This window comes from Carya illinoinensis, chromosome 10, assembly GCF_018687715.1.
Source record: "Carya illinoinensis cultivar Pawnee chromosome 10, C.illinoinensisPawnee_v1, whole genome shotgun sequence".
Lineage (NCBI taxonomy): Eukaryota > Viridiplantae > Streptophyta > Magnoliopsida > Fagales > Juglandaceae > Carya > Carya illinoinensis.
The window spans coordinates 39,398,169-39,468,737 of NC_056761.1; the positions used below are offsets into that span (position 1 = coordinate 39,398,169).

Here is a 70,569-nt window from a genome sequence, read left to right on the forward strand (position 1 = left end):
TGATCATGATATAATAAGTATATATATTAATTAATAACGTGTTTAGTGAGTTAATAGGCAAGCAAGCAGATTAATACAATTAACGCAAAAATAAAAATTCCTAGCTAATTTGTTGATGACCTAGTCTATGATCTCCACCTCTATGATCTCCATTTAGTTGATTAGATCATGACAAACACTAACCAAAATAGGTCTGCACGCATGCATGATGCAGTTGACATGGCGTTGTATAAGGTAATAATGATCAATTATCAACAAGACTAGTACTGTCTGTTGGAATTGATTTGTTGCGAAGGTTCACACATCGTATTATACATATATTATAGATATATATATATATACATATATTAATGGATATATGGCGCCATTATTACGTATATACTCTTGAGACAAGATCAGATCTCTTCAGGTCAGTAGTACTACGTACTATCGGCACCACTTCGTGTTAATGAGACGTGGCCTCTGACTCCATTCCCACTTTTGGACCTCTACGTAACATTAACCCACCCCCGGCCTTGCGCGCGCGGACCTTGCATTGCATGCGCATGCTGTCCACTATCCGCCATTTTAATTTTTACGCACTTGAGTTGCTCTCTGACGCAACTTCCACCAAAACATTTTACTTCTTAATTAAATTACTCGATCGACACAGATCCTATATGGCCGCAATCTCCTTAGATCCCCACACACACGCACACACACAAATATAATATAGATAATTTCAAAGTTATATTTCGCTATATATATATGCACTAGCTAGCTAGCTAGATAGGTAGTTTGCTTCCTGAGTACGGGATGCCTAAGATCATTTACTTCATCAGATCCTGTTAATACTAATTACTTTCATGATCGACGGATCAGCAAATTTGGTTCAGTACGTACTTGGGAGTAATTGTGCAAAACAATCGTCCATAGATGGATCATCATGCATGTTTCATTAATCTAGCTATCTTGTCACTTCTACTAATAGGTAACGTCTTCTCATCGTCTATATTATATCTCCATCTTTCTAATTAGATCGATTTATTTTATTATATATATATATATATATTTATAGCGTGTTGTTCTCTGCATGCATTCGATCCGAACGTGTTATATACACTACGGCTCCACCTTTTAATTATTTTTGGGTAGGTGATCATTTACGTACGTACCAGCTTACCACTCATTCTTTTCTTCTTAGATAGATCTTCTTCTTCTTCTTCTTATATATATATATATATTGCTTTATAGTATCTCATAAATGAGCTACTTTTTCAACTTATAATTGTATGATCATGTATCACTGTACGTATGACACTGCATGGTCGGCGACATTAACGTCCAATTAATTTAAGTGACTGAAAATATATACCATACAACTATATATATAGAAAAGTTATGAATTATATATAATTCTAAAATAGCATTTCATCTCTACCATTTAATAGATTATGGGGTACCTGTTTGCAAGAATATTCGTCCAATTAACGATCGTACTCTTAGTCTAATCTGGACTGGACTATTAATTTGTTGGTAGACGCACGCAAACCCCGGCCCGTACGTGCATGGAAAAATGGCTTATCCATTCGACCTTCTTTTTAATTTCTTCCCGACCTTAAATATTTTACGTCAATGAGTTTAATTAATTCTGTATTCATTGAAAAAATATATATATATATATATATATATATATATAACTTAATTCCTTTCAACTTGCATGATAACATTAATCTTTGAGTTTTGCTATATATAAGCATGGTCGCGTACTAATTTGTATACCAATACTGATTCATTCATATTTAAAATTTAAATTAACACTGTTTTCAATAAAATCTACTTTTTGACCAATCACATCACATTAGTACACAGATTAATGTACAATTATATTTACAACTATATTTTTCCTTAATTTTTAAATTCCAATATCTTAATTTGTTTCAAAACAAGCACCATAGATATCCAAATTAAGTCTTCTTGATAGATCTATATGCAGCTGATCAATAGATTTCTATCTTATTTATTATCTTCTCTAATATATATTCTTAATTCAGAGAAAATAGGCCGTAGCTAGCCGCTAGCTAGGTTTTTCTTTATTCTTCTTAATTTATTTATTTTGTTTAAGTTAATTTGCATTGTTTCCTAATCAAAGAATAGCTTTTCTTGAAGATGTAAGCTACGTGCGTATTTCCAGGGCCGACTTCGGCATCTATCCTTTTCTTCAATTCTTGAAAGAAGTTGATCACATGATGATCTATTGTCAATTGAGGAAACTGTGGATGCATGCGTTGTTTAAAATATCATTATCCTGTGGAAAGGATGTGGAAATTATGCTAGATGGCAAGGAATTCCAAACATGTTTAGAATAACTATCCACTGAGAGAATAACATGACCGTTTCCTGTCGAGGATTTAAGAAAGTGGCCTTAGTTTAAAGCACATCAATAAAAGATCATAGACAAAATTAAAGACAAGCAGAAAAGATCATAGACAAAATTAAAGAAAAGCAGAAAAGATCATAGACAAAATTAAAGAAAAGCAGAAAGGGCTCATGCTTCCTAACAATCAAAGCATCCCGCAGCATACTGATTAAAAGCTAGGGCACATAAAAAAACGCTGTGTTCCAAAGAAGACTGCCGTAATTAAGAGATCAGCTAGCGCGCGGCAGCTGTAATTAGCTCCATCATCGATCAAGTGCATGCATATATGATAAAAAGCGAGACAATAGCTGCGCGATAACTTCTTCTGTAAAGATTTGGGTACGTACGTACGTAGGTAGACTTTACAAGTTAACCTATTCCTCCTCGATCGGAACCCCCTTAATTTCCCCCTCCCAAAGAAACACAGAATCGCTATCTCCAACTAAAATCTCGTCATTCGCCTCAGCCTAAAGTACTTTGCATAAGAAAACTAGTAACGCGCGCAAAGACGTAAATTAATCGATCTCTTCCGACAAGTACACGCTATTCTTTGCTGTCACCAATGAGCAATGATTTTATGGTGACTTTATTGGTTACATATACACGTGCAAACCAAAAGTAGTACTGCTCATGTTTCCATATATTAATTTTACTCCTCTTTTTTTTCTGACCGCAAGTCAGTCTTACGTGTGGTTGCAATATTGTCTTGATTTCCCTGATAAGCGAGCTAGCTCAAGATCATCATCATCGTGTAGTCACACATGATCAAGGCCATGGTACATCGAATACGGGAAGTATTGATTTTCTCGTTTGTAGCTCTATTCTGCAAGGCTAATGGTGGGACGACTGCTGATTGGTGGGCAACCCGGCCTCCTGATCCAAGTGCCAGCTATTGCCTGAGCTGGAGGTTGGCCGTAGAGGCCAACAACTTGCGCGGCTGGCGAACCGTCCCAACTCAGTGCTTGGGCTACATTGAAACTTATATGATTGGCGGACAATATTTCCGGGACCTCCGCTTAATTGCAGACCAGATTTTGAGTTATGCCAACGAGATAGTTCCTGCTGGCGACGGCCTGGATGCTTGGATTTTCGACGTTGACGACACCTGTATCTCCAACATATTATATTACAGAGATAAACGATATGGGTACGTCTACATATATACGTATGTATGGCTTTTATACTTAATCAAATTAAAACCTACGGACATGCATCATCCTCTAAATTATTTAACTATTAATTAATATATATTGCATCTATATACATGTAGGTGCGACCCATATGACCCGGTAGCGTTCAAGGCGTGGGCAACGAAAGCAGGCTGCACGGCGATTCCTTCGGTGCTCCGAGTATATAATAAATTAATTGAGAGTGGATTTAAGATAATCCTAATCACGGGAAGAGACGAAGAGACCATGGGCCCAGCCACTATTGATAACCTGAATGACCAGGGATTTGTGGATTATGAACGTCTCATCATGAGGTAAGATCTATATTGATCAATGCTAGCTAGCTCATGAGTAGTAGTACCATTTAATTATATATATATATATATATATATATGGAGGCTAGCCAAAGAAATTATATATATAATATAATATAATGCCTCATCGTGCATGATGGATATGATCGGAATTAATGTCAACATAATTTGGTGGTGATTAATTGTGTCGTCCTAGTCAATATCCATGCAAGAAAAGTAGAAAAAGTTACTGATCCTGATGCCTATCTAGCTAGTATCTATATATCCAATATCTGAGCTGATCTGATCTGGTCTGATCGATCTTGCTCACGTTTTCCAAAAGTCTTTTTTTATACGTCTGTGAATCGTGATGCAGGATGCTAGCTAGCTTATAATGGATTAGCCCACGTGATTGGAGTTATAGAATGGACCAATTTCATGTGGGCCAAGGCCCTTTGATCATGACAAAACATATTTAGTGTTTTTTTTATTGAAGATCGAAAAGAGTACGAGGTTAATTAGTGTTTAATTAATTAATGGAAACTGAACTGCGCATGCGATGATGCATGGTTTTATCCTCAAACAGGACTGCAGCTTATAAAGGGCAAAGCGCGGTGAAGTACAAATCAGAAATCCGGAAGCAGCTGGTAGAAGAAGGTTACAGAATATGGGGAAACGTTGGAGACCAGTGGAGTGATCTTCAAGGGGAATATTTGGGCAATCGGACTTTTAAGCTTCCTAATCCCATGTATTTTGTTCCCTAAACCACCACATGAAAACTGAACGATAATGATACAAATAATAGTAATAAGCTTTGCTGCTTTTGGTCTTCGATCTCTGAGAATGGTTTCATGAGTACTCGTCGGTTAATATTATGTACTTTCCACTCTTATTTTTACTCGATCTGTCTCCTAAATTATATATAAGAATAAAAAAAACAAACAAGTAAAAAAGAATATTGATATTGCATACTCTCTGTTCCTCTTATTCGTGTTTTATTCTTATTATTTATTATTATTTTGTTGGAAACATGTTTGGTAAATAATCTCATGCATGCGTAATATTATGAAAGATTTAATAAAATGAGGGATGCATGAATTTGTAAGGAATCTTAATTGCTGGTTTCTCTTTTATCAATCATCCCAACATGACATGATATATATATATATTTATAAAACAAATTAACATCAATATTTTATAACAAAGAGCGCGGGCGTCAATTTATGTTCATATGGTAACAATCTTACTTTGAAAGAAGAAAGAATTAATGGAAAAGAAGACTAGTAATATTAGATTATGCAATGCCGGCCTACAAAATATTTCTTCATTTGTTTTTATCCATCAAGCTAGGCTCACAGCCCCCAAGTAACGGACTCAACTTCCTCCTAATAGTACCGTACGCTCTCTGGCCATAACCTGACAAAAGAAAATAATAAGATTACAGTAATGAGCCCTGCACATTTCTACATGAGTAAGCTAGCTACAGTTACTCCATAACTCAGCCGGTACTTCATGTGTAGATAACTATAACGTATAAAGGAATTGCAACAGCCACATCAATTGGAGATCCAACGTTGGAGCTGTTGCCGCTTCATATTTAAGCAGAAAGGCTTTATTTATCTAATTTTTCAAAATGACGACGTGTCTCCCTTCTTCAAATCACTTGCCCACAAGGTCGAGATAAGATGCCTTTTAACCAGTCATAGGAATATTCCCAAGTTGCAACATTAGCAACCTGGCCTTTCCAGTGGACCAACAGTTCAATTGATGCTTGATTTCTTATTTTCCAAAGTCTTCGAGCTAATATCAAAATTTCAAAAAATGGTTCTTAGAGTACGTAGCCAATGTACACCTAAAATCATGTCATGACCAGCTAAGACAAGAATCTAGGTTTCCGTGATGAATGAAGTCTTTTGTGTTACAACCTTTAGATTCAGGCACTTCATTCAAAATCTGCTCTCCATTGGCCACCCAAAACCTGACTTGTTTTGAAGTTTTTAAGGATAATCGTCCCCTTATGACAATAGTAGGGTCGATGAAGTTTTGTGTACTTCTAGCATCTACTAGGATGATGACCCTTGCTTGCCGATATAGAGCCAATGGCTTTTTTACTTCTTATAATATATTGACTGAGTAGAGGCTTTGATTAGCCCTTTTCCCATGGAGGGCCAAGCCCTCGTGTGGTTTTAGGATTTGGAAGAATCTAGGTCCTTGACAAATTGAGATGCCTTTTCAAATGTCTTATTGAGTAGTTTTGGCCCAGGTTCATATAATGACCCGATAGAGGCCATCACTAGCTAGGTTGCTACAAATGGGTTCTATGGAATGTTATAAATTTAAGCGTAAGATTTTTTCTAACCATTAATTACAGGGCCTCTATGATACATATAAACTTTGTTGCTTTCTTAGTGGATTGAAGGATCACATCTAGATTCTGATAGGAATGTTTAATCCACCTGACTTAGCTAAAATTCAGGAGGAACACGTTTCAGTAAATAGATGAATTCAAAAGACCTTTCACCCACCCCTAATTGAACCTAGCCTCCTTAAACATCCCTTATTGCCCAATTCCCAATAACCCAAAAGGATCCCCAAAGGCTACCTTCCCTGTCCAACGTATTAATCAAAGATAAAATGAAAGATTAGAGGGATAAGGGTCTATGCTATTATTGTGATTCCAAATGTAATCCTAGTTATAGTTGCCTAAAACCCAAACTTTATCTCATGGAGGATATTGAGGTGAAGGAAGTTGATGACGAACAAGTGATTGAACCCATGTTGGAAGGGGACATAATTGCAAGAAGAGTTGGAATCTGTTGTTAACTTGGTAGATAAACCTATAATCTCCTTTCATGCCCTTACGGGGACTATAAACCCTAGAAATAAAAGCGTTAAGGTTTATATTAGTAAGTAATGGGTGATCATCCTGGTAGATATCAGAAGCACATATAACTTCATAGAGCCTGCTATTGTCACAAGGAAACATTACCCTTAATAACTTCAAAACAACTCAGGGTTCAGCTGGCTAATGGGGAGCAAATTTTGAGTGAAGGAAGATGCCTGAATGTGAAGGTTGTAATATAGAACACTTCATTCATCACGTAAGCCTTTGCTCTTGTCTTAGCTGGTTGTGACATGATTTTTTGTGTATATTGGCTACGTAGTCCAGGAGCAATTCTTTGGAATTTTGATGATTTATCTATGGATTTTAATCATAATGGTTTGCAAGTTAAATTACAGGGCGTAACTCCTTCTATGATGGTGGAAGAAGGATCACAAAACCAATGTAGTAGCGTGGAACAAAAGAGAGTGATCCAGCTAGGGCTGCAAACAAATTGAGTCGAATCGAATTCAAACAAAGGTACTCGAGCTCAAGTAGCATGTTTACTTGTTTGAATTTGAATAAAATTTGATATCCTTGTTCAAACCTTGTTAATAATTAATGTTGTTCGAATTCGACTCGAGTTCAGCTACAAATAAACAAACGACTCTAGTTCGAGTAGCTTGAGGTAGAATTCAATTTTTATTTTTTTGGAAATTTCGAAGCGTTTCTTGTTAATAATTTTTTTAAAAAAAATTTAACAAAAGAACTCTAACCATTTAATTTATGAGAGGCGTTAGGGGCCAGATGAGTGTTAATAGAGAATTAAACCAATTCAATAAATTTGTGACACGTATATCTTTTAAAAAATAAAAAATAAAATTGACTGCAGGTAAACAAATACTTTACATTACAGGCTCTCTCTCCTCTGGCCGAAATGTGTTACTTTTGCCTCTCTCTCTCTCTCTCTCTACCCCCATCCTAGTTGGTTCTCTCTCAAGCCAAAACCCTCTTTCTCACCTCTCAGTCTCGCTGAGCTGATCGTGTGGTGGTGCTTATAACACCCTATTCCCGTAGGATAGAGATGTTACTAACATACATATAATAATGCCTGGTAAAGAGATTCATATCTTGAATACCTCATTTATTGAAACATTGATAAAAATGAACATAACTGTTTTTGAAAACATAAAATTGAAAACGTAAAAAAATAAAAAATAAAAAATAAAACATAAACTAACTCTACGCATGACTTTTTATCTAAAAATCATAAAAGAAACTAAGTCATTGCACTAGATCTACTCCCAGTCCTCCAGTTTTACATCTTTACAATCATCATCTGTGACAGTTAAACGTAGAAGAGAACAAAGAACAACAAACAAACAAAAATGAGTCGAATACTCAGTAAATAGTACATCATACTATAAAACATAACTTAACAAGACTTAATTTTTGAAAGACTCTTAAAAAAAACATATATCATTCACAGATTCTCATAGCATGTCTATTCATCATCAACATGAGCGAAAATATACATAATCATGGCGAATATATAAACATGAATGCATAAATTACTTGTTTATCTTTTCTTTTACTTATTATTTGGTGAACCATGCTTGAGTCTGTGACACCCCATAACTTATTGAGTAGTTTTGACTCGATAGAGGCCATCACTAGGTTGCTACAAATGGGTTCTAGCCATTAATTACAGGGGCTCTATGATACATATAAACTTTGTTGCTTTCTTAGTGGATTGAAGGATCACATCTAGATTCTGATAGGAATGTTTAATCCACCTGACTTAGCTGAAATTTAGGAGGAACACGTTTCAGAAAATAGATGAATTCAAAAGACCTTTCATCCACCCCTAATTGAACCTAGCCTCCTTAAACATCTCTCCTTGCCCAACTCCCAATAACCCAAAAGGATCCCCAAAGGCTACCTTCCCTGTCCAACATATTAATCAAAGATAAATGAAAGATTAGAGGGATAAGGGTCTATGCTATTATTGTGATTCCAAATGTAATCCTAGTTATAGTTGCCTATAACCCAAACTTTATCTCATGGAGGATATTGAGGTGAAGGAAGTTGATGACGAACAAGTGATTGAACCCATGTTGGAAGGGGACATATTGCAAGAAGAGTTGGAAGCCGTTGTTAACTTAGTAGATAAACCTGTAATCTCCTTTCATGCCCTTACGGGGACTATAAACCCTAGAAATAAAAGTGTTCGGGTTTATATCGGTAAGTAATGGGTGATCACCCTGGTAAATATCAGAAGTACATACAACTTCATAGAGCCTGCTATTGTCACAAGGAGACATTACCCTTAATAACTTCAAAACAAGTCAGGGTTTAGCTGGCTAATGGGGAGCAAATTTTGAGTGAAGGAAGGTGCCTGAATGTGAAGGTTGTAATATGAAACACTTCATCATCACGGAAGCCTTTGCTCTTGTCTTAGCTGGTTGTGACATGATTTTTTTGTGTATATTGGCTACGTAGTCCAGGAGCCATTCTTTGGAATTTTGATAATTTATCTATGGATTTTAATCATAATGGTTTGCAAGTTAAATTACAGGGCCTAAATCCTTCTATGATGGTGGAAGAAGGATCACAAAACGGATGTAGTAGCGTGGAACACAAGAGTGATCCAGCTAGGGCTGCAAGCAAATTGAGTCGAATCGAATTCAAACGAAGGTACTCGAGCTCGATTAGCATGTTTACTTGTTCGAATTTGAATAAAATTTGAATATCCTTGCTCAAACCTCGTTAATAATTAATGTTGTTCAAATTCGACTGGAGCTCAACTAAAAATAAACAAAAAACTCGAGTTGGAGTAGCTTGAGGTAGAATTCAATTTTTATTTTTTTTGAAAATTTCAAAACTTTTCTTGTTAATAAGTTTTTTTTTTTTAAATTTAACAAAAGAACTCTAACCATTTAATTTATGAGAGGCGTTAGGGGCCATATGAGTGTTAATAGAGAATTTATACCAATCCAATAAATTTGTGACACGTATATCTTTTAACAAATGAAAAATAAAATTGACTGTAGGTAAACAAATACTTTACATTACAGGCTCTCTCTCCTCTGGCCGAAATGTCTTACTTTTGCCTCTCTCTCTCTCTCTCTCTCTCTCTCTCTCTCTCTCTCTCTCTCTCAGTTGCTCTCCCTCTCTCTCTCTTCCCCTATCGTAGTCGGTTCTCTCTCAAGCCAAAACCCTCTTTCTCACCTCTTAGTCTCGCTGAGCTGATCGTGTGGTGATGCCTGTAACACCCTGTTCCCGTAGGATAGAGATGTTACTAACGTACATAAAATAATGCATGGTAAAGATATTCATATCCTGAATACCTCATTTATTGAAACATTGATAAAAATGAACATAATTGTTTTTGACTTAAACTAACCCTACACTTGACTTTTTATCCAAAAATCATAAAAGAAACTAACTCCTTGCACTAGATCTACTCCTGGTCCTCCAATTTTACGTCCTTACAATCATCATCTGTGACAGTTAAACGTAGAAGGGAACAAAGAACAACAAACAAACAAAAATAAGTCGAATACTCAGTAAATAGTACATCATACCATAAAACATAACTTAACAAGACTTAATTTTTGAAAGACTCTTAAAAAAAACATATATCATTCACAGATTCTCATAGCATGTCTATTCATCATCATCATGAGCGGAAATATACATAATCATGGCGAATATATAAACATGAGTGCATAAATTACTTGTTTAGCTTTCTTTCACTTATTTTATGGTGAACCATACTTAAGTCCGTGGCACCCCATAACTTATCATAATATGGAGTGAAACACGCTTGAGTCCGTGTCACTCTTAACATAACTTGAGATGAACACGCTTAGATCCATGTCACTCTTAACATAACTTGAGATGAACACGCTTAGATCTGTATTACTCTTAACATAACTTGAGATGAACATGCTTAGGTCCATGTCATCCTTAACATATCTTGTGATGAACACACTTAAATCTATGTCATCCTTAACATAACTTGTAATGAATACGCTTAAGTTCGTATCACCCTTAAAATGTTTATCTTTCTTAATGCATGAGAACTTATTTAATATCATGAACTTTTCTAGCGTGGCATATACTTGTAAATGGCATAGCATAACATGGTATATTCTTGTACATGACACAATATGATTTAAACATAAACATTTCATGGCATACATGATCTAGGTACTAACGTGTCATAGCATTCTAAATACTTAAAATAATACCAAAGGGATAATTTAATAAATATTCAATATGAAAAGAATACATAAAACAATATTATTCCAAAACTCATATCGTAATACTTAATATTCTGTGTAAACATATAACTTAATAATTTTATAAAAATCTAGTTAAGGTTAATTGAAATATTAACTAAAATAACAGGCTAAAAAATAATATAAAAGAATAAATTAAAAGTATACTAATATGCTTAAAATCCCTAAAATATTTTCTGATAAAAACAAGTCTATGATTACTATATTTATTTAAGTAAATCAGCTCACTCAAATACACTAAAACAATTTCCCGTAAAGCACCATCAACTCACATTAATTAGTATGCTAATTTATAAAATTAACCTACTTTAAATAATAAATATTTTCTAAAAAATAAATAGTAAAACAAGCCCACCCAAATTAAACAAGTCAAGTTAAAAATTAAGTCTAATAGGTTTATTCAAAATAACCTAGGCCCAACACCCTAAAAATGAAACCACTTGGTTGAATGGCTTAAAGCCCAAAGGCCATTGTAATAAAAAGAATCTGGTTGAGGAGGGTATAGGCTAATGGTCAAAGGTCTTACTTGTGATTATGGAAGCATTGAAGGGGCTTTTTGGAAAGTTTGAAACAAAACAATTAAAAAGAAGGAAATATACGGAAGTGGCTCACATCGAGTATCAACTAAACAAGGAAAAAGAAAACAAATGGTTGTACGATGCTCACTAAGAGGAAGCTGAGGCGACGGAGGCTCAAAGGTGACTGGAAGTGACCGGCGACGCAACTAGGTCCTCTGGGCAGCGAGAGAAAATGAGAGTGTTAAAGAGAAACTGAGAACTGAAAATCACGAAGAGAGAGAGAGAGAGAGAGAGAGAGAGAGAGAGAGAGAGAGAGATCCTATTGGGAACTCACCAAAAATGGTGTGGGGTGTCTGATCGGCGGTTTTTGGGCAATTGGAATAGTGCTCCGACCTCCTCTGTGTGATCGACGATGGCAGCTATCTGGTTGAAGGGTTGCGCGAGTAAGTTTCTCTATGTGTTCAACTGGATTTTTCTTTTTTATTTAAAATTGAAGGTCCTGTGGGATTTTTTATAGATGAGGGAGAGGGAGATACCGTGAGTCTTAAGGATAAATTGGATAAAGTTTGGAGTTAGAAGTTTGTTTTGATTCAGGGGTCATAATCAAACTAAAAAGAAAACTAATGGGATAAAAGTTCGGGATAGGGGTCAGGGGATGAAACTCAATCAACAACAAATACCATCTCAAAATCTATTTCAAAAGATATCTCAAATTTATATTAATAATAATAATAATAAAAATTATACTTTTGGGATCGAGATGTTACAGTGCTGGTGGTGGTAATAGTGTTTACTTTGAGTTTGTAGGAATTGCAAGATTCAACATGCGAGATCTTATGTAACTCCCAAAGATATGCCATTGGAGAAGCCCTTTAAGCAAAGTTTACACTTGTGCTTCTCCATCACAACAATGACAACAAAAAATAAAGAGAGAGAGAGAAAGAGAAAGTCCCCCCCACCCAACAAAAAAAAAAACAGAGAGAGAGAGACAGAGAGAAAGCAGTATGAAGAAGAGCAAAAACAGAGAGCTATTTACCTATTTGTTGTAATTTTGGTTTGATAAGTGTTACTTTTTCCTTGACGACTTATAATACTGGCTCATGTTTGATATAAGAGAGAGACTGATGAAGATAAAGGAGAGCTTAGGGGGAGAAAGTGAAAGAGAAAGAAAAGGCTGAGAGAGAGATATAAAGGTTTAGAAATTATTTCCTCAGATTGGTTCTACTATAAATAACATAGATTTCCTATGTGTCAGAATTTTACTAGACGACATAAAATAGAACTACAAACCCGTCCAGTTTGAAGTTTTTCTCTTAATTTATTCAACCAAATAGTTTTGATAAAAACATTCTTATGGTATAAATTTTTATAAAAATAAATTAACTTAAAATTATAATTGAAAATAATAATACATAAGATAAATGTAATAAACTAAATTATTTAATATATATATATAGATAATATAATAAATTAAAAGTTCTAGTTGTATGATATATTATTATACAAATTATCCTATACACACTTTGGGAGCATAATAAATATATAAAATCATGTAAACTATAAATAAATTAATAACATATAATTAGAGAAATGATATATATAAGCCCAAAATAAACAAGCCCTACATAGATCCTTTATAAAAAAAGTAGACCCCATCACGAAAAAAGTTTGAAAAAATCATTTTTTTTTCTTGTAAGTACCACATTTTTACAAAAGGTTTGTGCAAGATTTGTACTTACTATTACTCAATTAATTAAGTATATAAAATATAACTAACATGTAATAATATAATACACACACACACACAAACGAGTCAAATCAAGTTTGAGTTTTGTTCATGAGCTTAAACCGACTTGAGCCGAATTTATACGAGTTGTACTCGTTTAATATTCAAACCTATAGATATTAGTGTTTACGAACATTTGATTTATTAAATGAACAGAATTCAAACTGAGTATACATTAGCCGAGCTCACAAGCTTATTTGTTTATTTGTAGCCCTAGATCTCGCACTTAATTGAGCAAGTAGACCAGAGGCAAATGGAAGTAGTTGATTCAAATTTTCAAGCCTTGATAGAATAGTTTGTTGATGTGTTTGCAAAATCAAAGGGGTTACCAACCCACAGGTCCAAGACCAAACCATCACATTGTTGCTAAGAACCCAATTTGTTTTAGTTCATTCCTCCTAATATCCTTACTTTTAGAACGATGAAATTGAGAGAGTAGTAAATGAGTTGCTTACTTTTGATGTGAGACAACCCAGCCAAAGCTCATACTCCTCACCTACGTTGCTAGTTTGAAAAACAAATGGATCATAGAGATTGCATGTAGATTATAGAGCACTTAACAGTGTAACTTTTAAGAATAAGTACCTTATTCCAGTGGTGGAAGAGCTTTTAGACTATTGTGTGGATCCCAATTGTTTTCAAAATTGGAGTTGAGATCTGGATAGCACCAAATTAGAGTAAAGCCCAATGACGTACCAAAAACAACCTTTAAAACACACGAGTAGCATTAGGAATTCTTAGATATGCCCTTTAGGCTAATTAGTGTCCCCTCAATATTCCAAAGCTTGTTGAATAAAATTTTTAAACCATATTTAAGAAATTTCATTCGAGTCTTTTTTTAACAATATTTTGATTTATAGCAAGACTAAAGGTGATTACTTACAGCACCTGCAACTAACTCTTGCACTCTTAGAACTCCCCAACTCTTGCACTTTTAGAGGATTCAGGGCTTGACAGGATATTATTAGAAGTTCATTAAAGGATATAGAGCTATCGTTGCCCCCTCTAACTAATCTTATAAGAAAAGATAGATTTTAGTGTTGGGGGGCAGGGGGAAGAAGTAAAAGCAACATTCTATAAACTTAAAGTAGTAACCCAACCCTCGGTGTTGGCACTTCTTGACTTTAGCCAACCTTTTGTTATAGAATGTGATGCATTTGGAGAAGCAGTGGGAGTTGTATTGTACTGATGCAATAAGGGAGACCCTTAGCTATTTTCAACCAAGCATTGAAAGGGAGAATTTTGAAGATGTAAACTTATGAGAAAGAGCTTTTGTAATTAGAATAGGAAGAGCTTCTGCAATCCAAAGGTGGATACCATACTTACTAGGAAGAGCTTTTGTAATTAGAATAGATCATCAAAGCCTTAAACATCTAATAAACCAAAAGACTGGAACACCTTTGCAACAAAAATGGCTTACAAAGCTTATGGGTTATGACTTTGTAATTGAATACAAGAAAATAAGTGACAATAGAGGAACAAATGCCTTATCAAGAAGGACAGAATAGGAGGAAGTGATTTTGTCCCTAACATCTTTACCTTCCATAGAAATGATAGAAGAACTTAAAAGAAATTATGTTATAGATATGGAGGTCCAAAAATGATTGCATAGGTTGGAGCTAGGGAAAATAGTGCACAACTTTACTAAGAAGGAATGACTTATTTTCTACAAGAAGCAATTATACATCCTAAAGAATGAACCCTTCAAACAAAAACTCTTGAACCTTTTAAACAGTAACCCACTAGGGGATCACTTAGGATTTGACAAAAAAATACAGAGAGTGAGGAGGGACTTCTATTGGCCGGATCTGAAAGCTAGGGTGAAGAAATTCACGAGAGATTTCAATGTTTGCCAAAAGGTCAAGGAAGATCAAACCAAACCTAGTGGTCTCTTACAACCTCTTCCCATAAATAATCAACCTTGGACCAACATTACCATGGACTTCATAGACGACTTGCCTACATCGAATGGATTCAATAGTTTGTATGGTAGTTGATGGATTCATCAAATACAATCATTTCACCTCTTTATCTCATCCCTATTCTGCCAAAACTGTAGCCCACCTCTTCCTCAAACACATACTCAAACTACATGGCATGCCATCCTCCATTATTTCAGATAGAGAATACCTTTACTAGCACCTTTTGGCAAGAGTTGTTTAAAGCATAAGGAGTTCAACTTGCCTTTAACACTGCCTATCACCCACAGACTGATAGACTATCTGAGACAGTGAATAAATGTGTTGAAAATTATCTTCAATGCATTATTGGAGATAGACTAAAGAATCGAGTCAAATGAGTACCATTAGCCATATGGTGGTATAACATCAACATTCATACCCCTACAAAGATGACACCATTTGAAATCCTATGTGGGAACTAACCACCTAGATTACTTACCTACACTCCTTGGATGTTTCTGGTAGAAGTGGTAGATGTAGAGTTGAAGTCACGAGATCAAATTAAGCGACTACTGTAACACAACTACAAAGGGCAAGAAAATGATGAAAAAATATGTTAACTTGAGAAGGAAATAGTAGAGTTTTGAAGAAGAGGATTGGTTGTACATACGCCTCCAACCCTACCGAAAACTTTCAATTGCTCATAGGAGGGATCTCAAGCTCTCCCCAAGTTTTTTTTGGATCATTTCATATCACTAAAAGGATTGGAGCAGTAACGTATCGATTGAAACTTCCAGCCTCCTCTCAAATTCATCCTGTATTCCATATCCCTTAGCTTAAAAGGCAATTAGGGCAGTAGGTTTCTGCCATACCCACTCTACCTCTCACTAATTTTGAAGGAATTCTCAAATCTGAACTCAAAGAGATATTAGCTCGAACACTTAAGAAGATAAGAAATCAAACATCAGTTGAATTGTTGGTTCTCTGGCATGGCTAGGTTGTTGATGATACAACTTGGGAGTCCTATGACTAGTTCAAGGCATCTTATCCCCACCTTGTGGCAAGGTGTTTTGAAGAAGAGGATGTGGTGACACAATCATTTTGGTCAATTAGATAAATATAGTCTTTCCGCTTAAATAAGAATAAGAAGTGGTAACTCTAGTGTTGGATCTCCAATTGATGTGGTTGTTGCAACATATTTAGATGTGATAGTCAACTACACATGAATTGATTGAGTAATGGGAACAAGTTAGTAACTATAGCTTACTGTAGAAATGTGTACCGAGTCATTACTATTATATTGTTGTTTATAATCTTCATGAAACTCATTTGTCGTGGAGAAATGATATTTGCAGTAGTAGAATGCATAAGCTCAACGCAATCTCTTTTGAAAAGAGTGAGTAAATATGAGACCTACATGAAAAAAAAAAAAAAAAGTAATTTTTTAATAACAGATACCAATCTTTTTTAAAAGAATTGCGTGGTGCTTGCACACCTTACGATTGTATTTAGTATTATTCTTTATAGTAAACTGTTGATGGCTTCCATCAAATCATTATATGAATTTGGGCCGAAACAACTTAATAAGGCCTTCAAAAAGGCATCCTAATTTATCAAGGACCTAGATTCTTCTGAGTACAAAAACAACACAAGGGCTTGGCCCTCCGTATTAAAAGAGGCTAATCGAAGCCTCTGCTGGCCTAATATATTATATAAAGTAAAGAAGTGATTGGCTTTGGGTCATCCATTTGGAAAGTTGAAAAATCAAGACATACTGACATGTTAGAAGGGTCTCATAGGTAGGGCTGTAAATGAACCAGTCTGTTCAATAGCGTACTTGGTACTCGCTCGGTTAAACTCAAATCGAACTTGACTCGTAAAAAAAAAAAAAAGCTCGTTCGTGAAAGTAGATACCCGCTCGATTTGTAAATGACACATATCCGATAAAACTCGACTCGACTCGGTTAAGACTCGTTTAGGCTCGCTCATTTATGCTCGAGTCGACTCGTTAGCTCGACTCGATTAAAACTCATTTATATATTGATAAATATATACACACACCTATGTATGTACATATGTATTAGCTAATAATATAAGCATACAACTTTTATAATTAAATATATAATATGTATTCTAATTATTTATGTCTATATAGTGAATATACTTCATAGGTATATTTTATAATTTGTATAATAATTAGTCGATAAAATTTAATAATTTCATATACTAGTATATAGGAACCATATATGAAATAGATATATGCTATCATATTAAGTGTATGTATTAATAATATATGTAGGCATATAATATATTATTATTTTGGATAATATATGAGTTAGAGCTCGGCTTGACTTGAACTCGTTTGTGGGACAAGTTCAAGCTCGAGTTGAGATTTCAACTTATCAAGTCGAGCTCGAACAAAGATTTAAAAAAAATCTCGAACTCGAGTTCAAGTATTTTGAGTCAAGCCAAGTTCGACAAGTCAAAAATCGGCTTGGCTCAACTCGATTACAACCCTGTCATAGGCTTAGTAGTGAGGTTAATACGCTCTGCATGATTAGACGATGATGCACCAAGAGATTGCAGCTATCAATTTTGTTTCTGGATCTCCAAGGTGAGGACCGCTAGTTGTTGGACAACTGCATCAGATTGATGTTTCAAAGCAGCACCTCGATCTCCAGGGACTTGAATTGAGAATTTGTGAACTACTTCAATGAGATAAAGCCCTCCTGAAAGTGAGAAACACGTCTCGTCGGCCATTTGAAGAGAGAATGTGACCAAGGAACATAGGCTTTGGATGCCAATTTGTAACAATCTTACTTTGAGGGTGAGCACCTTTAGAAAACAAGAAGAAGAAGAAAGATAGGAAAAAAGAGAATGGTATTAGATTTATGCAAAACCTACAAAATATTTTGTCCTCCGTTCTTATACATCAAGGCTCACTGCAGCCAAATAACGGACTCAACTACCTCCTAAATAATACAGCTTTTGGCATAACCCAACAAAAGGAAATAACAAGGTAATAGTAATAAGTTAATAACCATACATATTTATACAGTAAGCTACAGTTATTAAAGCGTTCCCATAACTCAACTAACTCATGAATAGTTGACTAGTACATTTAAAGGTGTTGCAGCAGCCACGTCATTTAGAGATCTAACGCCGGAGCTTTTGCCACTTCTTATTTAAGCAGAAAATCTTGTTTATTTAAAATTTACAAGACTTGTTTATTTAAAGTTTATACAAATTAATTTGTTTTTTTTTTTATTTTTTTCCCTCTCTCTCTCTCTCTCAAAGAGAAGGAATAATGATGTTTTATAGATACGTACGTACGGGAGATAATGGGAATGATAGGAATTATTCAACGGGAAAAAGTCCGAAGGTGAAAAATCAGGAGGAAATTTCGTGACTGACGGGGAGTGATAGGACGACATGTCGTCCCCTTTTGTCGTCTTCAACCCAATCAACTGATCCGTATGGAGTATGAAAGAAATAGCACGGGTGATGCTGGAGTGGTATTGGTATTCTGCTTCCTTTGGCTGCATGCGTTCAATTAATATTGACTACGATTTGAAGCCTTGGATGAGAGTAGACGTAGCCATTGATAGAATAATAGAGTTTGTTTGAAGCAGAGAGAATTGGAGAAGAAGAAAGGATGGAGGACGGTGACGTGTCGAGGCAGATTCAGCAGATGGTGAGGTTCATCCGTCAGGAGGCGGAGGAGAAAGCCAACGAGATCTCTCTCTCTGCCGAGGAGGTTACCTCTACTTTCTCACTCTTTTTTTTTTTTTTTTTTGTTATTTATATATACTCATCTCAAACTAATTAAATAATGTTCTATCATTCGGTTTATTCACATTACACCAATTCATGATTACAGCCTTCGTTTTGACCACATTAGTTTATGATCATAGAATGGGTGTTTCAAAGCTAAGCTAAGCTACCTTTATATATATATATATACACACACACACACTTCTGATCCACTACTATTAAACGTTCCCCCTCTTTCTCGTGCCCCTTTTCTTTTCAGGAGTTCAACATTGAGAAATTACAATTATTGGAGGCTGAAAAGAAAAAGATTCGACAGGAGTATGAGCGGAAGTCGAAGCAGGTGGAGATTCGTAAGAAAATGTCAGTTTTCATGCATCTCCTCTGTTTCATTTTCATTTTTCATTAGTTACCTGAAACGTAAACTTGTCTTAGCATCTAATTAATTAACTGCTTTATATTTATTTCTTGGCATTGGACAAAAATCTGGTTGAAAGCTATTACAGCATATATTCCACATTTTATTGTAGACGATTTGTTATTTCTACTTATTTTCCTGATGCTCAAGTGCTGGTCTTTTTTACTTTCCTCTTCTCTTGCTTGACTGTGTGCTATATATTTCTGATATAGTTTTGGATGAATTTGTTCCTTATATTTTCCTATGTCTTCCCCTTTGAAATTCTTGAGGGAAAAAAATTGCTGTGCAGTGAATACTCAATGCAGTTGAATGCATCACGTATAAAAGTTCTTCAAGCACAAGATGATGTGGTGAATTCCATGAAAGAATCTGCCAGCAAGGAACTTCTGCGTGTTTTTGAGGACAATAAGTCATATAAAAAGCTTCTCAAAGCTTTGATTGCTCAGGTAATCAACATACATGTATTTGAAATTTCTTGCAAAAGCAGTTAGTTACTCATTGATCAGGTCATTGTGCTGGTATCAGTTAAACCAACTTGCTGGTTCATTGTTTTTGCATCAACAGACAACCAAATATGTCCAAAAATTTAAGTTCTGTGCATATATGCCAACTACTAGCTAGCCTATGCATTAATTATTAGGCGATGATCATTGATCATCTTTGACAGTCCATCATCCTTATAAGAATCTAGTTGTCATGGTATTTTGTATTATAATCGGAATGTCTTTGCTACTTTGCCTCATATCTTTTGTTTTTTATTTTTTCTTTTGAGTTCCAAATCTGATTGCGTACAGTATCGATACGTGATCTATCTGCAACATTTTCTCCTTTTATGAGCTAGTACCTCTCCTTTCCATTTTGACAATTTTTTTTATTTTTGGCCAATTGACTGGAAATTTCTGTGATTTCTAGAGCTTACTACGGCTGAAGGAGCCAGCAGTATTGCTGCGGTGCAGAGAGGTTGACCGCAAACTTGTTGAGTCTGTTTTGGAGGAAGCAAAACAAGAGTATGCTGGCAAGGCCAAAGTTAAAGCCCCTAAAGTTACCGTCGACAATCAAGTGTACCTCCCACCACCACCAACACCGAGTGCAATGGATTCCCATGAACCCTTTTGGTAAGATTTTAGACTTTATCAACAAAACATCCTTGGCTTTTTAATTATTACAATCTTCTTGCTATCACTGAAGACTATAAGCCTGAAGTCAGTCTTTTAGGGATACAACTGCTGACCCTTTTTTGGCTAATTGCTCAAAAGCTCGGGTGGGGTTGTCTTGGCTTCACAAGATGGGAAGATAGTCTGTGAGAACACCCTTGATGCAAGATTGGACGTCGTTTTCCGACAAAAATTGCCTGAGGTATGTATGTATTTTAGCATATTTTAACAAGAAACTTTCGTATATCAGCTCATATTGGGCTGCCAGCGAAGGAGATTAGATAGTAAAATGTGCAAGGAAATGTGTGAAGTTTGGTGTGGAAGTGAAACTTACATAATGATAATTGGGACTGCAGATCCGAAAGCGCCTTTTAGGATAAATGCGGAGATTTGGCAATGCAGAGGCAGGTTGCTGCATGTTGGAATGGTCTCCTCTCGGGGAATAAGTCTGTTAGACAGTGGAATTTATGGGAAACATTAATAATATGTAGTTATTGAATCAGCTTATTCTTATTAGAATTTGTTGTAAGAAGATCAAATAAATCATGTAGCTACACAAAAACTAAACAACTATATATACTTACAACGCAAGCATTCTAGAAAGTAGAATTTGTTATACGTTTGGTTAAATGAATGTCTACTCGTACGAGAAATAATTTTATTTTTCTTTTTCTTTTTTTGAAAAAAAAAATGACTTGGTAACCGACCGACAAAGTTCATGGGAGTGGCCTGATTGCACCCACAGCTATGGGCTATACTAATGGAGTAATGGGCATGGCATTTCATGAAGTCACCACCATCCCTATGCTCGTTGGGGTCGCATAAATCGAATTTTAGAGTTTTAAGGACGTGTTTGGTTTGTGGTATGGAAATAGGAACAACATTCTTATTATTTATTTATTTAGCCAAAAAAGACATCTAAAAGGAAAGGGTGATAAACATTAGATAAACAAATTTCTCGAATAACTCTAAACGCCAAGTCCAATTTTAAACCCAAGATTTACTAAGATTTTAATCTACCTGGTACCTACCCACCTGCCGCCCCCCTCTTCTCTGTCTTCTTTCTTCTCATATTGGTAGACATAGACTGGCTGCTGGCTGGGAAATTCCATCCCCGTGCATTTGGTTAGTCTTCCAACTCATTTTCGTGCGGGTGCGCGAAAACGACTGCCCTTGAGACTTTTCCTTAAATTGAGTCTTTTTTCTTCTCTCTTTCTGGGATTTGTTTACACGTATGTTGGCGGGCATGGCTCACGCTCAGCTTCACCTTGGTTACTCTGCTCCTTCTATTCCCAGGAACTCCCAATACCGTTGCAACGTTTCCGATTATCGCTTCGGTACCGCTCCTAGTTCATTTCCCTTCTCTTCATCATCTCCATGCTGCTCTTTTAATCTGATCCGCTTAAAGCTCTCCGAACCCGACAACTTTGTTGTGAAATCCGAACTTCCATCTTCCGGAGGCGGCGTTGGCAACAATGGGATCGGGCGCGGAGCTGGTGGCGGAGGTAATGGAGGCTGGAGCGAAAGAGATGGGAACGATTTCGGTGATTCTTTATCTTCCGGTGGGCCTGGATTTGGAATTCTGGGTCTTTTTCTAAACGGATGGAGATCGAGGGTTGCGGCCGATCCCCAATTCCCGTTTAAGGTTCTCATGGAGGAATTGGTGGGAGTCTCGTCTAGTGTTCTCGGGGACATGGCATCCCGACCCAACTTCGGACTCAATGAGCTCGACTTCGTTTTCTCCACACTCGTTGTCGGATCCATACTGAACTTCACTCTTATGTATCTTTTGGCACCCACCCTGTCTTCTTCGTCCACTAATCTCCCTTCCATCTTTGCCAATTGTCCCACGAGCCACATGTTTGAACCGGGTGCCTATACCATTCTCAATCGGTTTGGGACTTTTGTGTACAAAGGTGCAGCCTTTGCTGCTGTTGGGTTCGCTGCCGGGCTCGTGGGGACTGCCATATCAAATGGGTTGATCAGTATGAGGAAGAAGATGGACCCCAATTTCGCGACCCCCAACAAGCCGCCTCCGATGCTTTTGAATGCGCTTACTTGGGCCATTCACATGGGTATTAACAGCAACTTCAGGTACCAAACTTTGAACGGTATGGAGTTCTTGCTGGCTAAGGGGCTGCCTCCTTTGGCATTCAAGTCCTCGGTGGTGGTTCTCAGATGCTTGAACAATGTTCTTGGAGGGATGACATTTGTGATACTGGCCAGGTTCACGGGGTCGCAGAGCGTCGAGGAAGCAAAGCCAATTGGAGGAGAGGTTGAGTTTGTTCCGGAGAAGCAAAAGTTTATTGATGGATCTTAGAATTTCCAGAGCAATCCGTCGACATGCAAGCGATGTATTCCAATTGTGATCGTCTTCATCTTTTTGGCTCTTTTTTTTAGGCGTTTTTTTATAATTTTCATGTGCTCTTTCATATGTTCATAACAAAGCTTCGTTGTGAGGGCTCATCTTGATCACCATAATAATTTTGGCTGCAATAAGAGTCACGATCCTATTTTCTGGCTGTTTGTTTGGAGATGGCTCAGTAGAGCTGTAGAGGTGCGAACAAAATGTCGGCCTTGCTAATTACGTGTAGAAGTTGAGTCGAAATTGTGGTACCCGGTACGTAACCTTTCCTTGTTTGACACGATTTGACATATTTTACGCATAGACAGCCATTTGGTACGAAGAGACGGTGGCTTTCTAATTTTCTCGCATACACATTTCCATCTCATATAGGCAGCAACAACCGGGGGGGGGGAGACCGTTCATAGAGGTCTTTTTTTTTTTTAATGAATAAGAAGCGGGGGAAAACCCCATATTCTTCGTTCATTCTGTAACAGGAAAAAAACTAAAGGATAAAATGTTCGATTCTGTAAGACAGCTCTCGTCTCCTCGCGTACCTTGTCCTTTATAACAAACCTTTGGCATTGCCGAGAAAAAAAATACCTTTCGCATTGAATCTCTAATGGAATTTTTACGGGTACGCTTTGTCTAGCACGGGCGCAAGCTCACATGTTGGAAGATGACTGTGCCAACCACATTCATGTTGGAAGATGACTTTTCTAACCACACCAACAAATGCCGGTGGACCTAATAATTATACATCACGCATGAGCTGCAGCAGTATCAATTTATCTGACAGCTTCTGGAGCAGAATTGCAGTAAGGTGTGTGCAAGCAAACCAACTTGGTGAACGTTAAACACAATGTAGCAAACACCACTCCTATCACAAGCCCACAACTGCTTTTCCGTGAATCCAACCTAACTGCTCTCTTTATTATTGTTCCAAAGCTTGGGATTAACCCCCCGCAAGCAAACACCATCACATGGTCCAGACCAGTGTAGTCGATTCCCGCTAGTATCGCTCCAATTGCAGATATCGGAGCTGTAGCTCCGATTAGGGCAGCAGCTGCAAGGGACCCATGCCAGCTGTCAGTAGCCCCAAATATACAGCTGGCCACGGCTGCACCCCGAGGGAACCCGTGTAGGGAGATGGGAAGGACCATGTGCCGACCAAGTCCAGGAGCTTTTGATGCAGCCACTCCTAGTGCAAGACCCTCAGCCAAGGCATGAAAGGCAACCGCTCCACATGACACGAATGACTGGAGGGTGTGAATACTCACTGAAAAACCACTTACGGTAGGCAACTTATTAGCAGACGCTCTTCTACGATCTGCTAGCTTCAAAACACTAGAGCTTGCAACATGCATGAATGCAGCTCCTGTAGCAAGCAGCAATATAAGAGGCATAAACCCCATTTTTGATGACAAGAGAAGCTGCAGTGGTCGCCAGGCACCAAGAACAAAGGCAATGCCAGAAGCTGAACCCATTAAAAGAGCATGCTGAAGATGGAAAGCAAGAGCAAATGAAACAAGAACAATTCCACCCAGCAATGGCCCAAGCCCAAAAAGTAGAGAAACCAAGAAGCCAGAAGCATCCTCTGAGCTGTAATTGAGAAATTTAAATTAGCCAAAGAGAGGAACTGTAATCTGTAGGATTAGGGTGTAATAATTGTACATCATTTTTTTCAAAGATAGGAACTGTAATCTAATTCAAGTCTAGTGGTGATGCTGGTTTCTAAGTTTGCAAGTGTGCAGTTATTAAGTTATACTTATCTTTTTGGTAGGTTATATGACTATAATACCAAAAGAAAAAAGGAGGCCAACTGTGGCCTTATCTTCTTTGACAACATATTATTCCAGAATAAACTCACCTGTAGTCATGGCTGACACTCTGAAATAAAGTGCCAAGAGCTTCCATAAATGCTACAGAAAGTGTAGCTGCCGATGCAACCTGGGATGAAGAGGCTTCCTATAACCAATAAAGATAGGAGAGACTACAGTTATCTTCCACTAAATGGGAAACCACAAGCAAAATGCAAAAAACAAAACAAACAAACAAAAACAAAAGTGAAAATTGAAAATATAATCCAAAGAAATCTATAGCTACTTTTTCTCTCTTTGACATAAGGGGGGTGTAATCAGTCCGCCAGGGGGGGGAGAGGGGGGGGGGGGGGGCGTCACGGACCGGTCCATGATTTTTCCAGACCGGATCGAACCGGACCAATACCCCTAGGGACCAGACAAGACCGTTAGGTATTAGTCCGGTGGTCCAATCGTTCCGATTCAGTCCATATGAGTTAGGAACATTTTTTTTCTTCTTTTCTTTTTTTGCCAAATAAATTAATAAAAAAAAATTAATTAAATTAGAAAAATTAAAATTAAGTGAACTCTTTAATGTGGATTATGTAACTAACTCGTTAAAAAAATAATTAATTATAACTCATTAAAAAATAATTAATTAACTAATTCAAGCACTTGCAACTTAGGTATCTTAAAAAAGTTACTTAATTACTTTAATTAAGCGTAAATAGTAGAGTACGTATGTACATATAATAACATATATTATCACATGATTTATCATATAATATATTAGTTAATTGATAGCATATATTATTTTAACATTTTATATGGTCAATGATAATAAATTCGATAAAAATTACATAATTAACTTGTACAACTCCTATATAAAATAATATATTATATATAAAAAATCTTTAAAAAATTATAACAATCTAATTCACTCGGGGGTCCGGTCCGGTGAAAAAAATCCACAATCCGGGACTGGACCAAAAACTGAATTCCTCACAGACAAAGGACTGAAACCGACCAAAAATAGTTTTGGTCTAGTCTGGACCGAAAAAATTTCACCCCTACTCTTTGTTATCAAACTTCCAGTTTTCAAATGCAGGCAAGAAGGGAAGTGCGGCAGAAGATGTAAGTATGCATCCAAATTCAAAGTCCAGCACAATTTGTATAATTACACTGTAAACTTATTTTTGATAAGTATAATTACACTGTAAAGTGTAAACTACAAAGACTTGAGACACTCAACTCAACTAAATCAATATTCCAAATAAAAAGTTATATGACTAAAGAAGCACATGAAAGTACATGGACTGGGAGTTGATATGGTAATAATTATTTAGCCAATGCCAGAAAAATTAATTGCAGTATGATAGGCACGTTGATATGGGAGACAGTGAACAGTGATAACTACAGTATTGTTTTATATGCAACTGAAGATTTTATTAGAAAATGGAAAGGTGTAGCCCTAGTACACCAGCGATCATTGCAGTAGGATAGGCACAACTTAGATTATGTAACCAAGAAGAGCCAGGAGTCCAGTGAAAATTATATCAATAGCAAACGAAAGGCAATATGCAAGCATGAGACTCAGCAAAGCACTATTGATGACAGCTAAAATAATGAAGGAGTTTCTTTTCCCCCTAATTTTTTTTCATCAGGCAAAGTGGTTACAAAGTGCATAGCAACTCCCACAGTGGGTTACTATTGTTACCACCTTTTCACCATACTTGAGAGTTAAAGACTTGTTGTATAAAACTGGGAGTTAGTAATGTTCTAGTGATACAGAGGCTCAAGAAAAGTGAAAATATTTTTCTTGCTTATTTAACAAGAATGGATAGGCTGACATAAAAACTAAACAATACATTCTGAAAGCCTATTGCTGAAAATCAGTATTAATGTTTAAGTATCAAAAACAATATGTAGAAGTTTGGGGAGAAACATTACCTTAAAGGCATCAGGCAGTACCTCTGCAACAACAATCCAGATCATACATCCAGCAGCAAAGCCCGTACAGAAAGGCAAGAACTTGTTAAATGCATCAGCACATATGAACGAAGGCACTGCTACAATAGGCTGGAAACAAATATGCCAAAAGCCATTGAGTTGAAGATGACCAAATTAATATATAACTATTATTTTATTGATATGTTACACAAGCACCTAACGGATCTTGAACCCACAATCACGAGCTCTATCCATCATTGCAGGAGGAAATGCCATTTAAGGTTAACTTTTTTTCATTCACCACTTAAAACAAAATCCAATTCTGTTAGCTTTAGTCTGGCATCAATAGAGACAAAAAAAACATATTAGGTTCCTACTTTTCTAACCACACTGAATATCATGTTAACCCAAGAAAAACCAACACAAGTCTGATTGGGTAGTCAAAGTTTGAGCACAATGTTCATGGCCTCATACAATGGCAAAGAATCTGAGTCTATCGAAATTCAAAGGATGAGCAAATAAAAAAAACAAATGACTGAACTCTTATGACAAAAAAACAGCCAATCACCCACGGGTTTAGGTCAGACTCGATGAGTAGCAAATTTGTCCCCTCCACCTGGACCAAAACAAACCACAGATGGAAACAATAAGATGCTCACAAACTTCTGAAAACATGGAGATTCAAAGTAACGGAGACTGCACTTTTTATCCATATGACTACACTAAGGTTACACAACAACCAGCATGCAGCCAGAATGCCAGAAAAATTTTCAAAAAATTTTCCCTTAAGCACCTATCCTCGATTCTTTTTTTTTTTTTTTTTCTTTATGAGAAGAGTAGCATATTATTTGGGTTGGAAATTCTTGGCACGTCCCATCAACACGACACGAACACAACACATAATAATAGGGTCAGAGTTAGGTTTAATCGGGTTTGGTCAATTCAGGCCGACCTGAATCCAAACCAGTTATTATTCAGGTCACTGTTGAGTCAACTTGAGGGTTGACAGGTTAACCTGATTCAGGACAAACTATCACTCGAGTCATTTGGTCACGGATCACTTGGCCCAACCTATGATCCACCACATGATTTTTTGCTAAAAATTGAGTTGAAGATTTTTTGCACTCATTTAAAATATTTTCTTAGAATTATATTGTATAGCCTTTTGTCTCATTATCCTATAGTAAGAGGCATCACATGTTTATGATTATTTTTCTATTTCTGTTTTCATGGGTCAAACAGATCATGTTGAATAATCAACCTGTGAACTAAGCATATTGAGTTTGGGTCGAGGTGATTGACCCTTTTAATATTTGTGTCCAGTTCGTGTTGATTCAAAAAGAAGCTGAACCCGAATGACTTGATATTGAACCCAACCTGATTGATTACCCGACCACTATGACCAAATTGATCAAAGAATGCATTTTGCCCTCAAGGTGAATATATTTAAAAAGCACAATCGATTATAAAGCATAACATATTACCTGTGGTAATGATGTAATCACACTCCATAACATGGCATTCTGTGGAGAAACACCTCTTGATGCAAGCACCATACTCACAGCTAATCCCTCGGGTATGTTGTGCACAGCAATAGCCAAAGTTACCAAAAGACCTTGAGAGAACCCCTTTGAGCCAGCAAATGAAACACCAACGCCAGAGCCCTCCCCAAATGAATGAAGTGTCATTATTCCAATAACAAGAATGACTTTAGCTGCATCAGCACCTTTTATGTCCAGCATACTTACTTCTCCATATTGTTCAAGAAACTGAAACCCAAAAAGTGATGTAAGACGTACTATCTTGATACAGTCACCTTATTTATTATAGGAGAAACCACTCTTTTAGGCAGAAAAAAGCATATGTACCATGAAAAGCATTAGTTTAAAGAAAACCTGCTTAAAGACATAATCAATCGGTGGAATTGAGGTGGGTTGAGTCAAAGTTAAAATATTGGGAAACCCCATGCATAATTGTAAGGATTCCCAAAAGTAAATGTTTCACTTTTACCAAATATATAGTGAAAGAGGCATCTTTATTTGGATACACATTGGCAAGCCTGGGTATATCTCTATTTGAATTTCTTCAAATGCCATATTGGACAAATAGAACTAACTACGCTTCTAATTACTTACATATATTGCCTTGCCCACATTCAGAAAAATAATAAAGCATGTTAACATATATTCGTAATAAATCTAGATAAAAAGCAAGAAACAAATATATACACACAACACAATGCAACATAAATGAGAATGCCAAGAGGCAGATGCTGAATTTTGAATGCAAGGGGAACCAGATAAATGCTGGTAAAGTGAAAGACCAACGACATCACCTTTTTACAGAGCAAAACAAATATTCCACCAGCTAAAATCCCAATCACAACCCAAATTCCAGTATCATGCCCTTGCTGCCCTTCCTCTATGAGATCAAAACTTGCAGCCAACATCACACCAGCAGCAATTCCATTACATAATCCGGCCCACTGAGGATCAAGCTCCACAAAGAAAAATGGGACAGCACCTAAACCCGAGGCAGCAGCCATTGCCAATGTAAATAATGCAACTGTTGAAACCGAAGCTTTGCCACTTCCGCTCTTCCTCTCTCCCAGTCCATTACTAGTATCCACAAAATTAAAGGAATTCTCTATGGCAGTGCCATCTATAACATTACTTCCGGCATTCTTGTGTGGAGCAGCCCTCATCTTTCTTGACACTTCATTTTCAACCTCTTCTGTTGCATTACTGAAGCACAATATAGAGGAGAACAGAAAGAATAACAAGATGTGCTTAAATCTCAACCACATTTTAGCCCGTAAAGGTATCACAAAAAATAATTCAGAATCTCATCTAACAGAAAAGATATTTTCCATCACACGAAATAACAAATAGTGGCCTCTCTAGTCTCCCTGGCCCCCAAAATCAAGCACCTACAAGCGAGCTCAGCATCGAACAAGGTTCCTCCCACATGCAGCATCTAAATTACAATTCAGGAAAGAGCAAAAAAGAGGCAAAAACTCTTTTGACTTTCAGAAAGAATGCACTTCGAAGCCCATTTAGGTGCAGCAACTAGAAACCACCAATCCTTGTAGGATGTCTAGCTTGAAACCAGCATCAGATACGTCAAGACATCAATCAGGTCTCTTTTCCCAGGAAGAGTAATTGACAGAGTTACTACCAAAGCAGTAACATTACAAGAGTGACATTATCCTCAGCACCACATACCTTCACCTTCACACGAAAGAGGTAGGTTTAGCGTGCGAAATTTGACCCAAAAAAATCAAAATAAAAGAGAGAGAACAAATCATGGATATCATGTAAAAATTTTTTTTTTGATAAGTCTTCACCAAAGAATAAGATTTGACTCCCGAAATCCTAAGATTTCCAGGGAGAAATGTTGGATCTTTCTAAGCAAAATTCAATGGAACCAAACACAACCTTATAAAAGATGCTAGTTTTCTGAACCCCCAAAAATCCCAATTTCACAATCAACGATAGCTCCAACATCCGATCCCAATTTCATTTCAGACTAGAAAGATTGAAAAATAATACGAAGTTAAGAATAATTTTCGATGATATCCCGTCCAATGCCCCATCAAAGAAATTAAACTCAACAGCCATGAGAGTGATAATTGCACGGTTACACTAGCGGACCCTTTTTTGGGTCCTAAACAGTTCGATAAGGAAAACCTAAAAACAGAGGAGATATTCTGACTCAAATGAATCAAAATTTAGGATAATAAAAGAAAAAAATACAAAAATTGGGAATAATCAAAAGGAGAAAATAATCGGACATACCCAATGGGAAGAAAACGTAGAAAAGCCTGCTCCTGAAGAAACGAACGAGTTAATGACTCGGCCCGTCCAAACAAACAAAAAATACCCGTCGAGTCTAACAGGATGGCAGGCTCCAACGAAAGGAAATTAAGGAATAAACCTCGGCGAAGATGTTTTTTCTATTTAAATCTCCTGGAATTTATATAGACATAAAAATCAAATATAAGAAGACCCAAAAAAATAAAATAGGAAAGGAAAGGAAGAGGTTAAGTTAAAACTGGATGTTGACTCGGCACGTTGTTTTTCAACGAAAGACCACCGAAACCAAAACCAGCGACTTCCCCCATATGAGAAAAACTCAAACCGGTCGGGTGTTATTCTCATTTTTACACCCGGCAATAGGAACTCAACACATATGATATTAAGAAATGATATTTACAATTGTAATTATGCAAGTGGCGTACAGTCGTTTTGAAAAAAATAAATTAATATAGAATCTAAATGAAAAAAAAAAACTAACTTTTTTTATTATAGACCCCACTCTTTTTCAAAACAATTGCGCGACGTTTACAATTCCACAACTGTATGTAGCATTGCTCTATGAGATTTATCTGTCTTAGAGTATTGGCAATTGATTCTTTATTTTCATATATAAAATTATATATTTTAAAAATTGATTTTGATTATGAAGGAAAATTCCTACATTAGATTATGTATTTTTTGATCAAATAATAATAAAATAATAAAGAGAGAGAGAAAAAAAAGAAAAGAGAGAGTTGGGAGGAGAGAGAAAAAATAATAAAATAATGTTTAAAAAAGGAAAATGACATCTTCAAAAATGAATAATCACTGTTTATAATTATTTAAAATTATAAAGATAGATAAGTCAATGAAAGTGATTTTAAGGCAAATTTATTCAACCTTGAGAATAAAAGTAAAGATGAATAAACCATTGAGCTCTTAAGAGTAGAACTAACCTCATTCAATCATCTATACTCCTTTCTCTCCTCACCCCTCCAAACTTGTAGTCACCGTCCATTTCCAATACAACACTTCTATATACAACCACCGGCGTGAACCGGTTGAAATATGCCATGTCACTTGAAATTTTATGTTTAAAAAAATAATTCGAAATATGCAAAAAAAAAAAAAAAAAAGGTGGGAGGGAAATCAAATAACCCAACTCCGCGTTTCTCGATCTGAATTCAAATATACTAAGGTTTCGTTTAGTTATACAGATAAGATGAGATGTTTTAAAAGAAATAAATAAAATATAGTTATAATATAATTTTTTAATATTAATTTTGTATTGAAATTTGAAAAAGTTAAATTATTTATTATATTTTGTATATAGATTTAAAAAAATAGTAATAATAAATTGAAATGAGATAAGATTTTTTATTTTATATAACCAATCCAAACCTAAGCTTTGAAGGATCCTATCTATGGTCGCCGCCATGGACTAAAACAGTTGTTACGGTGGCCATTCGTCACACATTCCAAATCTAAGTCGTGGTCGTCGATCTGGGTTAGACTTGATTTCCATATCTGAGTTGTGGTACTGCTTCTTCCACTGCCACAATCCTTCAAATGTGAGTTTTTTTTTTTTTTTTTCTCTCTCTTCTTTTCTGTTGTTCTTGTTCTTATTCTTCAAATGTGGGTTGGACTTTATTTTTTGTTGTTCATCACACATTCTCTTATTTTTTGTTGTTCTTATTCTTTCCTTATAACCTTCCTAGATATTTATTTTCTGAATTGCTCTCCAACTGGTAAGTGGAGCTTTAACTTCACTTTTATTTATTGTTACAATATATCCTGGATCTTTGTTACCTATATTGGATTTGTTAGGTAGCTCGCAAATAGATTTTGTGGAATATTAGATTCTTTTGCTAAGTATGGAGCATTATTTGTTAATATCCAAGAGGAATCAAAGAACTTACATAAAGAATTTAATGAGGGCTCTTTGATAGCCTATATTGTTCTGTTTAAGTTTTGAGAATTACTGAGCAATGATTATACATATTTGATTTATGAAGATTTTGTGGAATTTTCAAAAGTTCTAAGACCTTGTACTATATTTGGGTTGGAGCTAGAAATTTGGTTGGGGTAGGGTTTTCATTTTTTCAATAATTCTGAGGAATGTTAATTGGCGTTCATTGCAAATTATTGCATTGGTGTTTTGTTGAAATATTGAAGCTCTGCCAGTAGAGACTAATGGAGATATCTTAGAGGATTGCTATGATGGCCTCAATCAGATGCGAAGAGATGTGAGTTCTCAGATGAGCTTTTTAATTACAACTTTCAAATCTGAGGAAAAATGTCACTTTTACTTGCTGCTTTGTAACAATGGATTGATACTTGATGTTAAGTGCAGTTGTGCGATAGTGTTGGTATTGCACGTCTGTTAAATGTAACCTTGGTTTTGCCAAAGTTTGAAGTGACTGAATATTGGAATGATTCAAGGTAATAGTAATACGCCTTTATCTTTGACGTTGGGATTGTTCTGAGCAGCGAGCTCTATAAGGTTGTGTTGTTATGCTTGCAAGAATCTGTTTGCAGTTTAGAAGCAACTGGCAGTATATGGGTGTTGCGTCCCATCTTAGACAATGGTGAAGTAATGAATGGAGGTTATTCATAGTTTTCCTTTGGTTCTACATTTATGCAGATCTTGTATAATTATTTTATGTTTTATTTTTTGGCACCGGGTATCCAAGAACAAAATCCCGACTAATCTCAGGAGTGGACCTCGAGTAATTCAATTTCCCTAATCAAAAGGTCCCTATAAATGTTTTGCACCCAAGATGATTTGAACTTTAGACCTAAAGGGAATATACCACCAAAACCAAGGCTTTTACTACTTGAGTCAACTCCTAAGGATTTAATTAATTTATAATTTGTTCATTAATTAATAATGAGAATACCCTCTTGGAAAAGGGAAACCATACTCAAAAAGGTAACTCAAACTCTGCTCATAATATATGTTGAATTGAACTTCTTTATGCTTCAACAGTCAACTTATTCCTTGTTCCTCGTTTTCCTTTTAAAAAGTTGCGTTCTTTGGACAACTTATTCAGATATGTTTTTTATTCTTTTCTAATCAAACCTCCAACATTATTTCCAACAGCACGTGATGAGGTTTTTTCAATATAATAAGTTTAGCATAGCTTTGTTTACTAGCCTGCCATTTTTAAATATATATATATAATCTTTATTTTACGTGCATTTGAAAGGGCACTTGAATTAAATAGTTGAAATTCTTAGGCCTATTAATAGCACAAAAGACACAACAACCAAACACAAAACTAAAAAACAGAACAAAAATTAGTAAAAATGCACCTTGATTTCCACCCTGTCATCCTCAAAGTCATAATAATCAGCAGAGCTATTGGGAAAGCAGTGAATTAGTGGGGGTTTCTTAATATCTGCAACTTCTTTATGGAACCAAATCTGCACACCAGGAGAAAGCCTCTTAAATTGCTTATAGTCTAGTTAATGGAACTATTTCCCTTTTGAAAAGCTTCCAAAATCTTCCATAAAGTGAAAGAAATGAATTCCCTTTAAACTTTTCTATACTTCCAGATCCACTTTAAACTTTTAAATATTAGCCACTTAAGAATTCATGGAATTCCCTAGCGTGGCTAAGGTCCATATTTAATTGCACTTAAGAACATATATGTTATGAGGAATGTCTTTGAGAAACTAACATTTTAAACATTTATTTATAATTTGCTCATTTCTGTTTACTTCTTAACTGAAGATTTAACTTCCAGGTTTGAAAGGTCAAGGAATTCAAAAATCACTCATCATTGGCATTGTAGTCATTCATTATATTGATTTGCCGTTAACAGGGATTTTCATCATTAAAGGTGCACATCAAATAGGTTTGGTGCAATCCGATCCATTGTATCGGTTCATAGATTTTAATATGATTTGAGTTATACAATATTGCTATTGACAATGCATTTGTCTCCCTTTCAGCATGGAAAACGAAAAAGAACACCCATCTACATTAAGACCATCTAGCTCAAATCCCTCATTCGCGGTATGTTATATTATTTAATATATCGATAATATTAGATTCGAGATTAGTTGATATTTATTTTCAAAATACATTAATAACTTATCCAATAACATTTTAGGACATACCCTCAACTTGTCCAAACATCACAAATTATATGCACGGTTACTATAGACCAGTGTCTACGAGGTCACTGACTTTTCTGCCATATCCTGCTGCCAACCAATATCCAAGCAACCTACATGTAGTGATGTCATATTTTTCATTTAATTTTAATAAGTTGGTTTTTTTCAAGAGTTTAATTCCATTTTTTTTTCTTCTTGCCAGAATGCTAGGTACTCATTTCAACATGGCATGGAAGGCTCGATATCACTCATCAATACAAGCTCCATTACAAGCAGATTTCTTATTACATAGGATAATAGACTCGATTGTGTGGAAACTGAATCGCCATGTACATCCTCTAGAGTTGAAGAAAGTAATACAGATAGACCAAATACATAGGATACCAAATATGGCAGTGCCGGAACATCTGAGAATGTAAAAATGGATGGTGATAATGAGCGAAAGTCGGGGATGGAGTTTAATTCTCTAAAATATTTAATGAGTTATTATAAGGAATATGGTAAAAAATGAGGGTTTGCAGCGATGACAAAAAAGAGTGAGGGGGAAGAGGATGAAACTGTTAGATATGTCATTCTTGCATGTGCCCGTGGTGGGAAGGCCCAGAATAGGACTTTGAATGTCACAAGCCCACGTCCGATAAGAAAGAAGGAATGTAAGGCAAAGATTAATGCCTTAAAAGCTGCTGATGAAAAGTTTCGGCTGACTACATTTCATAATATCCACAACTACGGCCTTAGTCCAAAAAAATCTCATTTCTTTCGATGTAATAGAGAAGTGAGTGAATCCGTAAAAGAGTCGTAGATATAAATGATTTAGCTGGCATACGAATAAATAAAAGTTTTGGATCTCTTATTGTTGGCATGGGTGGATTTGAGAACTTCCCGTTTTTTAAAAATGATTATCGTAATTACATCGACATGGCACGATATCTACAACTGGGCCCAGGTGGTGGTGGAGCGCTTTGAGACTACTTTTTACGGATGCAGTACAAAAATTTGAGATTCTTTGTATTGATGGACTTGGATGATGACAGGAGGTTAAAGAAATTATTCTTTGTTTTACTTATAAAAAGATGATTTCAAATCTTTTGTGGTATTTTTTGTTGGTGGTAGTTTCTAAAGTTTTTAAAAGAATCATATACCAGCCAATTTAGCAAGACCAAAAACTTGCCTGCTTTGCTTGGTTTCATTATTCTTGGTTTAGTATTGTTATTGTAATCCCCCATGGGACGATTTTATTCTGTTTCTCTTAAGCATAGTTCAAGCAGCAGTTATCATGAGCACACAAAATGATGCAAGGCAATGTGCTTCTGAGTGTAGAAAAAGCCGGAGGTAGTGGCACAAGAAAGAAAGAGAGCAACTTTATGAAACATTAGATGTCCACATGAAGCCCAGTTCTGGCCCTTGAAGAATACAATTTGATGTTGCTCCATCAAATACTTGTTTTTATAGGGAATGTAGTGGGACAAACAGTTTTATCTAGTGGGAACCGTGTCAGTAGGAATAAGGAGTGCTTTTGTTGCTAAAGATTGGCATTCTACAACCGAAAGCGTTTTGTACTGATGAAGTGACATCAAGAATATTATCATCAATGAGAATGGTTCTTGTGGCCTCTTAATATTTATTTCCTTCTCAAAGACATTTTTTCTTTTCTCCCAAACAAAACTGCATGTTTGTTTCTTTCTGTGTCTAGCAGAGTATAATTTAAAAGATCTAAACTCCATTTTACAATAAATGGTTTTGGACAACAGTAAGGTTAATTTAAGGTGCAAACCAATTCATTGATTATTTTGATGGGAGTCCTACAGGCGAATCATGTTTAGGGGAGAAGTTGGGATTTTACTGCTTGACAAACAGCACTTAATAGAGTTGTATTGCAGCATTTCAATAGATATGAGTTTAAGAACAACGCTTAACTTTCATTTCATGATCTATCACCTGTAGATTGTCATTTGGGTGAGCTACAAAAGTAATTAATAGAAGGAAAGAAAAAATAGATGCGCTCCAACATATCTGTTAATCAATACAAAAGTAATGAAGTAGTAGTCAATAAAAAAACTACAAAAGTTTACTCCCCCAACAAGAATATAATAGAAGCAGATGATGGATCTACGTATATTAACTCCACATCAAACCGACACTCCAAGGAGGACAGACAATCCCAATGCCAACCTGATGGCACAACACTAATGCCATCTTTTAATGACAACATTCCAAGGGTTTGATCCCTCTCCCCTAATATAAGAGCCAAAGTCCAATACAAAAACATAGTACTACTAATGCAAAACCACAATACATTCGAAGTAGTGTGCGTAAACGCCTTATTTCAGCTTCTTGTGTGTGATAAACCAACTCATTCTCGAACTAATCCACTATCTTACGCAGCTCAATCTTCCTCTTTTTGAGAATCTTGACTATCTTCTCGAGATCTTTATCCTTCCGTAACAGGTCATTGATTCTTTCTTGAAGTTAGAGCTCAGTCACTTGATTACTTTCTGCCCACTGGAAAAACTTGCAAAATGGTCCTAAGCATTATAAGACACATCATATTAATAAACACCTCAAGAAATATTTAATGTAAGGAAAATGATGTAGTTACCTATGTGTTGTACTTTGGACACCCTAAGAAGGGTTGGTTAGGATTTTTTGCGATAGTTAAGTATTTCAGTGTGGCTTTAATCTCGCAGAAGCACAATGGTTGACCCAAAGTATGTTTAGCAAATGATGAAGAAGACATTGATGATGATGACAACACTTCTAAGATGAACCAAAATAACAATCAGGTCAAATTGGAGAGAGGGACTAACACTCAGTCCAATGAAATCTATGGTCTGCCAGCTTCTTAATTGCCTTTTAAACTCCTTTCCTGATTTAGTATCTTTTTATTTTTATTTTTTTATCAGTTTCTAGAATTAGTTCATTTCTCCTTCCATGAGTGCACATTTCCCTGCATAAATTTGAAGCAAATCTTTGCCTAAGATGAATACTATACATGTACCAAAGTATAAAAAATAAAAACAACATAAATTTCTCTTGAGAATTCAAAATCATACTCTTTAGTTTGGAGAAAGGTGTCTAGATGCAAGCACTGCTTTCTTAATCTAAAAACCACATCTGAGAAGTACTTTGAGACTGGAGTAGTTATAAATTGAAAGACCATATCATCACTCACTGCATAACCAAAAAGATAATATTGCAGAACACCAAAAATGTATTTTACATATTATACTTAATCAGTATTTTCTGCTTGGAAAAGATTAAAAAAAGATAATGGTTTTATTAACACAATTGAAGTGCTTAAAAGTAATGTTAGAAACCATATCACTGTCCCACCATCATCCCACTCATACTAACGTGGTAGCCATTGAGTTATACTTAATTGAGTAATGACGCATACCACACTCTCATCCCACTTTTATCATACTACATAAAATGTGACACTTTTATCACCATTGAATCATCTTTTATTTTTTTAACAAAAAATCTCAAAGGTTGATCGGCAAAACCACGGAATCATAGTGGGATGTAAAATTTCCTACTTAATTAAATGATGTCACATATACAGAGTGGGATAGTGTTGTAGTTTTTAGCATTACTTGTCTTTCATTGAGCTATGCTTCTTTTAATGACACATTATTTTGGTCTATTGGCTTTTTATTCCTTCAGTGTGTGTATATTGTATCATAGAAAAAACCTAGTAAGGCAATCATTGTTCTTTGGAAAGATAAAAAGCAAATAATCCCTCTAATCTGTTCCATTTTTTTTGTGCAAGATCAAAAGCTAAACTATCTATTAGGTTCATATATGTCTGATAGGGTTCATGGTTAGCATGCATGGATGGCTAGAATTTTAGTAAGACCAAAAAAACAGTTTGGGCAATATAATTTCTCACTTCTTTTCCCCTGAGAAAAGATAAGAAACTGAACAATTCTATATTTATGGTTTTGAATTTTAAAAATTCTAATCTATCTAGGTCCTTTTTTTTTTTTTTTTTTTGTAATTTAGGGAAGGTTGTAATCTGTGGTTTCTTGTACTTTTATAGAATCCAATAGGTTCAAACTAAACCTTGGAATTTAGAAAAGTAATCCCCAATTTGAAGTTTTTCTTATGACAAAGTATATCCATATCAATACCTACTAACTGCTATCTCCACAAACCTAAACTATTAACCTCAAACAGTCTTGTCACACAACGACTATATTAACAATGATTTTAATAATTACATGAGTAAATAGTTATTGACTTCAAAATAATCATTCAAAAAATCTAGCCTTTGCAATAAAGGGATGCCAAGCACATCAAGTATGTATAGAATGCATGTTGGAAGCTAAAACCAAAACACATAAAAAGGAGAAAACTAACTGATTTGAAACTTGGCCTGATTGATGATTGTGCCAAATTTTTAAGGGTTATGGTTTCGGTGCTCTTAGCTCACAAGATTTCAGATCTAGGTGGAGAAGACAAAAGGGGTTCATGGGTTTGTGGGTTCAAATAGGGTTCATGGCTCTTGGGTTAGAGGTTGGTTCGTGGGTTTGTGCGTTCTTGGCTCTTCAGTACGAGGCTGAAACGTGGGTTTGTGGGTTCGTGTCTCTTAGGTTCGAGGAGAAGATGAGGGGCCACTGGTTTCGTGAAGAAGACGAGGAGCCACTGGCTTCGTGGATAAGACGAATACCGATTGGATTCGTGTAGAAATTTGTCACGATGAATCACTAGCTTCGTCGGAGCTAAGTCTTCCTTGGGAAGACGATGGAAATGGGGAATGGGGAAGAGGGTCTCAACCGGGATGGAGGGGGATGTAGTCTCGTTTGAATTAAAACGGGAACAACGCCGTTTTGAAATGTGCCACGTAGAACACGGTGACACAAGATTTCCCCAGTTGGTTGTAAGTAGACTTTTTGTTTCCCATATGATTGTTTTGGTTTTTTTCTCATTGGGAATCTATGACTGAAGGAAAACTAGGCCTACTAGAAACTCGAAGCCCTCCCTCTAAAGCCCAAATCCCTCCCTGCTACTTGGTAAAAGTTGATGCCAATAAAGAATCGGATGCTGCAAGGGAGGAAACACAGATTCGTATACGGAATGTGGACGTTGCAATTACAACTGATGAGGCAGCAGTACCTTAGATGGAAAAAACAATGATTTGTAGATGGAGATTAGAGTACTCTGGATCTGTTTAAGAGCCTCTCACAATGCAAGCAAAAGTAATTTCAATTAATCTAGAATTATAGAGAGAGAGAGAGAGAGAGAGACCATTTTCCTCAACTTGCAATCTGATTATTTTGGTTTTTTTCTCACTGGTAGTCTGGGATTGAAGGAATAGAGACGCGGAAGGAGGCCGACAAGAGTGGGGGGAGAAGGAGAGAGAGATCTTGGGCACACAGAGAGAAGTACAAAAAGAAAAATATGATTTCCTTTTCGAGTATTAATGCTAGTGTACCGCCTAGCTTTTACCGTTTGGCATGCCCGCTAGCTCAATTCTCTCTTCTTATTTTTTTTTCTTTTCTTTTTCATATTTTGTTAATGTATTTAAGTATTTTTAAAATTCTTTTTAAAAAATATATCAATACATTAAAAATTATTTTCTTAATTATTAAATAAAAAAAATTAAATATATGAGCGGTTAATATGAGGGGGAAACCCAGGCAACATAATAGCATTTTCCTTTTCTGTATTGCTGAAATTTATATGTGGCAGGTGTTTATTTGCAGGTGTAAAAATGGGTACAACAGTTGACCAGTTCCAAGCGTTTCCCTTTCTATATAAACCTGTATACCAACTCAACTCTACTATCTCTTAGGGGTGGGCAGCGGGGCCCCGGAACCCGCTGCCCCGCCCCGTTCGCCCCGCCCCCGCATAGGGCGGGGCGGGGCGCCCCTCACCGTAGGGGCCGAGGCGGGGGGCCCCGGCCCGTATCCCAACCCCCAGCGGAGGCGGGGGACGGAAACGGACCCCCCCCGGTCCGTGTTTCCCCCGCCCCGCATCTATATATATTTAATATAAATATATAATATATTATATATATATATTATATATATATATATAAGTTATATAAGAGAAACGGCGCCGTTTTGTGGTGGACAAAACGGCGCCGTTTTGTCCACCACAAAACGGCGCCGTTTCTCTAAAGGCATTAACCCATAACCCAACCCCCCCCCCCCCGATCCCCTGATTCCCCTCCCCTCCCCTCGGCCCTCCCCTCCCCTCCCGAGTCCCTTCACGGCTTCACCCCCTTCGGCCTAATCCATTCGGTGTTCCCTCCTCCCACCGGCAACCAGTCCGGCCGCCGCACGTATTCCATCATCCCTCTCTCTCACACGACGCACGAGGCCGGACGCACGCCGCACGCCGCACGGTAACATTTCTCCTCCCCTTTTGATTTTCTCCGTTTGGTTATTATTTTTGATTTTATTTTTAGTTTTGATCGGAGATTGGAGGTAGGATGGGGTTGAATCGGAGATGGAGGATGGGATTGTTTGGATTGTGTGCTGTGGATGTCTTCGGATTGTGTGATTGTTTGGATTCCCGATTGAATGGATTGTTTTTTTTTTTTTTTGTTAATTTCATTGTGATTCGGACCCCTAAATTGATTTAGGGGTTTCATGATTGAAACCCCTAAATCAATTTAGGGGTTAGGGTTTCGGATTGGGGTTCCAATCCGAAACCCTAATTTTGATTTAGGGGTTGAAACCTAAATCAATTTAGGGTTTCGGATAGGAACCCCAATCCGAAACCCTAATTTTGTATTAGGGGTTGAAACCTAAATCAATTTAGGGTTTCGGATTGGGGTTCCAATCCGAAACCCTAATTTGATTTAGGGGTTGAAACCTAAATCAATTTAGGGTTTCGGATTGGGGTTCCAATCCGAAACCCTAATTTTGTATTAGGGGTTGAAACCTAAATCAATTTAGGGTTTCGGATTGGGGTTCCAATCCGAAATCCTAATTTGATTTAGGGGTTGAAACCTAAATCAATTTAGGGTTTTGGATTGGGGTTCCAATCCGAAACCCTAATTTGATTTAGGGGTTGAAACCCCTAAATCAAAATTAAATTTTCATTAAAAAAAAAAAGTCACAAAGTTTATATATTCTAATTGAAAAGTTTTAAATGTATTTTTATCAGAGTTGCATTTTATTTTTATATTTTTTAGACGTTGGAATAGAGATAAATGATTGGACAAAAATTAAAAAATCTAAATATTATAATATTTAAAATAAATTTTCTTATTAAAGTGAAAATTTAATAAGATAGTTTTTTTAGTAAGATAGTAAATTTCGGAAAAATATATATTTTTCTGTCATAAATTATTATTTCTTTTGTCATGTGGTAAATAAACTATTTTTTTTTATCATATATCTCATTTTCATATTTTTTAAACATCTTTCAAGATTTTAAAAAATTTAAAAATATACCAATATACTAATATTAATGTCAGTAACTATTAAGAATTGAATTTTATAAAATTAAATATATGAAAAGTAAAAATGAGAGAACAAAACTATGAAGCATATTATCAAGCAGTTTTTGTTTTATTTAAAAGTTTTAAATAATTATAACTATTAGATAATTAAAAGTACTTAATACATCAATAATAGTTATGAATGTACTTTTTGCTGATTGTGTTGGATTGTAGTTTGAATTATTTTTTTTTTTTTTTTTGTTGGAAAATCAGGAATGTCTTCGGATTTCAATGATAGCTCGCCTTCCCCAGCCAATACCCCTACCCCAGAAACTAACCCTACTCCTACCCCTATAACGAGTACACCTTGCCCTGCTCCGAAGCCCACACAGGGCAAGAAACCTGTATCTATAGTTTGGAAACACTTTACCAAACTAGAGGGTGGGGATCCCAACAACCCACAAGCTAAATGTAATCACTGTGGGAAACTGTATGGATGTCACTATAGGAAACATGGTACATCCCAGCTGAAGGTCCATCTAAAGGAACAATGCAAGAAGAGTCCAATATTAAAATCCTTAGTAGAGAATGACCAATCTAGACTAGATATTAAAATGGCTGATGGGAGTAGTGGGGCCGGGGGGCCAACATTGAAGGGGTATACGAAGTATAACCTCGATGAGTGTAGAAAGAAGTTAGCTCGTATGATTATCATGGACGAGCTGCCTTTTCAGTTTGTGGAGGGTAAAGGGTTCCAAGAATTTGTCCAAGAGTTGGAACCCAGATTTGTACTTCCTTCTCGTCACACCGTGGCAAAGGATATTAAGAAGATGTACCTTCGTGATAAAGATGTTTTGAGGGGCCAACTCGCAGGTTTGGTAGTTTGCCTCACTACCGATACTTGGACTTCTATCCAAAATATGAATTACATGTCGTTGACTGTGCATTTTGTTGATACTGATTGGGTTCTGCACAAAAAGATTATTAAATTTTGTCAAATAACTGATCATAAGGGTGAGACGATTGGGAAGGCATTGGAGGCCGCAATAAAGGAGTGGGGGTTGGAAAAGGTTTTGTCTGTGTCAGTTGATAATGCGTCATCTAATGATGTCGCATTGGGATATCTAAAGAATTATCTTAAAGATGCAAATAAGACATTCTTGGGTGGTGAATACTTGCATGTTAGATGTGCTGCACATATTTTGAATTTAATTGTGACTGAGGGGTTGAAAGATGTTGATGACTCGGTTGCCCGAGTTAGAATGGCTGTGAAATGGGTGAGGTCTTCTCCTTCAAGATTGGAGAAATTCAAAGTTGCTGCAAAGGCTGCGGGCATAACATCGAAGAAGGGTCTTTGTACTGATGTTCCTACCAGATGGAACTCAACCTTCTTGATGTTGAAGGCGGCCCAGGAATATAAGGCAGCCTTTCAATTATTGGGTGATGAAGACATCCAATGTGTCAAATACTTTGATGAGCACGGGGGATCATGAAAGCCTAATGATGATGATTGGGTGGTAGTTTCTACTTTCGTTGATTTTCTTGGATTATTTTATGATGTCACGTTGAATATATCTGGTTCTTTGTACCCTACATCCCATGGGTTTTGTCAACAAATATGTAGGGTAAAAGAAGAATTAGAAGATATGCGTAGGGGTTCCAATGAAAGGATAAGGGGGATGGCAAGTTCCATGATGCTAAAATATGACAAGTATTGGGGAGATTTGACTAGAATGAATATTTTCTTATATGTGGCTGTTATTCTTGATCCCCGTCTGAAAGTTTCAGGCTTGTTATATGGGTTGTGACTTGTTCACGATCAGGTATGGACTGACATTATTGGTGAATTGGCCCGAGATACCCTGAAAAAATTGTATGACGAGTTTATGGCAATTAAGGGTGGTACTACATCGAAGACACATACACCGACCCCAACTCCTTCTACAGACATCGTGACCGGGCCTCCTACAAAGAAACGCAGAATGCCGTGGACTAAGACCCTCGCACAGAATCCCACACTAGTCCATCAATCTACGGAGGTCGTTTCTGAGTTAGACAACTATTTGTCAGCGGATATGGTCCAAGATGATGATGATCATTTCGATATATTAGGATGGTGGAAGAATGCCTCAAAGAAATATCCCATCATTTCTGAGATTGCCCGCTGTATTTTGGCCATCCCTATTAGCACCGTTGCCTCAGAGTCAGCCTTTAGTACCGGAGGTCGTATATTGGATCATTTCCGTAGTTCATTGTCTCCTACAACTGTAGAGGCATTGATATGCACACAGAGTTGGACGATAGGAAAGGATATTCATGTTCCGGATATTTTAGATTTTAAGGAGACCGATGAGGGTGGTGATCAGTCTGGATTTGGACCACCTGGTAATTATTTTTTATTTTATTATTTTAATTTTTTTATATTCAATTCCATTTCATCGTTATTAATTTTAATATTAATTTTTGTAGTAACACATGAGACGTCTAGCACCTCTGCAACATAAAAATGTGTTCAAGCCCGGGCCGCCCCAACTGTCACACCTCTTGACTCAAAGACAAGCCACAGCTGACAAGCCTCTTTAGAATGATCAATTTTTAATGATTTGTAAAAATTTTGTATGCTAAAATTTGTAATGTTGATACAATGTCCTTTGGACACTTTTATGTTTGTAATTTTGTAATTGTTTAGCCTTTCAATTTTGTAATAGCTTAGTTATTATTATTAGTTTATTACGTATTAGACTCTTAGACATAACACTTTTTTTTTTCTTTTAAATTTAGGAAGAAAATTTTTTTTTCTTTTTTACCTATAATTTTATGGGCCCAAAATGGCCCATTGCTGAGATTTCTGGGCCCAAAATGGCCCAGAATTTGCTTCTGGGCCCAAAATGGCCCAGAAATTGCGTCTGGGCCATTTTCGGCCCAGAAGGGGGGTGCGGGGGGCCAGACGGACTGGCCCCCCACCCCGTACCCCGTCATGCGGGACGGGGTACCCCGCCCCCGCACACCGGTGGCGGGAGACGGGGTGGATTTTCCCCATCCGCCCCATGCGGGGGGGGGGGCTACCCCGCACCGTATGGTGCGGGTAGCACCCCTACTATCTCTTATTGTGAAAAATGGAAACTCTATTATCTCTCGATCAACGAATAAAAGATAAATAAAAATATTATAAAATTAATTTTTTTTAAAAATTTAAAAAAGTTAAATTATTTTTATGTTTTATTTAAAAATTTGATAAAGTTATAATAATTAAGTAATGATTAGATAAAAAATTAAAAATTAAAAAATATTTATTAAAATAAAATGAGATGAGATGATTTCTAAGTAGCCTAAACACACCATCTTACCAATGGTAATTTATATGTATTTATATAATTTGTGTCATGCCAAATAAAATAGGATTCCAATGGTCCGATTCATAAATATATAATAATACGATATTTATTACTGTAAAATATTATATCTATTTTCTATACTATATTAATACATAATAGATAATTTATTTCTCTCTCTTATTTGAGACCTCCAAATTATTGCAACCTTGATACATCCAAATATTTAATCTAATTAAATTAATAAGATTTCATATTTCTTTAGCATAAATTACTTATGAAAAATATATTTTATGAACATAAACTTATGAATAATTTAAATGAGTAATGCTATATATAGTCGCTTTTATGTATTTCATATGCACTCAACTGATATGATTGGTTAAATTAATTTTTTTTATACACAACCAATCATATTATTGGAGTGCATAAAAAAATACACAAAAGTGACTGCATATAAAATTTTTGTTAATTTTTATAATAGTAAAATGATGTCAAACAAATAAAATATATTCTAACAGCTAATTAATTATAAGAAATTAGGGATTGAGATTAAGAAAAAGATCTAATACAAAGGAAAAAAAAAAAAAACTTCAGAAAACTTAGATTAATAATAAAATTCGAAATTGTTTCATAAAATCCAATAAGCAGAGCTTAAATATCTTCAAAATTCGAGATTATAAAAATATTTTTAAAAATAAAAAAAAAATCTAAATTATTGCATGAAATTAAATGCATTAGTAAACATAAATCCTGCCAAAACTTTGACCAAAATTGAAATCAGAATCACTTCCAAACCTTGAAATGAAATATTTCCTATAAAAGGCTAAAAGCACAGATAAATGTAAATAGAAGATTTGGAAGAAAAAAACTGATATTGCATTAATCCAAAGAAGACTAAACCTTTTCTTACTATTTATGTGTAGAGTCACCTTCTTAAATTAGTTCAACACAATTAATGTAAAATCTAGACCCGAATTCCTGTATCAATTCAGATTTACATCATAAAACCTATCATTAAATTTAGAAAGAATGGTGTAGATTTAACGTACAATACCAATTGATATTTTTTTTATAAGTAACAATACCAATTGATATTAGTGGTGGGTACTTTTGTAAAAGCCTATCATTATTCCATGTGGTACGTAATTTTTAATAGTTTTTAGATTTGATACTTAAAAATTTTGTAATTTGCAGAGAATCATTTTCAGAGAACTGAACTGATACTGTGTCTCACACAAGAGTTGTAAAAAAGATTGTATGTGTATATATATATCATTAACCATGAAAATACGAGTAGTAAAAATAACTTGAGATGCAGAGACCATCAGCAATAAAGAAGTTGAACGAGACTCACAAGTATAAACTCACAGTGACTGACCCGACCCATAGACACCAAAAATAGAGTACGACCACATCACTTCATGCTCTTATGGAGGAAACAAGACTCACAAGTATAAACTTACAGTGACTGACCCGACCCATAGACACCAAAAATAAAGTAAGACCACATCACTTCATGCTCTTATGGAGGAAACAAAATTACTTCCCTATATTCTATAACTTTAATCAACTCTGCACTGCACTTGTAATGGTTGGAACCTGCAAATGAAGCAGTGCCCCCGATTCTGATGACTGCTTCCATTACACTAACGTGGTTGATGTTGACCAAATCAATTAAGACTCAACGTTGGAACGAAACGGAATAGGAACCGGTGTTTGGATCTTTGACAGCTTTGAAGTTGTCAACACTCATTCCAAAGCGGCCCAATAAAGAGTTGCCCATTTCTTTCAGCTTCCCTGCTCGCAAGACCAATGTATAGTACAGTTTAACTTTTGTTAATAACACAAGCCATGAAGTGTGCACATAGACATAGAAGCATGCAAAATTTTGTTAAAGCATAAAATACTCGGATTATAAAATTCTATGATGCATCCAATATCTAAATGAGCATCGGCATAAATCAACTATATAAAATTATTTTTGACAGGTAAGATCAAACATATACAATTCAAGTGTCAATATACAGAGAATAAAACCAAAGCAAAACATCTGAGATAAATACATAAGAAGTGCAAACAAAAAGCACCAGATGTTCATAGGCAAGAACAAAATGCGCACAAAAACTTGCGCATCCGAAAATCTCATGCTACTTTCAATTCTTTTACATTTAAGGCCCTCAGCACAGAGTGTGTTTTCGTGCATGTGCATGTGCGTGTTTCAGTCGTAAGATATAGGAGGGGGCATTTCACCAATATCTTGCCTTGGTGAAAGAGGCAAACCTGGTACAAAAGGACATTGCTTACAATAGTTGCCAAAAGAACACGAAAAAGAAAACCTTTTTCAGATCCAGGGAGAGGATGCTAGAAGTCAAGTGATAAAAGACAAGAAAGAATCATTCACAAAGAACATTTACTATGTTTACCAATCATCTCTTCCTTCATCTTTTCTCGCTTTTCTTCAGCCAATGGCTCCAAGCGGTGTATGGTTTTCCTAGCTTGGTCATTTGAAGGATCCAATTCCAAGATTTTTTTCAAATCTACAAGTCAATTTGAGAACAAAATCAGTTAGAAAATTCCATCATGTCAGCATGCTGTTCAGAACTACGCTACATAATCAAAGACAACAAAGGAAAGCAATTAATAATTTTTTCTGATAATTAATAAAGTTTATTGATCTTCAAAATTAGGCATAGCCCGAGTACACAGAAAAAAGCAACTAATAATTATAATATCTAGCAACAATCCAAGGATTTAAATATTATTGTAAATCCAAACTTACCAACAATAGCCTCCTCAAAGCGTTCAAGCTTTTCATAGGCCTCTCCTCTCCTACTCAACGCTTTCATATATGTAGGATTTAGTTCTAATGCTTTTGTGCATTCCTTGATTGTTTCATCATATTTTCCCTATATGCAAATAAATAAAATTAAAAGCTCTGTAAAATCAAACAATCAAAAGTCTGTAAAACTTGAGTACAGAAAACAGACAAATGAACAATAGAAAACCCAGTAGTTCAGATGAAATGAAGCACACCTATTCAAAGTAAATTCTGTATTCCATAGCCCACTACAAAATTAAAAGAAGGGGAAACACGGCAGGAGTGGAAAAAATTGCTTTTGACTGAAGAGAATAAAGCATTATGTGACACCCCTCCATCTTGAAAAGACCCTTTCCATACTTAGGTCACAATTTTTATTTATAAGTAAAAAATTCTATTAGAAAGCGCAAAAGGCCAAACCCTAGTGCAAATAATGCATAAAAGAGAGACACCTGTCTAGAAGGAAAAAAAAGATACTAGAAAATCATGGAAGTGAATTCCATTAAAATCTATAGACTGTCCAGAGGAATAGTGTATTGACAAAGAGAGTTTTGACTCATCCAGCTCAGAAATACACTACTTAGGTCACGGTTAGAAGACAATTGCATCCCAAAATATATTACGTGGCTTATAAGCTCTCAATAAAATATTATAGCTCTATCATGGCACCAATTACTGTGTGCCTAAAGAAATCACTATGTCTCATAACGGACTTTGTTCCTTCTGTAAAAGGAGGCATGGAAGTAATTAAATCTACAGACGAATATATTTTCAGGCATGCAGAATTGAGTGCATACTTGCAGCAATACAGCTCTGTTATCAAGCTCCTGTAGGAGTGACTTGCCACCCCAACTCATATCAAAAGATTTAGATTAGGTTTGAATAGTGAGTTGAGATGGAAATGAGATGAGTTGAAATAAAAGTTGAATATAATATTGTTAGAATATTATTTTTTAATATTATTATTATTTTGGGATTTGAAAAAGTTGAATTGTTTATTGTATTTTGTGTGGGACTTTGTGGAAGTTGTAGTTATGAGATGAGATGAGATGAGAGACGATGGGTTGAGAGCCCCTCTCAATCAAAACCGAGCCTTTTTTTTTTTTTTTTATTGGCACTGGGTGTCCGGAACAACATCTTGACTAATCCTATGGGTGCACAAACCCTCAACAAGGAGTTTCCCGCAAGTACACCTCAATTAATTCAAGGGAAAAATCCCCCAGTCCGATGGCCCCTAGAAATTGTTCGCACCCAAGTGGATCTAAACCTTAGACCTATGGGGAGCATACCCCTAAGCCCAAGGCCTTTACCACTTGAGCCAACCCCTAGGGGTTCCAATCCAAACCGAGCCTTAATGCCCCTTTTGAATATTCAAAGTGTGAGCATGGAAGTGAAAAAGGCTTGTAGACTCATGACACTTGGTAGGAAAGCTACCTTGATCCGTCTTTGGCTTTGGTTTGTTATGCTCAGCAGCCCCAACAAGCAATTCTATGGCTGTACAAATGAGAATTTTTGAAGAGCTAAAGAAATAGCATGGCAGTTAATTCATTTGCCAAGCACTCTGACTTCAGTCTCCAAGATGGGTATCAATTCTATGGCAAGATTCGTTTACCAAGCAATTATATACACGACTTTGTTGTCGGAGAATCCAGCAATTTGGATGAGATAGGACAGCTTCCAAGGGCGAAAATTAGATTATGTTGGCAAGGACTTCAAAAAGATATTGAGAAAATTATTTCGCATCGTCATATAATCAAATTTCTAAAGGACAAGCAGAAAAATGCACAGTACACTCCACATCCAAAACCTCAAATGCCTTGGTAAGAATTTTGGTTATGATTTTTTGTCAGAGACTCCTGATGACAGACAGAGGGTTTGACTCTTGAGGTGGTGGATACATTTTCCCAAATCAATCATGTAACTCAAAACATTTTTTTTTTTTAATTTTTATAAAAACTCAAAACTATTGCTACGAACAAAGTATACATATAGGTGCCAGCACTTGATATCTCAATTGTCAATTGATGTTTCGGTCCCACATAATATTCCTTTTCTTTTATTTCATAAACTATCAAATATGGGCTTTCTGAAATTTTATCTCGGTGAAGTTTAAAGTTCATAAAAAAATCTCAGTGAAGATTAAAGAAGATATATGTAGGACTACATAAATATCACTCTATCATTAGAAAGAACAACATACCAGTTTCAGAAAACATATTGCACGATTTGCATGGCATATGGAACGTAATTCCACAGAGGAGGGCATGGCTGGCACGAATTGTAAAGCAAGTTCATACTGTAATAATGCCTCCTCATACTGCCCATTTCCAAACAGTTTATTTCCTTGCAATTTCGCATCATTTGCTTGTGCTAAGGCTTTCTGCTTTAATGCAAGATAAAATAATATTCAGAAATTTAATAGCAGTACAAACGTAGATATAGCCATCAAAAGCAGATTCCATATTTAGTAATTAGCATTGAATGTGTATATATATACTCCATAAATACATTAAAACATTAATAGAAAAAGGAATTCAAGGTAAAATTTTGGCCACTTCACCTGAGTGATACTAAATAAGAAACCAAAATAATCACAAGAAAGAACTATATGAGCAAACTAAGATATCCTGTAAAGATGCCCCCCCTACTCGAGACATAATCTCACAGGAGGTTATGCCCTAAAGGTCTGACACAGTCATAAAACTCCCATCACAGATAGTTACATAGATCTTGTGCTTGATGATTTTTCCATTCCATGACTCACGGCAAGAATTTGTTTTTGACGGAAGAGAAGAAAGCATTGTATGGTACTCCTCAATCTTGAAAATATCTCTACTTCTATAGTTAGCTTACAGTTAGAAGACGAGTACAACTTAAATACATTAATACCAGCTCCTTATCAACGATCATATTGCTAGACATTTCAAAGAGTTGCTTTCAGAACAATTTGATTGGAGGCCTAGACTAGATGGTCTATCTTTTGAGGCAATTGATCAGACAAGTATGGTCTGGCTTGAGAAATCTTTTGAAGAGGAAGAGGTACATTAAGTACTTAAAAATTTAATAGAGACAAAGCTCCGGGCCCTGATGGTTATACTATGGCTTTTTTTTCATACTTGTTGGGAGGTAGTGAAAGAGGATATTATGAAGGGTTTTCACAAGTTTTTCACTTTTGGGATGTTTGAGAAGAGTTTTAATTCTACATTCATTGCTTTGTTTCCAAAAAGGTTGGTGCAATGGAGGTAAACGACTTCTGTCCTATTAGTCTTGTGTTTGGTATGTACAAGAGAATTTCAGCAGTTCTTGTTAATAGGATGAGCCTGGTCATGGACAGAATCATTTCTAAGTCTCAAAATGCATTTGTAAGGGGAAGACACATATTAGATTCGGTCCCCATCGCTAACGAATGCTTGGACAGCAGGACTAAGTCAAGAGTTCCGGGTATTTTGTGTAAATTAGAACAGAGGAGGCTTATGATCATGTTAATTGGAAATTTCTATTTTACTTGTCGAGGGGATGTGGTTTGGACGAAAGATGGAGGTTGTGGATTAGGCATTGTGTGTCAACGGTTCAATTCTTGGTTTTGGTGAATGGTGACCCAGTGGGATTATTCAACAGTTTGCGGGGGTTGATACAAGACGATACATTATCACTCCTCTTATTTGTTATTGTCATGGAGGCTCTTAATAGAATGTGGTTGGCTCCAGTTGGGTAACGTTCTCGATGTAAGGGGTTTGGCTGGTTTATTGGGTTGTGTGGTTTCTTCACTGCCTACTAAGTATCTTGCTCTTACATTGGGAGCACCATTCAATGCCAAGAATATTTGGGATGAGGTGTTAGAGAAGATAAAAGCGAAGGCTGGCTGAGTGGAAAAGATCGTATTTGTCTAAAGGGGTTTGGGTTACCTTAATAAAGAGCATGCTTCCCACATATTTCTTATCATTATTTCCTCGTGTAGACTTGGCGAGGAGTTTAAGGTTCATTTAGTGGGTTGGGACAAAGTATGCTCTACAGTGAGGGGTGGCGGGTTGGGGTTCGCAATTTTGAGGTTCTTCAACAAGGCTTTCTTAGGGAAATGGATGTGGAGATATAATTATGAGAGGTAAGTATTATGGAAGATTGTGATTGATATTAAGTACGGGTTAACGGGAGTACAAGGGGGGGTTGGTGTTCTAATGAAGTTAGGTGGGCATGGGCATGTGGAGTGGGGTTATGGAAACATATCCGGAAAGGTATGTTGGCCTCCCCTTGAAGTATAGTGGGGTTTGTCATTGAAGTATCTTGGCCTCCCCTTGGGGGCTACTTTCAAAGCCAAGGTAATTTGGGAGGAGGTGTTGGAGAAATTAGAGAATAAATTGGCCGGGTGGAAAAGGTTGTATTTAACTAAAGGGGGGCGGACCACTCTTATCAAGAGCACATTATCCAACCTTCCTACATACTACTTGTCTCTATTTCCTCTCCCTGCCAGTATAGCAACAAAAATGGAGAAACTTCAACGTGATTTTCTGTGGAGTGGCTTAGGCGAGGAGCTCAAGTTCCATCTAGTAGGATGGCATAAGGTGTGTACTCCGTTGAGAGATGGGGGCTTGGGGATCCGGAATGTGAGGGCTTTTAATGAGGCATTATTAGGAAAATGGTTATGGCAATATAACAAGGAAAGGGGAGCCTTATGGAAAGAAGTGATTGATATGAAGTATGGAAGTGAACGAGGGGGTTGGTGCTCTAAGGAAAGTAGGGGGACTTATGGGGTAGGGTTATGGAAGTACATAAGGAAAGGTTGGTGTAACTTTGCTAGTAACACTCGTCTTTGGGTGGGAAATGGTAGGAGGCTCAGCTTTTGGAATGAGGTGTGGGTGGGAGACACGGTTCTAAAGGAGGTCTATCCTAATATTTTCAGAATTGCTCAGGACAAAGAAGCAATGGTGGCTGATTTGAGGGTAATAAGCAATGGTGCACAGGAGTGGAATATAAGTCTTATCCGGGATGCACATGATTGGGAAGTTACTGGATGGAGTTTCTCAACTTGCTATATAACACGGTTATCAATGCTACAAGCGAGGACAAGATGGTATGGAAACCTTCGAGGAAAGGGAAGTTTTCTGTGTGCTCATTTTATGATACAATTACTATGCAGCGAAGATACAATTTTCCTTGGAAGAATGTGTGGAGGAGCAAAGCACCTAAAAAGGTTGCTTTCTTTGTATGGACAGCAGCATTAGGGAAGATTCTTACTATGGACAATCTAAGAAGAAGAGGCATAATCATAACCGAATGGTGTTGTATGTGCAGAAAGAATGGTGAAACAGTAGACCACTTACTTTTACATTGTGAATTTGCTCGGGAAATCTGGAATTTTTTCTTCAGCAGAATGGATATAGCATGGGTCATGCCGGGAAGAGTGATAGAATTAATTGCAAGCTGGAGAGGAATTGCAGGGACACCACAGATTGCGGCTGTATGGAAGATGGCTTCTCTTTGTATTCTTTGGTGTATTTGGTGTGAAAGAAATGATAGACTTTTTGAGGATCAAGAACGTTCCATAGAAGAGTTTAGGAGGTTTTTTTGGAAGACTTTATTTATGTGGGCCATCGCTCTAGAGCTGAATGGTCTCAGTTTCCAAGATTTCCTTGTATCAGTTACTAGATCCTAAATAGGTGTATTCATATGTATACCTCCAGTGTACCTGGAATATGCTTATTAATAAAATTTCTTATTACTTATCAAAAAAAAAATCCGGAAAGGTTGGGGGTCCTTCTCTAGCCACACTAGGCTGATTATGGGGGATGGTACTAGAACTTAGTTTTTGGCATGATGTTTGGGTTGGAGATATGGCTCTTAAAGATGTTTATCTATTTATTTTCATAATTGCAAGGGAACATGATGCTTTGGTGGCTGATTAGAGGGAAATTATAAATGGCTCACAATAGTGGAATGTCAGTTTCATAGGGAGGTTGTGCACCCCCGGGATAAGTCGGGGCGCTGTTCCTAGACACCCAGTATCGATAAAAAATAAAAAAAAAATAAAAAAGTTTCATTAGGGAGGCACATGTTGGGAGGTTGGTGTCTTTGCTGATTTTTTTAACTTGCTACACACCATTGGAACTGGTGATACAGTGGTGGATAAGTTTGTTTGGACTCCTTGTAAAGGAAATTTTTTTGTACGCTCTTTCTATGAGGTTTGTACTACTCAAGTTAGTAATCACTTTCCTTGGAAGAGCATTTGGAGTAAAGCACCTCTTGAGGCTGCTTTTTTGTTTGGACTGCATCCTTAGGTTAGATCCTAAACATTGAAAAACCAAGGAAACATGGGTTTATCCTTATTGATTGGTGTTGTATGTGCAAAAATAGTGGCGAAATAGTGGATCATTTACTTCTACATTTTGAGTTTGCTAGGGCCTCATGGAATTACTCTTTCAGCAAATGGGATTAGCATGGGTTATGCCAGAGAGAGTAGTTGATCTACTAGCTAGTTGGAGAGGGATCAAGGGGATACCCCAGATTGTAGCTTTTTGGAAGATGGCTCCCATTTGTCCACTTTAATGCATTTTGGGGGAAATGAATGACCGAAATTTTGAGGATCGAGAGAGCTCTTTGGAAGAGTTTAAGAGTTTTTTCTACAAGACTTTATTTACGTGGGCCATTGTTATAGACTTTAATGGTCTCAACTTTCATCATTTCCTTGTATCCGTTTCTAGTTCCTAACTAGGTGTAATCTCATGTATACTTTCTTGAGCTATGCCTATTTCAATATCAATAAAATATCTTCTTACTTGTCCAAAAAAAAACATCAGCTCCTTCGCCGCACAATACAATGAAGCTATTTTGGTGCACACCTTTTAGGAACTAGCTCTCAAAATAGACAAGATTATTTCCCATGAAATAAAAATTACGCATTTAATGCATAAAACACAACATGAAATCATAATTATAGAAATATCACTGGCAATCACATAATATAACCTAACCTGGAACATTCATAAAGTCCAAAAGCCAAGAAGATGAAATAACTATGACCAAGGCATAACCAATTGAAAAGAAAAGATTCTCATTTATAACAAATACAATAAGAACTCGAATTGAACTTTTTTTATTATTGGCACCGAGTGTCGAAGAACACAGTACGGACTAATCCCAGGGTGCACAATTCGAATTGAAAATTTTAAAATATACACAAAATATAAACTTCCAAGACACAGAAATCAAGCAGCAAAACACGAAAAAACCTGTTTCCGGTCGTCGTCGTCATTTAGTGTGCCTTCGGATTGGGCTTGTGGAGCAACAGTCTCGTGTTCTAGCTCCCCTTGTGGCTGTTGTTGCTCTCCAATATTCCTTGCTCCTTCTCCATCATTGTTGTAGTCTTCGTCGTCGCCGTCGCTGGGAAGCTCAGCATCGCTGGCGGTCTCAAAGCCATCGGAGGCATCCTTGTTGGCATTCGCCGAAGTGGATGCTGATCTCGATTTTGATTTTGTTTTTGGGGGATTGATGGTATTGGTCTCTTCCACTTCTATCACCACCATTTTCGGCAATACAATGAAGTAAATACACCCAACCTAATTTGCTGTGATTGGCGTTTGCTTGGATCGATAGCTGAAAAGACGATATGGATGATCATGTCACAGGTTAGGGTTCGAGTAGAAGGTTTGAGCTAGGGATGTAACCGATCCGGTTCGGTCCGATTTTGGTCATTTTTTAGGACTTAACTGGTACACACTGGTTTTGAGATTTCAAGAACCGATACCACACGGATTACCCCCCTAAACCAGTACTTCCGGTTTTACCCGTTACGGTCCAGTTCGGTCCAGTTTTCCAGTTCTGTCTGTGTGCTATAAACCCTAAATCTGTCATTTGAATAGAGAACCCTAATAAACCCTAAATTTTCACAACATTTTACTTACATAATTACATTATGGTTCAAACAGATTATTGGATTAACCAACACAGAACAGAACAACAACATTGACCCCAAGTACTAACCAACATCAATAACATTGACCACGTGTACTAATCAACACATAGCAGAACAATAAACATAGAAAAACAGAGAAATCAGTGTAATTAATATTAGGGTGAATAATATCTATGAAATCAGCTTAATGAAAGGGGAGATCTCGAAAACCTAAACAATGAAATCAGTGTAATATCTATGAAATCAGTGTATATTATACCATGAAAATATCTATGAAATCGGTGTAATGAAACAAAATAGAAATAGAAAAAGTCGAAACCCTAAACAATGAAAAACCCCTGAAGTTAAAACCCGAAACAATAAACATACCGAGAGGCCACGAAAGGGGAGACGGCGAGGGGCTGTTCACTGTTGACGGCAGCACGGCGTGAGAGAGGGCTCAGAGGGGCTGCGTGACAGAGGGCTAAGAGAGAGGGGAGGGTTGCGGCTCCGGCTGAGGCTGAGAGGGTAAGTGGCTGACTGCGGAAATGCTGAGAGTGAAATCGCTGAAATGGCCAAATCGGTTTCAATTACGCCGTTTTGTTCTTACGGGTAGCTGGGCTTTCTGGCCCGCTGGCCTTTTTTTTTTATTATTATAATATGCTAATGGTTACATATATATTTATAATACACTATATTAACATATATAGTATATTATACTATGGTATTTATATAGTATACTATGATATATATTAATATATAAATAGCATAATATATAATAATATAGTGATATATTATTATATTATATATATAATATTGTAATAATATATAGTTATTTAGTATTAGTAATACTATTAATATATAGTGAATAAGTTAGATATAATAGTATTATTAGTATATATGTACGTTAGTGAGAATAATTAATATGCTAATGGTTACATATATGCTAGTGATAATATATTATATGATAGTTACATACACTTTTTTATATGAATGTATATGATCAAATGTATAGAAATGCATTTATCAAAATGAATATGTATTATAATACTAAATAACTATTGTAACGCTCCACTCTCGAAGGTTCAGAGAGTTAATCTTATAACCTAATAAATATTTCAATAATTTCTATCGTATCTTCATATCCAAAATATACTTGCAAAAACTCCAAAATCAAACATAAAGACCTCTTATATAATTAACTACACATATCAATCTATCAATTCCTCAATACAATAATCCAAATAAAATAAATTAACTTCTCCACATTTTTCAATTTACATAACGAACTGAAATAATACTTAAGTCTTCATACTCATCTAAACATACTAAAATCAAATTACTTAATAAATAAATCTTCCAACAGCACTAGTATTCCCAGTTACTCAATCACCACTCAATTATTCCTACCACATACTCTATTACTGATCCTTAGCTGTATCCTCAAACTCATCTGAAAAATGTTATGGAGATAAGAGTGGTGAGTTATCAACAACTCAGTAAGCAAAAAAACTATATTAGCATATAAATATGAGTATTTACAAAGTTTAGAATACATAACAAAACTTTTACTTTCAAAATGCGGAATTTAAAACTATTTGCTTTCAAAATGCATAAACAAACATATTACAAAATTAAGAGAGCAAATTTTTCAATAAAAACTTTCCTATTCCAAAATCTATTGCCATTTCGTAAACCGAAACATCATCTTCATATTGCATCGGAGTATTATATCGGGACAGATAACATATTTAACCCTTGTGGTAGGGTTATAAATCACTATTATACTCGTGGCTGGGTTATATTTCATGTTTCAACCTCATGGTAGGGTTGTGCCAAATTATACTTGTGGTGATGCCATATTCTATGTTTCACTCCTGTGGTAGGGTTGTGTCACATTATACCTGTGGTGAGGCCGTATGCCATTGTTATACTCATGGCAAGGCCGTATTATGGCGGGAGTTTATGCCACTATTATACCCATGGCGAGACCTTAACAGAAACAAAATAGACATATCAATGGAAACATATCATATTCAGATGTAAAAGTAGAAACTCATGCAAAAGTTTTTTAGCTTACACATCATATTATAATAGAATACTGAGTAGTTTTAGATCATTTCATATATGCAACGGAGCAAAATCAAAGTATCTTCATTTTAACTACAACAAAACTTTAAGAATCTCATTTTTGCTCTTTTTACAAAGTTCAAAAACAATATGCAAAATAAGCTATGTCTACACCATTCATGAAAAAAGTATTTTCTCTTTCATATAGAGTTCATGAGTAATGCCAGAACAAATAATTAAGGTTGTTTTTTCAGATTTCTTTTAAAAAAATAAACATGCATATTTTCAAAAGTCAACTTCATTTCATTTTCTTTTTATGCAAAATCTAATATAAAAACCCCGCTTGCCTCACTTTTGCAGCGCATTAACTTAGTCTTGCGTCCGACTGTTTATAGTATCATAACCTAATCAATAAACATTTCTCAAATCAATTAATAACCCAAACCCATATGCCACAAGCCTATTTTATTAAACCTTAAACAACCCCTTATTAACCCAATATCCAACATAAAGTATAGCTAAGTAGTCATCTCTTCAAACCATCAACAGTTAAAACTCCGTACAGCCAAGTAATCTCCACCCAACACCTAACTATCAACTCGTAATGTCTTTTTTTTAAATAAAAATAAAAACTTTATTCCACAATAATACACCAAAAACAGTCATGAAGTAGCTTAAATAACCAACTATTTTCACCCGGCCAGCAACAATACAAGAAAATACTCCTTTATAGATCCTACTATTTAAACATAACCCAAACAAGACTTTCCAGCAACTTCCAGCCACAACAATTCCAAATCCATCCAACATCCCCACCAAAGTTTCATGTAATACTAATTTATTCAAGATTTCCAAAATAGCACAAAATTTTCACTCAACGCGTAAAACATAAATTTCTAAGCTTTATGGAATAATAGAGAGCAAGAACACTTACCTTGGTTCACTAGAGAAAATAGGAGAAAAAGATGGCAACGAGATTATTTGCAACAATGAGGATGTCGTATGGCTATGCAAAAATCGGCAAAGATGAAAGAAAATAAGTAAAAAAATTAAAAAACCAAAGCAAAAAAAAAAAATTGAAATAAGAGGTGATTACACTTAAAATTCAAAACTACAAAAGAAATTTTCTGGTGCCTAGAAGAACACCAAAAAATAAAAATATGAAATTTCATATTTAGAGAGAGAGGAAAAGAGATGGTATGAGAAGCTTACCAGAGGGTAGAGATTAATTTGCAAGGCTTGAAATAGAAGAGGCACGGTGTGTAAAGGGTAGAAATTTTCAGAATTTCGTATAAGAGAAGTCGAGGGTTTGCTACGAGTGAGGTAAACAAAAAGGAAGTTAATACCAGAAAAATATTGAGATGAGGTAACTGCTAAAACATAAAGGTGAGAGAAAGTCATTGGGGAGAAAATGGAGGAGAGAAACTCGGGAGGAGGAAGAAAGAAACGGGGAAGGGAGAAAACTGAAATTGAAAGAGGAAAATATATCACTTACCCACACGACATTGTATAGCCTTTAGGGGTTGGACCCACTTTTGATTCTAGTTTGGGCCGAGTATTACATTAGTCTATCCAACTTTAATGCCATAAAACAGTTTTGCCCATATAGTTGTGTATTGATATGGAGGGTGGAACAGAAGTTAATTCAAGTTGTCTTGTTGAAACTAAGATTTAATGATAAATGGGTAGAGTTGATTATGTCATGTATTTCTTCTTCATCCTTTTCATTTTTGGTAAATAGTGTCCCTTAACTTCCTTTTAAACTAGAAATAGGACTCAGGCAAGATTGTCCTTTATCCTCTTACCTTTTTATTCTTTGTGCTGAAGCCTTGAGTGCTCAATTGAATGTTGCAAAACTGCATAGAGATTTAACTGGTGTTCCAATTGCTTGAGGTCAGATCAGACTAAATCATCTATTTTTTGCAATTGATAGTCTTGTATTTTGTAGGGCCAATATGTAGGAGTGGGTTCACTTGAATCACATTCTTACTATCTATGAAGCTGCATTTGGTCAAAAGCTTAATAAAGACAAAACCTCACTATTTTTCAACAGAAACACTAAGACTGCAACAAAAAGACATTATAGAGGTGGTGGCTGGTATTCAGGCTTCTACTAATCTAAACAGATATTTAGGTCTTCCTTTTATTGTTGGAAAATCTAAAACAAGGGCCTTTAATGGAATAGTTGAAAGGGTGATTAGATTGCATTCATGCTTTGCAAAATTTTGGTGGGGTCATCAAGAAAATCAGTCAGAGATCCATTGGAAAAGTTGGGGCTCCTTAAGTGTAAGAAAATCTTGTGGGGGTTTGGGATTTCGTAATCTACACATCTTTAACTTAGCCCTCTTGGGCATATAGATTTGAAGGTTGGAAATGTTTCCTAATTCATTATCAAGCAAGATTCTTAAGGCCAAATGCTTCTCACATTTATCCATTTTACATGTTGGTCTTGGTTCAAGGCCCTCATATTTGTGGAGGAGTCTTTTTCACTCTATTCCTCTGGTGGAGGAAGACCTAATATGGAGAGTTGGTGATGGCACCAAGATCAAGATATGGAAGGACAAGTGGCTGTTTAGAGATTCTTCATGCATGATTCAATCTCTTGTGGTTGTTCTTTATGAGGATGTAGTTTTAGTTGATCTTATTGATGTTCATACAAGATGGTGGAATATGAAACTTCTTCAAGCAATCTTTCATTAGGATGATGTTAAGGAGATTATTAAGTTGCCTGTTAGTCTTTTGCCTATAAGTGATAAACTAATATGGAAATGAACTGTCAATGGGCTTTTTTCAATAAAAAGTGCTTATCATTTGCATGAGCAATCTCTATTAATATTTCTTGGTGAATCTTCGATTAATGGGGCACGAGGTTCTATATGGAAGAGAATTTGGACTTGCTAACTACAAATATTGTGAAGTAGTTTGTTTGGAGTGCCTACACTTATTCTTTGCCTACTCGAGTCAACTTATGTAAGAGGAGGGTTATCTTTGATTCTTCTTGTCCCATCTGTATGCTTGAGGAGGAAACACCTACCCATATTTTATGGACTTGTCCATCAGCCAAAGATGTATAGTTTTTGTGTTCTAGTTCTAAGTCAATTCAGAAGGCAAACATTTTGATTACGCCCAAAGAATAACGCGGTAGTTGTAGCACAGTTTTGGGGTGTCGATTCCACAGGGAGACAAATTAAAAGAATAGCAAGAAGAACAAAGAAACTAAAGAAAAAATATTCAATAAGTAATAGAGAACAAAGATTAATTTTAAATGTAAATTCAAGTAAAGCAAAGTGATTAACAGAAAAAGTACTCAAATTTGACAAACAGTAGAGCGTCGGGAATCTCTTGCACAAATCTGGTATTTTAATTATTCTTAATTCATTGGATAACCCAATTAGGAACTCAATTCTCGCAATTCCCAATCGGAAGGTATAGATTTATAAACCAGACTTAAATCAAATGTAACCCTTTGAAAAAACATTCACCACTTTTAAAAAACGTGAATTACTACCCCTATTGATAAAATCCAATGACGACAATATACTCAGGAAGCAATATTGCAGCAAAAAACTAAATCGATATAGATAAATAATTAATCCAAACATAATCAAAGAACTAATCCATTCAATAGAAAAAGCATGACTGAATCCATAAACAGAATAAATTCTATGATTATTCGGAGAAGAAAACATTAACGATGAATTGAGAATGATAAAACAAAAGAGTTTTAGCAATTGAAAATCAAATACATGAATTAACAATAAATTAGAAATACCATCTAATGTACAAGTTCATCCCTAACCCTACTTGAGAATTTAGTTACCCATAAATATAATGGACAACAAAAATTTTCAGAGAAAACTGAAGCGAACGGTGGCCATGGAAGTGATTTTCTCCTCTTTTCAGATCTGCCTCTTGTGCCTCTTCCTCTCTCCCATTTCGTGCTAATGATATGCTTATATAGGGTAAGAAAGAAACCCTAATGTCCTCTTGATTTCCGCATAAAAAAATCGCCTAAATTTTAGGACTTATCTTGGCAGCCACGCACAGCCTTCAGGAGTTCGAATTTGGAAATCATTATTAGAGAAAAAGTTATATCCCTTTAAGATAGCTTTCCAATGCATCAAGAATCGCATCAATCCGATATATGAGTAAAAAGATACAGTCAAAACACTAAAATATGTCCAGACTGTCTCCTAGCGAATTTCGGACTTGAACTTCTTGTGGTTTCATTTTGTGATTTTTTTCTTTTTCTTTTCTTCCAAATTGCTCTCAAACCCCATGAATGTCCTCTTTTGAATTTGACTGGGCTTGACTTGCTCTTTTATAAACTCTGAAATTAGACATAAAAAAACTGCTTAGGAGTATTCCAACGTAAATAGAAATTCAATTTAAGAATACACATTAATTCCTATGATTTCTATTCACATTTTAGCATTTTAGTCCAATAATAGGGTATATAGAGAGCAATTTCGCACACTCATCACACCCCCCAACTTACTCATTGCTAGTCCCTAGTAATTTTTATGTCAAAACAATGAAAGAGACCAAAGAAAATCACACATAAAGGCCATCAAGTCACACTTTCCAGATTCACATATCAAAATAATCTAAGGAATCCAATAACCCATCAAGATCAATCCACCTATAGCAATCCACAGAGTGTGTGTGTGTTCTCCAAGCCATAACCATCGTACCACTAACCTTGACACATACAACATCAAGAACATCTTAAGCAAAAGGTTCAACTTCATAACTCACGGGTATAATAGAGTTTCGTGCAAAGGCTCTCTCTATGGAGTTGACAATGGGTGTATACACACTCTCATGAAAAATTAGGCAATTATGTACAAGCAACAAGCAAACATTGATTTTATGATAGGAACACTAACAAATGAGACTTCCATCAATCTTTCCAACAGCTTACTTAGGATCAGAATGGTCAACACAAAAGGTTGTAATGTGGCTTGGTTTTGGGGTCATATGAAAAAAAAAAAAAAGATGAAAGGGATTCAAAAACTTCCAAGTACATACAAAGGGAATTTTATTAAATATCTCAATAGACTACACTTCTCACTTGATATACTCTCCAACTTTTCAGATCATCAAATAATAATGCTTTTCCTTCTTCTTCCTCTTTTTTTTTTCAACAATTTGATGGACAAACACATGCCACTTTTGTATTCTTTCCATCTCTACCAACTTCTTTTTTTTTTCTTTTTTTCTTTGGAGCTCACTCAATTGAACACTTTGCAACTTGTACTCTTCTCTTTTTTCTGTCGTCTTCTTCTTCTTCTTAATTGAAAATGATAAAATTAAAGAAAGAAAATAAAAATTCCACACCTAGTATACACTTGGAAGTAAAAAGGGTAAGAAAATCTGTGTATAGGTTATATTCCAATGTGGAGAGGCATGGATGATATGGGCATATGAAAAGAAAAAGGTACAAGTGTTTATTGGCTCAAAGTTGGCTACTAGGGGTCTATGATGGAAAGGATAGCTTGAAAGGCTCAAACGTTAATCCTAAGTTGACCTTCGTCATATCTCAAGTATATCCACCATTGTACCGCAAACCATGTAATGATATTCTCAAAAGAAGTGCCCAATTCAACAGATCAATGAACGCTTATCACAATTTACTGCATTTGTATGCTCTCAATCCTCTCAAAACTCACATGAATACTTAAGCAAAAGAGTTCTCTAGCTACATGTGTCAAACCACCCTCTTACCACAAAACTTGGATAAGTGCATTAAGGATTCTGTGAATGCTTCAGCAAAAATGATTATGGTGGGTTTGGTGAATTCACGAAGATGGCTATGAATGAGAATGAGTACACATGTGAAAATGATGCACGTGTGATGCAAATTAAAAAAAAAATTGACACATGAAAATATGCCACAAAGTTCCAACAAGCATTTTAAATACTGAATTTGCACCACCACCCCCCAACTTAAATGAAACATTATCCTCAATGTTTAAGAATCAAAATTGAATGGGGAGTAACTGAAAATGGTAGAATACACCTGATAAGTGACGTGGGTAGCTCCCTAAACACCAAAGATGGTAATCTGAAATGACGAAATGAAACTATCCTTGGTAGTGTGGTCAAGGTTGATAGACTGGACCCACAAGTGGAATGTCTTCCACTTCCGAAACTTGCAGGAATCTGTTTTCCACATTTCTTAGGCAACTCCTCAAATTTCTGTTGCCAAACCTGTGTGCCATAATCCTGAGTTTCATCAAAAACAACACAAATATCAATAACATTAGATGAATCACTAACAGATGTATTAAGCTCAGAATTCACAAGGGAATATTCAAGGGGATCAAAATCATGAGTTGTATGAACTCCCTTGTCTATGAGTGCATCAATCATATACATTTGGTGGCACTCGTCATCTGTTGCCTGCTTCTCAATATGGAAAATGTTAACCTCCATGGTCATGTTTCCAAAAGATAACTTCATCAACCCATTCCTGCAATTTATAAGTGCATTAGCCGTAGCAAGGAAAGGTCTACCTAATATGAGAGGAACTTTAGAGTTAGACTCAACAACTGATTGAGTGTCCAAAATTAAGAAATCAATAGGATAATAAAACTTGTCAATTTTGATCAAAACATCCTCAACTATCCCACTCGGTTTCTTAACTGAACGATTAGCCAACTGAAGCACGACAGAAGTAGGCTTAATTTCGCCCAAACCAAGCTGCAAATAAATGGAATAAGGCATCAAATTGACACTAGCTCCTAGATCTAACAAGGCTTGCCCAAACTCATGATTCCCAATATTACATGCAATGGTTGGACAACCAGGATCCTTGTACTTAGGAGGAATTCGCTGCTCAATTAGAGCACTAACTTGCTCTGTTAGAAATGTTGTCTTCCTAACAGGTGCTTCCTCTTAACTGTATACAAATCTTTAAGAACTTTTGCATAAGTGGGAACTTGTTTAATAACATGCAAAAGAGGAAGGTTAATCTTTACCTGCCTGAGGTTCTCCAAGATTTCATTATTAGGATCCAAAGTTCGCATACCAGATTTTAAAGCTTGAGGAAATGGTACCTTAACTGGACTCTTGATTACCTCGGCATCCTTGGGGAACTCGGTGCTATCATTGCTTTGTTCCTCTTCAACATCCTCTTGCTTATTAGTTGTTGGGATGTGTAAGGACTTACCACTTCTTGTCATAATGGCATGAACTTCTTTTAAATTTTTTTGTGCCATATGCTGACCTTGGGGTGTAGATTGAGCTTGAGAAGGAAACTTGCCACGCTCATTCACACTCAAGGAGCTCATTATCTTGGATATATGACTATTTATCTCTTTGTTTTCTTCAACAACCTGCATAATCAAAGATTCAAACTTTTGATTAGTTTTACTATGTGCCTCAATAAAAGCATGCAAAGTGTCTTCTAAAGGACTCCTAGAAGATGAAGGTGCATGATATGGTGCAGGATATGATCTAGGGGGTTGTGCAGGCGGCTGGTTTTCAGATTTCCAATTAAAATTGGGGTGATTACGCCACTCAGGATTGTAGGTATTAGAGAAATGTGTAAAAGGCTTCTTGTACATACCTAAGGCATTACATTGTTCCTCATACATCCCTCTCATCTCAGCAAATGTGGGACACTCTTGGGCAAGGTGATCTACCCTGCCACACACAAAACATGGTCCAAAAGACTCTGCATGATTAGTCACGTGTGTTGGCTTTAAGTCTTTATTCTTCAACACCTCTAGCTCCCTAGTGAGCATCTCAACCTTAGCCTTTAGGTTATCTTCTTCTTTGAGATGATAAATTCCACTACCATTTAGGTTTCCTGCAGGTCGTGACCTATTTGTGCTCTCAGTAGCACTAGGTCCAGTCCAAGTGTGAGCTTTTTCAGCAAGCTCATTGAGGTATTCTATGGCCTCATCAGGATCTTTCTGTAAGAACTCACCATTACACATCATCTCCACAAATTGACGCTCTCCAGGTGTAAGTCCCTCATAAAAATAGCTCACTAAGCGCCACTTCTCATACCCATGGTGAGGACACATACTCAATAGCTCCTTAAATCTCTCCCAAGACTGATACAAAGTCTTACTGTCCTTTTGTACAAAGGTGGAGATTTGCCTTTTTAAAGCATTGGTCTTATGTTGGGGAAAGTATTTATTAAAAAAGACCTGAGTCATCTCATTCCATGACCCAATAAATCGTGATCTCAAAGAGTGTAGCCAACTCTTAACTCTATCCTTCAAAGAGAAAGGAAAGAACTTAAGTCTCACAATGTCATCAGTTGCATTTTGACTATGAAAAGTCGCAACTACTTCCTCAAACTCCCTAATGTGCACATATGGATTTTCATTTTCCAAGCCATGAAAAGTAGGGAGTAACTGTATCATCCTTGTTTTAAAATCCAATTGGCGAATATTAGCTGGAAACATGATGCATGATGGTGTGGCTGTGCGTGTAGGGTGGAGGTAATCCTGAAGGGTCCTAGTGGGTTGATCTTCATGTTCACTCATTTTCTCAAAATTAGAAGAATTATCAAACAAATGATCAGAAAAATTAAACTCTGACTCTAACACAGGTCTACAAGCAAACCGACCCAAGGCGTCTCTATACCTGTGCATGCAAGGTAGAGAAAAACCCAACACTAAAAAAAAAACTACAAAAAGAAAAAGAAAATAAAAAAAAAGATGCAGCAAGCTAAAATAGGGAACGAAGTTACCGCCTTTACAAACTGTTGAAAAGAAAAACTATCTCAAAATTCTTCTACCGTCTCCCCGGCAACGGCGCCAAAATTTGATTACGCCCAAAGAATAACGCGGTAGTTGTAGCACAGCTTTGGGGTGTCGATTCCACAGGGAGACAAATTAAAATAATAGCAAGAAGAACAAAGAAACTAAAGAAAAAATATTAAATAAGTAATAGAGAACAAAGATTAATTTTAAATGTAAATTCAAGTAAAGCAAAGTGATTAACAGAAAAAGTACTCAAATTTGACAAACAGTAGAGCGTCGGGAATCTCTTGCACAAATCTGGTATTTTAATTATTCTTAATTCATTGGATAACCCAATTAGGAACTCAATTCTCACAATTCCCAATCGGAATGTATAGATTTATAAACCAGACTTAAATCAAATGTAACCCTTTGAAAAAACATTCACCACTTTTAAAAAACGTGCATTACTACTCCTATTGATAAAATCCAATGACGACAATATACTCAGGAAGCGATATTGCAGAAAAAAACTAAATCAATATAGATAAATAATTGATCCAAACATAATCAAAGAACTAATCCATTCAATAGAAAAAGCATGACTGAATCCATAAACAGAATAAATTCTATGATTATTCGGAGAAGAAAACATCAACGATGAATTGAGAATGATAAAACAAAAGAGTTTTAGCAATTGAAAATCAAATACATAAATTAACAATAAATTAGAAATACCATCTAATGTGCAAGTTCATCCCTAACCCTACTTGAGAATTTAGTTACCCATAAATATAATGGACAACAAAAATTTCCAGAGAAAACTGAAGCGAACGGTGGCCATGGAAGTGATTTTCTCCTCTTTTCAGATCTGCCTCTTGTGCCTCTTCCTCTCCCCCATTTCGTGCTAATGATATGCTTATATAGGGTAAGAAAGAAACCCTAATGTCCTCTTGATTTCCGCATAAAAAAATCGCCTAAATTTTAGGACTTATCTTGGCAGCCATGTACAGCTTTCAGGAGTTCGAATTTGGAAATCCTTATTAGAGACAAAGTTATAGCCCTTTAAGATAGCTTTCCAATGCATCAAGAATCGCATCAATAGGATATATGAGTAAAAGGATACAGTCAAAAAACTAAAGTATATCCAGACTGTCTCCTAGCGAATTTCGGACTTGGACTTCTTGTGGTTTCATTTTGTGATTTTTTTTCTTTTTCTTTTCTTCCAAATTGCTCTCAAACCCCATGAATGTCCTCTTTTGAATTTGACTGGGCTTGACTTGCTCTTTTATAAACTCTGAAATTAGACATAAAAAAACTGCTTAGGAGTAATCCAACGTAAATAGAAATTCAATTTAAGAATACACATTAATTCCTATGATTTCTATTCACATTTTAGCATTTTAGTCCAATAATAGAGTATATAGAGTGCACTTTCGCACACTCATCACATTCACACTTCTAATTTCTTCTATATTTTTGAGTAGCTGACAGATTATCATCTAAGGATCTTGTGCTTTTTGCCACCCTAGTTCGACTCATATGGTTTAGAAGAAAAACACTAATTCATGATGACCCTTTTCAGTCTCCTAAAGTGTTATATGGGAATGCTGTTAAAGATGTTGAAGATTTCTACAATGCTAATTTCAAGTTAGTAGGGTTTGGCTCTTACAATCCTTTGTCTGCTACTCACTAGGAATCACCTCCATCACCTGGGATGAAAGTGAATTGAGATGTAGTAGTCAGAATTGAGTTTCATAAGATTCATGTAGGTGTGGTGATTAGATATTCAACTTGTTCTGCTTTAGCAAGTCTGATGTAACCTATGGCCTATTGTACTGATCTAGTGTTGGCAGAAGCAAGAGATCTCCTTTCTGCTGTTTTATTATGTCAGGAGTTGGGTCTTGACTCCATTATATTTGAAGGTAATTCCAATCAAGTTGTTACTGATGTCAAGAGAGGTGATGCTTTTGCTGGGAAATTGCAATGTCTTACTTCGGATGTCAGCAGGTTCCTATGCCATTCTCAGTGGAAGATTCAACATGTTAAAAGAGAGTTGAATGGTGTTGCCCATCGTTTAGCACAAACAACATTTAACTTAGAAGTTGAACTATTAAATATTGATTGTATTGCTAAATGCATTAAACCTCTTGTAATGGCTGAAAGCCATATTTCACTTTAATAAGATTGTCTGCTATATTGACTATAAAAAAAAAAAAAAATAGTAATACTAATACTAAATACTATACTACACTAATACTAATGTTATAATATAGTTATAGTGACTTATATGGTTATTTATATAGTGTGGATTACTAATAGTGATAAATTAATATTAGTAGTTATTTAACTACTAATACAATAGTGATATACTATATCACTATATAATGCTATATTGATATAGTATTAGTATAAGCTACTAACACTATAGTGGTTTATATAGTTATTCATATATATATATATAGTGACTTATAGACTTATCGTGGATTACTAATAATATTAGTATTAAAATATATATATATATACACATAATAGTATCATATATGATATAGTATTTGATTATAATTTAACATTATATCAAATGTTATATTAATTTTATGTTATTTAATTATTATGAGTAATAGGTTTCTAAAAATTAATTTTATAGTAATTAGAAATTTAGCATATAAATTATAAAAATTATATATATTATAAAATATTATATATACAAATATTATGTATATATAATATTTTATATATAATTACATATTGTATCTAATATAAAAATATATTTTATATAAAATTAAAATTAATTAAAAATATATATACACGAACAGGTCGGATTCGGTGTCGAAAAGTCCAAAATCGAAACCAGACCGATTCTAGCAAGTTTTTAAAATCTTGAAACCAGTACCGAACCGAACCGATCTAGAACTAGACCAAAACAACCGATTCGGGCCAGTTTACCAGTTTTTTCTTTTAGTCCTACATGGCATAACAACGAACGTCAATAAATATTTTTTGAAACCTAGCAATTAAAAAATTAACTTTGGATTATGTTTACAATTCTAGCTCAATCCCATTGTAACCTCTAATTAGGGGTGTAATCGGTCCAGTTAAGTCAGATTTTGGACAAATTTTGATAGCGAACCAATATACACTGGTTTTGCATTTCGAATATTCGATACCACATCAACTACCCTCATAAATCAGTACTTCCGATTTTATCGGATCTGGTCTGTTTTTAATATATATTAAATCTCTAATGTCTTATACTTGATATATAACAAACAAATTGTTTGTTATAAATGCGAAAAATTAGAGATTACAAGTCAAATTGTAAGATTAAATAACAAATTAATGCGTTAGATATACCTAAAACATTAAAAGAAAAATTATTAAATATTTTTATAATTCCTTCAAGTGAAGAAGAAGAAAGTTCTTCAGAATGAGAAATTTAGCAATTAAAAGAATCAAATCTCTTAGAATAATCTTCTGATAGTGAATTAAAAGAAGACGAGGTACATATTTGTAATTGCTTAGATAAGAATAATTGTATTTGTAATAAAACCATTAATATTCTTTCAAAACATGAAGATATTATATTAGAATTAATTGACAAAATTTATGATCAACAAGAAAGAAAAGATTATTTAACAAAATTAAAAGATACTTTCATTAATCATACTACTTCAACACCACAATCATATAATTTTTCAGAAATAGTAAATAGATTTAAAACAGAAACACAAAAAGTTACATTACGAGACTTACAACAAGAGATTAATAAAATAAAACAAGAAATTTGAAATTTGCAAGATTCTAATATTAAACTT

General features: G+C 35.8%; 6 protein-coding genes, 2 long non-coding RNA genes and 1 other non-coding gene across 16 annotated transcripts; 5 read left to right on the forward strand and 4 right to left on the reverse strand.

Annotated features, from left to right (window-relative positions):
- The first annotated feature begins 785 nt into the window (after positions 1 to 785).
- On the forward strand, positions 786 to 4,691 carry LOC122278794 (acid phosphatase 1). The gene is made up of 4 exons (XM_043088994.1): positions 786 to 970; positions 3,122 to 3,545; positions 3,669 to 3,881; positions 4,447 to 4,691. Exons 2-4 carry the CDS (start codon positions 3,160 to 3,162, stop codon positions 4,622 to 4,624), a joined length of 777 nt encoding a protein of 258 aa, XP_042944928.1. The 5' UTR covers positions 786 to 970; positions 3,122 to 3,159; the 3' UTR covers positions 4,625 to 4,691.
- Positions 4,692 to 17,511: 12,820 nt separating this feature from the next.
- On the reverse strand, positions 17,512 to 21,708 carry LOC122278129. 2 transcript variants are annotated; one of them, XM_043088230.1, is made up of 3 exons: positions 21,568 to 21,708; positions 20,871 to 20,984; positions 17,512 to 18,028 (listed from the first exon to the last, which is right to left on the reverse strand). In XM_043088230.1, the coding sequence occupies exons 1-3, from the start codon at positions 21,646 to 21,648 to the stop codon at positions 17,783 to 17,785; spliced, it is 441 nt and encodes a 146-aa protein (XP_042944164.1). In that variant the 5' UTR covers positions 21,649 to 21,708; the 3' UTR covers positions 17,512 to 17,782. The 2 variants fall into 2 exon arrangements, 1 of the variants encoding a protein (XP_042944164.1); XR_006229297.1 differs by lacking the exons at positions 17,512 to 18,028; positions 21,568 to 21,708 and adding an exon at positions 20,480 to 20,733.
- Positions 18,545 to 21,139, forward strand: LOC122278128 (V-type proton ATPase subunit E2). Of its 3 annotated transcripts, none has more exons than XR_006229295.1 (6): positions 18,545 to 18,950; positions 19,227 to 19,327; positions 19,672 to 19,828; positions 20,295 to 20,497; positions 20,590 to 20,738; positions 20,893 to 21,139. XR_006229295.1 is itself a non-coding variant. In XM_043088229.1 (6 exons), the coding sequence occupies exons 1-6, from the start codon at positions 18,849 to 18,851 to the stop codon at positions 20,914 to 20,916; spliced, it is 687 nt and encodes a 228-aa protein (XP_042944163.1). In that variant the 5' UTR covers positions 18,564 to 18,848; the 3' UTR covers positions 20,917 to 21,139. The 3 variants fall into 3 exon arrangements, 1 of the variants encoding a protein (XP_042944163.1); XR_006229296.1 differs by having other exon boundaries at positions 18,546 to 18,950; positions 20,598 to 20,738; XM_043088229.1 differs by having other exon boundaries at positions 18,564 to 18,950; positions 20,639 to 20,738.
- Positions 21,622 to 23,058, forward strand: LOC122278126 (protein RETICULATA-RELATED 3, chloroplastic-like). Its single transcript, XM_043088228.1, has one exon. The coding sequence runs from the start codon at positions 21,771 to 21,773 to the stop codon at positions 22,854 to 22,856; it is 1,086 nt and encodes a 361-aa protein (XP_042944162.1). The 5' UTR covers positions 21,622 to 21,770; the 3' UTR covers positions 22,857 to 23,058.
- Positions 23,059 to 23,287: 229 nt separating this feature from the next.
- On the reverse strand, positions 23,288 to 30,713 carry LOC122278125 (putative zinc transporter At3g08650). Of its 3 annotated transcripts, none has more exons than XM_043088227.1 (6): positions 30,427 to 30,713; positions 28,965 to 29,853; positions 28,114 to 28,398; positions 26,630 to 26,758; positions 24,751 to 24,848; positions 23,288 to 24,482 (listed from the first exon to the last, which is right to left on the reverse strand). In XM_043088227.1, exons 2-6 carry the CDS (start codon positions 29,433 to 29,435, stop codon positions 23,669 to 23,671), a joined length of 1,797 nt encoding a protein of 598 aa, XP_042944161.1. In that variant the 5' UTR covers positions 29,436 to 29,853; positions 30,427 to 30,713; the 3' UTR covers positions 23,288 to 23,668. The 3 variants fall into 3 exon arrangements, with proteins under 3 accessions (XP_042944161.1, XP_042944159.1, XP_042944160.1); XM_043088225.1 differs by having other exon boundaries at positions 28,965 to 29,859; XM_043088226.1 differs by lacking the exon at positions 30,427 to 30,713 and adding an exon at positions 30,067 to 30,418 and having other exon boundaries at positions 28,965 to 29,859.
- Positions 30,714 to 31,806: 1,093 nt separating this feature from the next.
- On the forward strand, positions 31,807 to 33,061 carry LOC122278755. The gene is made up of 2 exons (XR_006229338.1): positions 31,807 to 31,997; positions 32,602 to 33,061. It is a non-coding gene; the product is annotated as an uncharacterized LOC122278755 (long non-coding RNA).
- Positions 33,062 to 36,546: 3,485 nt separating this feature from the next.
- LOC122278172 lies at positions 36,547 to 39,658 on the reverse strand. The gene is made up of 2 exons (XR_006229309.1): positions 38,911 to 39,658; positions 36,547 to 37,073 (listed from the first exon to the last, which is right to left on the reverse strand). It is a non-coding gene; the product is annotated as an uncharacterized LOC122278172 (long non-coding RNA).
- Positions 39,659 to 46,520: 6,862 nt separating this feature from the next.
- On the reverse strand, positions 46,521 to 56,571 carry LOC122279014 (tetratricopeptide repeat protein 1). Of its 3 annotated transcripts, none has more exons than XM_043089258.1 (6): positions 56,373 to 56,567; positions 55,321 to 55,684; positions 50,298 to 50,477; positions 48,059 to 48,185; positions 47,703 to 47,816; positions 46,521 to 47,076 (listed from the first exon to the last, which is right to left on the reverse strand). In XM_043089258.1, the coding sequence occupies exons 2-6, from the start codon at positions 55,612 to 55,614 to the stop codon at positions 46,961 to 46,963; spliced, it is 831 nt and encodes a 276-aa protein (XP_042945192.1). In that variant the 5' UTR covers positions 55,615 to 55,684; positions 56,373 to 56,567; the 3' UTR covers positions 46,521 to 46,960. The 3 variants fall into 3 exon arrangements, with proteins under 3 accessions (XP_042945192.1, XP_042945191.1, XP_042945194.1); XM_043089257.1 differs by having other exon boundaries at positions 50,298 to 50,480; XM_043089260.1 differs by lacking the exon at positions 46,521 to 47,076 and adding an exon at positions 47,225 to 47,559 and having other exon boundaries at positions 50,298 to 50,480; positions 56,373 to 56,571.
- A 9,497-nt stretch (positions 56,572 to 66,068) lies between these two features.
- On the forward strand, positions 66,069 to 66,176 carry LOC122280231. Its single transcript, XR_006229816.1, has one exon. It is a non-coding gene; the product is annotated as a small nucleolar RNA R71 (small nucleolar RNA).
- Positions 66,177 to 70,569: the final 4,393 nt, after the last annotated feature.

What these genes read in the sequence shown, in the direction of transcription:
- LOC122278125 (XM_043088227.1), bottom strand. Translation starts at nt 29,435, where the DNA reads ATGTGGTTGAGATTTAAGCACATCTTGTTATTCTTTCTGTTCTCCTCT. An exon ending in TACTGCCTGATGCCTTTAAG is followed by an intron (nt 24,849 to 26,629) that starts GTAATGTTTCTC and finishes TATTGGTTATAG; the next exon opens with GAAGCCTCTTCATCCCAGGT. An exon ending in AGTGTCAGCCATGACTACAG is followed by an intron (nt 24,483 to 24,750) that starts GTGAGTTTATTC and finishes TCTCAATTACAG; the next exon opens with CTCAGAGGATGCTTCTGGCT.
- LOC122278126 (XM_043088228.1), top strand. Translation starts at nt 21,771, where the DNA reads ATGTTGGCGGGCATGGCTCACGCTCAGCTTCACCTTGGTTACTCTGCT.
- LOC122278794 (XM_043088994.1), top strand. Translation starts at nt 3,160, where the DNA reads ATGATCAAGGCCATGGTACATCGAATACGGGAAGTATTGATTTTCTCG. An exon ending in TACAGAGATAAACGATATGG is followed by an intron (nt 3,546 to 3,668) that starts GTACGTCTACAT and finishes ATATACATGTAG; the next exon opens with GTGCGACCCATATGACCCGG. An exon ending in TATGAACGTCTCATCATGAG is followed by an intron (nt 3,882 to 4,446) that starts GTAAGATCTATA and finishes ATCCTCAAACAG; the next exon opens with GACTGCAGCTTATAAAGGGC.
- LOC122278129 (XM_043088230.1), bottom strand. Translation starts at nt 21,648, where the DNA reads ATGGAATTTCCCAGCCAGCAGCCAGTCTATGTCTACCAATATGAGAAG. An exon ending in AAGAGGGGGGCGGCAGGTGG is followed by an intron (nt 20,985 to 21,567) that starts GTAGGTACCAGG and finishes ACTGTCTAACAG; the next exon opens with ACTTATTCCCCGAGAGGAGA. An exon ending in GCAGTCCCAATTATCATTAT is followed by an intron (nt 18,029 to 20,870) that starts GTAAGTTTCACT and finishes TGTTTTCTAAAG; the next exon opens with GTGCTCACCCTCAAAGTAAG.
- LOC122279014 (XM_043089257.1), bottom strand. Translation starts at nt 55,614, where the DNA reads ATGGTGGTGATAGAAGTGGAAGAGACCAATACCATCAATCCCCCAAAA. An exon ending in ACGACGACGACCGGAAACAG is followed by an intron (nt 50,481 to 55,320) that starts GTTTTTTCGTGT and finishes CTTGCATTAAAG; the next exon opens with CAGAAAGCCTTAGCACAAGC. An exon ending in CAATATGTTTTCTGAAACTG is followed by an intron (nt 48,186 to 50,297) that starts GTATGTTGTTCT and finishes ATTTGCATATAG; the next exon opens with GGAAAATATGATGAAACAAT.
- LOC122278128 (XM_043088229.1), top strand. Translation starts at nt 18,849, where the DNA reads ATGGAGGACGGTGACGTGTCGAGGCAGATTCAGCAGATGGTGAGGTTC. An exon ending in GTGGAGATTCGTAAGAAAAT is followed by an intron (nt 19,328 to 19,671) that starts GTCAGTTTTCAT and finishes ATTGCTGTGCAG; the next exon opens with TGAATACTCAATGCAGTTGA. An exon ending in TCCGACAAAAATTGCCTGAG is followed by an intron (nt 20,739 to 20,892) that starts GTATGTATGTAT and finishes TTGGGACTGCAG; the next exon opens with ATCCGAAAGCGCCTTTTAGG.